The 72089-nt window shown below is 41.8% G+C and overlaps 2 protein-coding genes across 2 annotated transcripts; one reads left to right on the top strand and one right to left on the bottom strand.

Moving 5' to 3' along the window:
• Positions 1-16117: 16117 nt before the first annotated feature.
• SUPT7L (SPT7 like, STAGA complex subunit gamma) lies at positions 16118-34620 on the bottom strand. Its single transcript, XM_058834345.1, has 4 exons — positions 34205-34620; positions 25820-26144; positions 24160-24397; positions 16118-21303 (listed from the first exon to the last, which is right to left on the bottom strand). The coding sequence occupies exons 1-4, from the start codon at positions 34615-34617 to the stop codon at positions 21041-21043; spliced, it is 1239 nt and encodes a 412-aa protein (XP_058690328.1). The 5' UTR covers positions 34618-34620; the 3' UTR covers positions 16118-21040.
• A 723-nt stretch (positions 34621-35343) lies between these two features.
• On the top strand, positions 35344-53016 carry SLC4A1AP (solute carrier family 4 member 1 adaptor protein). The gene is made up of 14 exons (XM_058834344.1): positions 35344-35896; positions 36601-36784; positions 37449-37571; positions 38358-38418; positions 39316-39455; positions 39581-39741; positions 41120-41189; positions 44835-45024; positions 45911-46022; positions 46600-46828; positions 47580-47654; positions 48680-48750; positions 51285-51357; positions 52576-53016. Exons 1-14 carry the CDS (start codon positions 35360-35362, stop codon positions 52623-52625), a joined length of 2076 nt encoding a protein of 691 aa, XP_058690327.1. The 5' UTR covers positions 35344-35359; the 3' UTR covers positions 52626-53016.
• The last annotated feature ends 19073 nt before the right edge of the window (positions 53017-72089 follow it).

The raw sequence follows: 72089 nt of genomic DNA, 5'->3' as shown, positions 1-72089 counted from the left end.
GCAGCACCCAGAGCCAGCCAGAGGACAAAGACATGTGCTTGTGTCTGCTGGCAAGTCCACAGGGAGCTGGTTAATTTTCACACAGAAAACATTGGAAAAACACTTCTCTGTTCAATTACCTGTACAGATCTGGTGATGAGGAGTTCTCCATGATTGACACCATCCCACCCTATGTGACACCAGTCTCTCCAAAATTCTTCCCACATACATTGCTCCATCCATCCCAGGACTAGACACACCAGCACCATACAGTCAAGCCATTCTCTACCCCTACAAAGATGGCACTTGCTTTGCATTTCAGGAAGCTGTGCAGAGCAAGGTTTTATCACTGATTTATGAGACTGTCACACTGCAGGTCAGATTCCAATCAACCAGTTTGTAAATCTGAGTAACCAAGCCCTATCTCAGAGCATTTTTCCAGCATATGCTGTTGTGGTGGATACAGTTGTCAGCACAGGATCCCTGACAAAACAAACCAAAATATTTTTATTGTGTTCTCTAATGCAGTAATTCTTTTTTTATTTTTTTTTTTTTTTAGGTTTCATGTATTATTAATTGTTATCATTATTTTTTTATAATTTGTTAAGCATTTACAGCATATTTCTCAGCACACATGACTAAATTATGGTCTGATCTTTGAGAAGCTGTATTTTCAGTCGACAGATTTTTCTCAGAGACTGCTATAAGCTCATCATAATTTCTGCAATATTTACAGTGTGTCTGAAAGGTCTACCACCCAGATCTTCAGCTTTCATTTTATTTTTGTAGGCATTTCTTCCCCTCTGTTTGCAATGAGATGAAAGAGACTTAGAAATCTAACAGCTCTTTTTCAAAACTTCCTGTAGCTTGTTCTTATTAATCATTTGATTTCCTAGTCAATCCCATGAATTTTCAAGAACTACAGAAGACTCATTAAAGAAATATGTGAAAGCAAATAATAGTAAAATTGCCCTCTTCAAGTACCACAAATATAAATACCCCAGGATTTATACTCATCGTATTTCCAATACCATTGGTTGTGCTACATGAGGGTACACAGGAGAAATAAGCTCTGATCTCTTCTAGATTACATGGTTGGTTCATGCACAGGATACTGTTGGTCTCTGATCTAGGGGTTGAGCTAGACAGGTTCCTGCCCACCCTCTCCACCTTACCACAATTTCTCGGGGTATGTGTTTGCCTTGTGTACTACAAGGGAAAAAAGGATCCAAGCTTTGAGACAAATATTTTTTTTACATATGGTTTTACTTATGGCCTTCACAGTCCTTGCACGAAGCACTGCAGTTTCTGATTTATACTCTCTTTTCAGGTACAATGAATAAAATCATAGAATGGTTTGGGTTCAAAGGGACCTTAAGGATGATCTAATCTTACCCCACTGCCATGGACGGGGAGATCTTCCACTAGACCTATGTCCTGGTTTTTGGCCAGGACAGAATTAATTTTCTTGCATTAGTTATGAGTGGATGGAATCTGAAGTTGTGAGGGAATGTCCAGGTTGTCATTCAATACTGCCTCACCTCATTGTTGGAGGGCAGAAGGAAGGGATTCCCACTTCTGGAACAAGGTGGGCATGGCTTGCAGTAGGGACAAAGTGTGGGCATGCAGAGGGTCTGTCCAACATTGGTTTTCACTGTTAATGAGTTGGTGAATATTTTTGCATGTAAATCACCCTCTCTTTCATACACTGTTGCCATTAGTATTGTTGCTGTTACCATTCATTCCTTTATCTCATTGGTGTTTCCAGTAAATCGTTCTTACCTCAACCCAGAATCTCTCACAACTTCTTCAGGGGAAGGAGAGCAAGCGAGTTGTGTGTGATCTGGGAGAGTCTCACAGGGCAGGCGAGAGGGCATTCAAGTAGGGAGTGCCATTTCTAAACCACAACAGCCAGGTTGCCCAAAGCCCCATCCATTCTTGTCTTGAACAGTGCCAGGGATGGGGCACCCAGTATCTCACTACCCTCACAGTAATGAATTTCTACCTCATATCTATCTCTCTTAACCTGCTGGTCATGCTGGAATAGAAGAAAAAATGTCCATGGCTATGGACTGGGACAGCGAGTGCTGGGATCTGCTGTGCTGAAATGGCTGAAGCAGGAAAAGCAGCAAGGAGTAAATGACAGTTGTGAAAGCTCAGGTTAGACAGTGGTGGTATTGCAGCTGCTCCATGCATCACCTTTAAGAAGCAAGATCTATTTTCAGCAGCTGGAGGCAGGAATATAGTTCAGAGAGATCCACAGAGCCTGATTCTGCTGGCCAAAAAGCCACCTTTCACTCTCCCAGCTGATGGCAATACTATATATGAAACTTGTGGTTATTTATTGTTTTAAAATGAACTAGGCATATTGATTATTTTTCCCCTTTTCTTTCTGAAAACACAATTAAGTTGGTATAACAAACAGCTCTACTAATGGACTGTGTCAGTAACTGATGGCCGTCTTTGGCTGAAGTTAACTAAATCATTCTCTACTTGTTTCACCTCAGTGTTCTTTGCCCCAGCAGTAGTCACACTGAAATCCTTCCAGACCCACCATGCACGGTTGTCCTCTCGAGGTTTCTAGGGAGCCATGATGTGTGAAATGAGCAGATGTAGTTCCTTCATCTGGCCCGGAGTCCTTATCCCATTTAAACAACACAGGGGCAGCCACCTTCAGCCAGGGGCTGAAGAGAGGGCTTCATGGCTTCATGCCATTTCAGAATCTGTCTGCTGGGGAAGCACAGGAAGGTGACAGCCCCAGACTGCCACCTCTCCAACTCCCACACAGAAAATATGACAGGAGTGGAAGATGCTGCTCACAAAGGTAAATTGGAAAGAGGATAACTGAGGACATCTAGTCACACAGACAGTGCCTCAGTCACTGGCTCTTTGGGACCCATCCTAGAAAAAATTCCCTGAGTTCAGAAATGAGCCTGTATAAACTGAGAATGTCCCAGCAAGGCTCCTGCATGCAAGGAGTGCCACTCAAAAAGAGTGCCACTCAAGGAGTGCGGTCAGATCCTTCCAGGACCATGCTCCCAGGTTTCTGTCACCAAAGCATCACAGTGCCATGACTTTGAGCCCACCTTGGGGGTAGGAGCTGTCAGGCTCATGTCAGGCAACAGGATGCCCTCTGCACTTACAGCAGTGCTAGAACAACAACAGCATTTGTTGTTGGACTGGCTTTTCACAGGGTCATGCAGTACAGCTGCCTGAAGATCTTCTGTTGGTTCATAATGGAGGTTTGGTAGAATTAGCCACATCTGTGAATTGGGTCACAAGCTGGTGGGGCTGCTTGTACACTCCAGATTTGCCACAGGATTCAAAGCACCACTGAATAAAGGGTCTGTTAGACATGGGGAGGGTTGCAGCTGAAAGCACCCACCCTGAGCTTTTTCAGGGGAATGAAAGAACCTTGTGGAGAGGGCTGAAGGCATCAGTCATCCCTCTGAAAGGATGGCAGAGAGTGACATTGCATATAAATAACTGAAACACACAACCCAGGACTTTCTGTCTCTGTCAGACAGTTGTGAGAAATACACGAGCCACATGGAAATAAAAAACAGGCTTACATTTGTCACCTCATTGAATCCAGGTATAAAATATGATACGTTTTTCTCCAGCAGATAATGTCTTCTGTATCATCTGCAGGCCAGGTTCAGCCCCCTGAGGCTCCTGAAGGAAGGTACAGATCACATGTACATGTGTGCACAAGGGAACTTCCTCAAGCACCTAACATGGGGAATTGACCATCTTCCTGTAGGGCAAACTCCTGCACAGAAGATTAAATAGCCATCACTTCTGCCTATTTCTTTCTACTGCCTCCAGTGAGAACCATGAAAGTGTACTCAAAGGCAGAGGCTGGCTTATAATTCTTCACCTAAAGTGTCTAATAAAAGAAAACCCCTGTATTTTCAGACAATCTGACTGTCATGCTACATTGCCTTCTCATCACAGTAACATGTCAGACACTTGCAGAGTACTAGTGTGAAAAAACTATACTTGTACACAGTGACTGTGCATGGACAGGATACTGCCAGGGAACTTGCAACTATTGGTAAAGCTGTGCTTTTCCAGGTATTTTTCTACCAAATTATGTGAGAAGTGGGGCAGTTCTTCCAGAATTTCAGCAGGACTACAGAGCCGCTCAAGAACCCAACTCAATACCCTTGCACCATCCACAACTGTGGCTGCCCAAGAAAAAACCTACAAATGCAAATATTTTCCTAGGAAGCACAGTTTCGGTCCTAAATTCATAAATTATGCTGAAAACCTAGAAAACATAGAAAACATAGAAAACATAGATACTTACCCCAGCTCACCAGAAGAACCTTTCTCCTGCTGTCCTAGACTCTGTCAGCACTGGGAATGACTGCAGTCATGCTTCCTGGACTGAGTTGCATGGATAGTTGAACTTTACTAGGGTGTGTCTCCCTCAGATCATCTCTGGATCATGCTTGTGAATCTCCTCTGTGTGTCTAAAATTTTTCTCATACAAGTAATGCTTCATTCTGTTACCTCAGTCTGATGGTACAGTTCCTCTCAAAAAATACAATGGAGATATGAAAGTGGTTTGCAGGTGACTGGGCTGCACAGCCCACCTTGCAGGTGGACAACAGGACTCCAAAACCTTCAGCTGAACTCTGCATTTGGCCAAAACAACTGTTATAATATAGAATTGGTAGTTTTTTCTTTCTGTTTCCTTGTTTCAAAGGCAAAAAGAAGATGGAGAGAAAAGCAACCTAATAATCAACCCACTTCTACTCACAGTCAGGGAGAAGTCCTCCACATACTCCCAGCTTGAATGAAATCAAAGCTTATTGCTTTCATCACATTTTCACAGAAAATATTTTTAATTCATTGACCATCTATTTTAACCATGTAGTTGCAAACGTAACTACGGACAATAGATGAAGTGGCAAGACAGGACGTTAGACTCTAAGTAGAAATCCAAGGCTGTTCAAGAGTACCTTGGTAATGATAGATTCCATTGCATTCAACACACATTCCCCACACCACCAGGACCCTGAAGGACCCCCATGCTGCCATGTCCTATGATGGGACCTGTGAGTCCTGTAACCTGAGCCAGGCATCCTCCAAAGGGTCTTCTGGGGGAGTAAAAAGCAGTGCTTTGTAAAAGAGTGTCATCAGCACAGGTCAAGGCCAGGAAGGTAGCTAGTTCCAGGTATGTATTCCTAGAAATTGCTCTGAAGGTCCAGATTCCCATTTGAGCAAATGTTTGTGTTGGTACTAATCACAGCTGCCTTTCTTAAGTTCCTGGTAAAGCTCTCATTCATATTCCTGTGTTAAGTTCTGTTTCTAGTTAAGAGTTTCCATAGACTCCTCTGCGTGTACCACTGAATGGGGTTACTTCATGCTCCAGCAGATAGATGGGATTGTACTCTGTATATTTACAATTTTTTTTTAAAGATATTGCTAATGCATTTCAGTAATGATAATTTTTAAAAACTCTTTCTAGCCATTACAGTAATGTCTTTGAGCTAATTGCTTGCATTTGTGCTCAAATATGGTTCTCCCCTCTCTGACTCATTTCCATTTTTATGGAAATCAGATTGCTCGCTACACTTTTAACTCACATCTCTTGAGGACCAGCTGTTGTCTGACTTCCTCACTCAGATAGGAAGCTACTGCACTGATTACAGGAGGACCACTTGTGGAGGAAGAGGCTTCTTAGCACAGGTAAAATTTCCAGAACCTGACTTACAGTCATCCTGTGAGATGTGCTGGGAGATGCTGTGTACTTATTGTACCTGATGAATTACACCCTGAGGGATGCAGGCAGGCAGAGCCATCTCCCCTCAGAATTAGCTTTCTTGCAGTTCTGCTTATTGCCAGTAATAGAAAATTAGAAAATAAATAAGGAAGCTCTTAGTGACTCTTTCATGTCATGGGCTGAACATGCAGCTGCTCCAGCAAGGTTTTATTGTGTGGCCATCCCTGTCCTCTCAGCCTCCTTGCTGATTGCTAGTACAAAAATTTCCATGTTAACAGGCGACTGGTCTCCACAAGGGTTTGTGCTGTACTTGGCACCAATCAAAAAGGAGGACCAAGGTTTCTTTAGGTTCCTTTGAACTTCCACTTTGACAAGTTATTGGAGCCACAGGGAAAGACAAAGGACTATGAGACTGGAAATTTGCTTTGCCCAAACTAGAGATAGGAAAGTCCAACCCACAATGTATAAGCTGAGGCCATAGTCAACAGATGCACAGCAGCTGAGAGTCTTGCTCCAGTAACTACAGGATGGCTTCTTTTCTCTTAAGCACCAAGACAAGAGAAATGTGACTTGGATATGCATTTGGGGTCACCTTCAAGTATTTACTGAAGAACACAGTGACTGCCTTTTGTCAAGGATTGCTTCACATTTCAGAGAGCACAAAACCCGTCAGAAAGTGTCTGCTGCCTAAATGCTGCAAAGCTCCCTTTGCTTGGAGCACACCCAGACTAGCTTGAAACTGAGAATCATGAGCAGCAGACCCTAAACTCATGGGAAGATAACTCCAGCTCTGAAACATGAGTTGGACACTGACTTGCAAAGGAAAAGAAGATACTTCACTGCCTTCCTGATGTTCACATGCTCTATTACCACATGTAATCTGGCCATTCAGAATCAGAGGGTAGGAAGGGAGAGGTGCCTGAGAAAGGGATGTGTACTCTGCCAGGGTCTTTTTTGTCCAGGGCATCTGAGAGAATCATTAAGCCCTGCTAAGCACCTTCATTTCATCTCTGCTCAGCACTGTGAAGTCTCATCCAGTACAGGGAGGACAGCTCTTCTTAAAATACTTGTTTGTGTTGCTGACAGACTCAAGCTTGGCCTTGAATTCCCAGGTCTTGATGACTGTACTGTACTCAGCTGCAACCCTCACAAGACTTTGGTCATGTTAGGGGAATTTGCATAGGCATCTCTGCCAGAAGTGTAGGTTCTGGTCATCTTCCCTTTCCATTCAGCAACTCAGCTGCTTGGAGGACCTGCAATTTATTCCCTCATCCCACTTTGCACAGATCCATGTACTCAATGTTCTCCTCATTTCTTTGCATGTTATTTATCTGTTTTTTCTCCTTTTCACTCAAGACTTAAAAAAAAGCAATCCAGTCTTTCTTCAGGCAAAGGCATCCATAGGTGTCCCCATGAATTTTGTCCCAGGATTGTTCTGTCCACTTCAATGCTGGACCTAAATTATGTGACTTGTACCCCTGAAAACTGAATGAAGTTACTTTATTATTTTGTCCTACTGCATACATGTGGCTCTTTTTCTTCAGTCATGAACCAGATGAGGGAAAAATTAAATGAGTATCTTATAGATTTACATTCTCAGCACAGAATTTGTTGCTTTATGTCCCTAAATCTGTCCATCAGCTTCTATCACACATTAGGGCCCTTACTGGAACAATGGCTCCACCGTTCTTAAATTAGTTTTCCTTGTTGATGTTTAAATGAAAAGAGACATCCAATTTGTGGCTGAAAATGTTTGTTACTTCTTAGGGGGATCCAGACACACAAAATACAATTAACATCTCTGAAGAACATTGCACAGAGGTTCAGCACCAGCTGACAGGGAAAATGAAAACAAAATCAGTTGTTCTAATACCATAACTCGAGTGGCAAATGTAATCTTCTCCCTTTATCTGAGGTCGGAATTGCTTTCCTGCAACAGCTTTCATTATGAAAATGCGGCACTTCTCAGCACCAGAATATTAAGACAACACACGCCCACAGGGGCCCAGATCATTTTAATGAGGAACAAACAATCAAGAATGCAGCTTTTATGGTTTTTTTCTGGGCTAACACCTGCTTTGCAGCAAATGAACAATGGTAATGATAAGCACAACAACTCACATGTATCTGGACTGAGATGTGCGTCATCGGCGTCTTTTTCTTCTCACCACCTAAAGAAGGACCCAGTGGCCAATGTTACTTTTAGGACTGCCAGAACCTTTGACCACTGGCTTAGGACAATCTCTGTGATTCTTTGAGCTGTTGATGTTATGTGATGGCCCTGACCTCCTCAGGAGACTGTGAGATCAGTCAGGCTACTGGAGGTCTCCCAGTCTCTTGAGAAATTTATTGAGGAGTGGATAGAACTTTACCCCTATTTTACTTCTGTGGTTCAGGACCCTCAAGATACTTGCTTACAGAGTGAATAAATGACCCGGAAAGAATATATAAACTGAAGATCAGATCCCTGCTTTGTGGCATCTCACACAAGGGTCCCCAGCTGTGTATTTTTTCAACATCAGGTTAGGAGTAGGAAGAGATGGACAAAGCAGGAAGCTACAGCTACTTACCTGCCTGTAGTTTTATACAAGTAATTATTACTTAAGGCCTGACATCACCATCCAGGAAAACAAAACTAAACTAAACTAAACAAAAAAACTACACAAAACAATAAAAACAAAACAAAAAAGCACCTCGTTAGTATACTAATTCTTAGATCCTGTTTTATTTATTCTCTAAATGAGTAGGTATCAGCTGGGTCTGTGAGACTTATATGCCAGAACTCCTCACAGTGGAATCTCCTACCCAGACCAGACTTGATATCTTGGGGCCAAAGTTTACACAGCAGCATGTTTCCCACCTTACTGGGAAGATACTGTGTTTTCTGCCACTGACTCTGACTGTGAGAGCAGCTACCTATATTCTAGCTGGTGAAGGCAGCATGATGCCTGGCTGGCTCAGCCAGCCCTGGAGTCAATGCAGCACAGCCCTCTCAGTGAGAGACAAGCCATCTGTGTGGAAGCGACCCATGGGCTAATCAAAGCTATGAGTAGAGCCACTCTGTTCTGTGAAATAATTTCAGAATGATGAAATGTAACCTTGAGATTGATATCCAACTGATACAACAGCTAGTAAAAACATGATGAAAAATTATTTTAAAATATCTTTAATTCAAGTAAGAATTTCCCAGATCTTGGAACTTAATGCAAAAACAAAAAGTATTAGCTTTGAGAATCATGTGACCTGCCTTCAATTATTTGCCACTGTTGTATCTCCAAAACTGTTCTGTATGTCTTGTCCTTGGCTTGCTTGTATCCATTTTTTTCACTACAGATTGGTTATGGAGATTATGCTTACTAAATTTGCTAGCACTAAGCTGCATGGGACTGCACGAACAGTGGAGGACAAGGTCAGGACTCAGCATGACTTTAATAGGCTGTAGAAATGGTCTGGGGAAGGGAAGCATTAGAGAAGGGGTATATGTGAGATTTCACACAATTGAATAACCACCAGCACAAAAACAGGATTTAAAGGCATGGATTAGATAGGAGTTTTACAGGAAATCAACAACACATCCTATGGTACCTGCAGCAAAGAACATACAGGCTGCTTGTTAGAAAATGCATTTAAAAAGTAATGGAAGCAGCTTGGTCATGTACCAAGACTCTGTGGAGTCTCCCATTGCTCAAAATCTTCAAGGAGAGATGTGGACAAATGTCATTCATTAATCATTTCTGTACTATTGATCCTGAATGACAGTGGACTACGGGGCCACCCCTTCTTCCTCTGTATTTCCAATGAACTCTGAGGCAGACCTGTTGCAGGACAGCTCTGTTTCTGCACAGGGGATTCCAGATGGGGCACAGGAGAATAACTACCCAGTTCATCCAAGAGCTTGACATCAGGAACAGCCAGCAGCACCATTAACCTTGTAACCATGACACAATCCTTAATGTACAACAAGCCCGGTAAATTTGCCAGTAACATCTGCAGAGAATCAAAGACTAATGTGACTTAAGGATTATTCTTCCTCAGGCTTAGGACTGAATCACAGTTTCTGGTATGGCAAATAAGATACTGTTATCACTTAGGGAGTGACTTACGTGGGATTTGCAATGCTGTAAAGCCAAGACATTTGGAAAGAGTTCGTTTCCAGAGCAAACTCGTGTAACTGAGCAACCAGCTGTGGCCTAGCTCTCCCTCTGCCTTCCCAGTCCCTACACCTTACAGGTACATAGGTACATACAGGTCATACAGACCTCTTGCCTCAGCTCAGGTTATAAAAGGGGTTGTGTTTTTGAGTTCTGGAAGTTCCCCAGTTTGATCCCTGGTGTTAGCCAGCATAGCAGTCATCCCAGTCACATTGCTGTGGCATAATTTTTGCTCTGTGGATGAAAAGAGGATTAAAGTATTCAGAGCTGCCGATCCAGATTCTTTTTGTTGCAATCTGCTCATTTATGCAAACAAAACCTGCAAAGCTGGAAGGAGACTGACACACAAGACTTAGAGTGGAGTGTGGAATAGTGATGCCACATTTTGCTAAACACAAAACACAAAACCTATATGCATCTCACTGGGAAACCAAGCAGATATCTTAAAGAGGATGGAGGAGAGCAGAGAAGATGCCACAATTCACCCACATATATGGAAAGCAAAAGGACAAGAAGACCCTCAAGCCCTACAACTGACAAAATAAAGAGAGACTATAAATAGCTTTGACTGACAACATGCTTTGAAAATATATGAAAAACTTCTGTACCTTCTGGTTACTTCTGTTTCCCTGAGAGATTACACTGTAGTAGGTGGGATGACAATGAAAGTGACAGAGGACAAAGAACACTGTTTTTCTGTTGGCAGAATTTTGGTTTTCCTCCTTCATTTTCCCTGGAACGAAATAATGATTCTTCTGTTCTCCACAGCCTGCTCCATTTCTCCTTTCTCAAAAGAAGATTTTCTGGTTATATGAAATAAATAATGGAATCCGATTCAGGAGCTATGGATGTCTGCCCCTCCCTTTCTCCTTTTATCTTGTTCTCCTTAATAGAAGAAGCTCATCACTCCTTTTGGAAAATGATAAAAAATTTCTTTGCAAGACGAAGAATACATTTTTACTAGTTGTCAAAGAATTACTGTTCAAAACTTGTGATCTGTTCAGGATTATGCACTGAACATCTACATGTAGAGCAGAATTTCCAGGACAATTTAGGATTTGTCAGAAGGGTTCTGAAAGGGAAATTTTAGCAAAAAGATCTACTCTTGCATAAGCTTTGTTCAGCCTGCCAAGAAATTGCTAGCTTTGTCTAATCCATCATAAGATATGACACATCAGAAAGCATGACACAGCTTAAATGAAGGGTGGTATTTTGTAAAAGCATCTGACCTGATGCCAACACCCATCTGCATTTCCACTCTACTCACGTTCCCATTTTGTCTCTCTTGTTTACCAGGAGCTGAAGCCTTTCCAGCACACTCGACTGCACACACAGGCATCCAGTAGCACAAAAATATGATGGAAAGCAAACATTTACCAGTGGCTAGTATGCTTTAACTTCTGTGTGGGCAAACTCAATCCTGACAGAAAATTGTGAGAGTGATAGCCCTGTCTTTTGAAAGCCTCTCTGTAGCGAGACCAGGAAGCATGATGTGAAAGCAGAGGTTGTTTTACATTCACAGGTTGTCCCAGTGCCATTCTGTGGGGAAAGAGGCCTTTAGCTTCCATCCAGGCTTATCAAGCTCCTCTGAGGGTACGGCCAGGGAGCCAATTAGCACTAACAATGGCAGAGGTGATTTAGTGATATGGACATTTGTGTATAAGAAAACAATGGGTGTTGTCAGATCTGTGGAATAAAACATCATTCCTGGAGCAGCCCAGTCATGCCAGTTAGCTAGAGGTATCAGGTGTCCAGAAAAAATGAACTGCAGATCCTGACCTAAATATAGCCTGATGAGCAGTTTTGGTCTGCTTTTTATTTTTGCTTTTTTTTTTCCCCTAAATTTTCCTCATTTCTCTGCTGTACTGCCCTTTTTCAGCAAAGCATTGAGGCATAGGCATAATTCAAAGCATATCCACACCCTGTTCTTCATACACTTAAAATCAGAGACATGCTTATCTGAATTGCTAGGTGAAAGACTACGAGTACTACGTGGTTATTTCAAGCACTCAAAACTCCTCTGGTCACACGTCCCACAGAATGATGACAGAAGTGGCACAGGAGCTACTCATAATCCTTGGGAACTGTAAATTATGTGATGGCAACAGCACAGCCACATATATCTGTATATCTCTGCCTTGTTAAATGCATATACAAACACCAACTAATTCAGTAAATCCTAAATGCGTGCCTACATATATTGTCCTCTCTATCCCTTCAGCTTTCCCTCTGTCAATTCGAATCACTGACATCTCATGGATGCAGAGGGATTCCAGGCAGAGGGAGAGGGAGGAATCAAGGCTTGCAATTTTTAACTTTTGCAGTTCCTAGAACAATTTGTTTCATCTTTCTCTCTTTTCTGCCTTTCTGTTCACGTTTAAATCCTTCACCCCTCTATGAATTTTCAGTAGATGCACCAAGAGCTCATGTTTTCTCCCCATGAGGAGACTGCACACAGATTTTCTGCACAGACTGTCACTTTCTCTTCTATCTGCCTCTCCAAAAAGAAACCAATTCTTTCACAGTCCCACACTGGCGCTCATAGGTACATCTACTTGCAGCATGACTCTGAAAAATTACCTCTGTGCCTCATTAAAATAACCTAGAAACTCCCACAAAAAGCACTGAAGTCTGCATCTGGAGTTTCGGAAACTGCTTACAACTGTGGAAGATGTCGGACTCATGAGGCATGAAAACAGAAAAAGCAGTGTCTCTGCTAGCCCACAATCTCCTTTCTAGCCCAAAATTTCAAAATCAGGTATCTTTCATTCACACTTGCTTCAGGACCCAGACATCAGTTAGTACATTTTCTAGGATGATTCTGTATAATTAAACACCTTTATAAGAGAGGGTTCTTAGAGGGTATTGTATTAGATGCTCTATAGCGGGAAGTACATTCATTTATTATGGAGACACATTTTGCACCCAACCCAAGAAGAACGTAATTTATCAGAACTAAGTATGCAAACAGAATGACAAAACACAGAGAACAACAGAAATACTGCTGAGAGCTGTAGAACTCTGCTGATTTTTTATAAAATGTTAATTTTTTTAAAGACTAGAAATGAGTGTAGGAAGGTCTCTGACCTTTGGGCTACAGGAGATGAATACATGAAGGACAGTGTCTCTTCAGTTATTTCTCTGCTTCCTTTGAAGTAATTGTGAAAGATTTGGTTATACTGAGATGTAGCTCACTGTTTCCCACAGAAAAATCCATTCAGTAGACAAAGAATCATATTTTATTTTATCCTACCTGCCTGTTTAAAAAGACACTGTTTTATAGAGCATCTGTAGTTAATAGGGCTGTGACATAGCCATATCAGACAAATTTAATTCAGATATTATAATATAAATGCAACTAATTTGCTTTCAATGTGACCATCAAAGAAGCTAGGAAGTGGAAGTGTGGTTTCATTTCTTTAGACTATAAGAGGAAGACTCAGACCATTTTTATATACTACAGCTTTTTAGATTAGAATTGGTTGAAGTAATTTTCTTTAAGCATTCAGAGTTACCAGCAATTGGCTTCCTTGTTTCCTTTCTTCACTAGAGAAATCCAGGACTGCTGTACAATAGAAGAGTTTGTACTGACTCAAATAATAGCAAGATTATGGTATTACAAGAGTCAAGAGATTGTCAAAAGGGAAAGATGGAGAGTGTCAAACTGGTCTGGTTACATTCATGTAAGTCTATTAACTACTGGGCATTGAATATGAAAAATAATTGTTTTGCTAAACATTCAGCACCACTGTCTTCAGAGGCACTGCCACAGCAGCACCAATGTCACATTCACCAAGCACACTAAATTTCTCCAGCAAAATCAGGAACAAAAGGACAAAACCAACAATGTAGCTGCTCCATGACTGAAAAATGTATGAGAGGGGGGAAAGAAAAAAGAAAAGGAAGAGGAAAAGACCCAAACCCACCAACAACGAAAAAAAGGGGCCTGTTTTTCTTGTTTTTTGTATTAGTATTGGCAAATGCTATCATTTTTCCAACCTTTCTCCAAATACTCTGAAATTGATACCCAGAAAAGCAAAGAAACTGTAGTTCACAAAATCTTTAATGGCGTTACCTTTTAACAAATGCCAGCTTTGGTACAGCAGGGTAACATAGACCCCAGAGCACATGCCACACTCAGCCCTGGCTGCCTCGTCCCTCATCTCCTCCTGCTGTACAAGTTCTGCCTGTTCCCCACTTCAGCCTGAAGGCATCAGGGATGGAGGATTTTATGCCAGAGCTGTAATCCAGAATACTCTCCATGCTGGGCAGTTTGTCCAACAGCAACAACGTGGAATAACTGAGAAGAGCCATTAGCTTTTACAACTGTTATATTTACAGCAAGTTCCAACTTCCTTTCCTCCACCAAGAGAAATAAAAATTTGTCTAAATCTCAGATAAATAATCTTAAAAGTTTGTTGGGTTTTTTTCACTCAGGAAAAAAAAAAAAAGTTGCTTCCTAAGTGTGTTTGCAACTCAAGATAGGCACGAATAATTGCCACAAGAAGCTGGGCAGTGAGGGCACAGAAATGCTGTCAGGAGTTCAAGAGGAGAATGAGCAGTGAAGGTCAGGGGAGGGATGAGGCAAACCTGGGTGGCAAGGATGAGCAGAGGCAGCAGGATGTTTGGATGGGCACAACGCTGACAGTGAGGCACACGTGCAGGTTCAGTGTGGTCTCAGATACGGCAGCCCAGATGTGAGGGAAAAGCACACAGACTATGTGTGCCAGGGCCCTGACAGGCACCAGAAGCTAAGGCCCCTCACAACATCGAAGCCTTTCATCCAGCTCACTGCTGCGGCCCCGCTGCTTATTACAATGGCAGCCTCCACACACACTGATGTAAGGGCACCTGCAGTCCAGGTGCACAAGCTATGCTGCCACGATTGTTGAGCCGATTCCCAAGGGAAAGGGCTGGTCCGGGAGCAGGGGCTGTTTCTGGCCTGATGAGCCTGAACGATCGACAAACTCTGCAAACCACTGAGGATCCCTACAAAAGCAGCGACGCCCCTGCCACAGATCCTGCAGCCCCATCCTCCCCACTTCAAGGGTGCTGGGTGCTGAGCCCACCCCTAAGGACTTTTCAAACAAACTCATAATGAGGTCGACTTCTCTCACGCCGCGTTTCCATAGAAACAAAGAAAATATTTTAATCGCCAATATAAAAGACGCAGCGAAAATGACAATTTGTAGTTTGAGGCTTTTAGGGGAGCGCAGAGGCTGCGGCTGCAAAGCAAGCGGCCGTCCCTGCACTGCAGCACCCCGGGCCGGCAGCCCCCGCAGCGGCGAGTGGCCAGCACCACCCTGCACTGCACCACCCCGCAGCTCTCCGGGCGACACTCGGGAAACAGCCAGCCCAGGACCGCGGTGTCGGGCCCCCCCCAGGCCCTCTGCCATCCAGGCTCCCGCCTGCCGCAGCTTCCGAGGCTGCCGTACAGGCACCCCAGGCTGCTGGAGCAGAGCGATCCGAGGCCTCAGGCTTTAACCTGGTGGGGGGGAATAGAAAGGGAGGATTGCTGTCCTCTCTCTCCAGGTCCTGGCAGGGAAGGGGAAAGAACAGCCCCGGACTGGGGACAGGGAGATCAGTTCAGCTGTATAGGCTTGGAAGAACCAGCTGTGCAGACTGGCTGCGCTCAAGCACAAGCGTGACGGGAATCAATCACTATTCCCTCTCTCCTGGCAAGCGGCACAAGCCAATATCCTAATTCAGGCTGTGCTGTTTGCAATTGCTTGGCAGCGCTAGCAAGCATTGAACCTCCTTCCTCAGCCCTACCATGAGAGACAGAGCAGAGGGGAACGCATTCTGTGCTTCATTCACTGCAGTCTGAAGCAGTTCCTCAGTGAAAAACAAAACAACATAATGTAACAAGTAGACCAGCACGTAAAAGAGCAAAGCACACGGCTTGGAACAGGCGTCCTAGGTAGTCTGTTAATGTAAATAGAAGTATATATAAGTAGTTGCCCCAGAAACAGCACTTGCTTATGCTGGATGAATACCAATAGTAGCACTGTGATTCCAGTATCATTTCAGGGGCTCACTAGCACTGGCACCTGTGCAAAATAAAACTTCCATTTTCCCTGGCCACATCCTTGAATAACATTTCTTGTCTTCCTGGTTGTGACATTAACACTGATTCATCATCTCAGTATCTTATTCAGGCCTGCAAAAGTGTTCTCCAGATCCGACATAAGGGTAAACAAAACCCTGACACTGGCTTTTGTGTTCACAGCATCATTCTCCAAAACACAACACCTTTAGAATTTTTATTTCTGAATAGTTTTATTTATTTTCTTAAAAACTACAAAGCAGCTCTCTCCAAGAGAGCAAATGAAAAAAAAGCACAACCCTGAAATATTTCCAAGTAATTTTGTTCCATATAAACACAAAGCAAAGTTACATATTTCTTTCACATGCATGTACAAAAACATTTGAAGTAAAATATCCTTCACACATAACATGTGCATTAGTCTCAGAAGCGAGCACATAATCAGATTGGCCTCACCTACCCTACCTAATCTTATTTTCCTGTTTTCTTTTTAAATTGTACATTTCTATGCAGGAAACATCTCTTTTTCTGCACAGCATTATGCATATTCAAATTAGCATGGATGGCCTTGGAATTAAATCACTAGGTAGTGTAGTCTGACATAAAGCTGTACACATAAATTGTTACACTGCCATTTATACAGTGAACTTTACTGGATACCAGGCAAAACTCTTCAAAGGGAATAAAAAGGTATTGCTAGAGGGGAAAAGGAATATGATACACAGCACTCTCAACTACAATCCTGTATGATTCCTATGCAAAACACTTCAAAAGCCAAATAATTTTTAGATCTTGCTCTCCAAATTGATATCAAAGTTCTTACCAATTTCAATCATGGCAAAATAAATCATTGTAAGACATCAGTGGTACTGGATATGGACATGGTCAATACTCAATATTCCCATTTTTCATCCCCCCACTTTTGGAAAGAAAGATGAAAGAACTGTAAAAACTGCAGACTGTTGAAGCAGGTGGGTCAGCAGAGTGCTTCACCAGCCATCAGCAGGAAACAAGCAACTGTGAGAGCAGAGCTTCATTCTAACCCACTGCATAGTTTCACTCTGGTTTAAAATTTGGGGATTACATGGTCGATGAACACAACTACTTGCCCAAGGCTGCATTAACACTTAGCAGTATCTTATTTGATTCATCAGAAGAGCATATGGTCTGTGTCTGACTTTGTGAGCTAGTTTTTAAATTTCACTATTTCATTCATGATGAACACCACTGTAAATCTAAGAACCAAAACTGTTCAGAGGCAAAGGGCTCACACAGAAGGTAAAGCTTCCACATGCATAAAAAGAAACATCAAGCACATGGAAGTCAGCTGCAACCCTTAGCACCCCTTAGTGGGGGAACAGGAGGCACAGCTATTTTTCTACCTTCATTTTTAAGTGCATAAGTGATGCTGATGGGTTTCTCACTTCTGCATAAATATGCATCACACAGAATCAATAGCACTTCTCCCATACACTGCAACAACACAACTGACTCAAAAGACAGTGAATATGCACTGTATTTAAATATACCTGAAGCACTCAGGCTTGGCTTGTTGCAGAGTGTGTGTTACAGGGTGAAATGGATGTGGAAAAGGGATGTGAAACAAAATAATCACAAAAGATAGAACATCTGCACATGAACAATACAGAGAAAGCACTTAAGATTAACACTTTAGAGGTTTAACCAAAGCCTTGGAGAATACTAGATTTTCATTTTTAGCCCACTTGAAATCTTGCAAATGAGCAAGCAATGCTGGCAGCAATCACTGTCATTTGGCTCCTGAAAACAGCGCAATGGATTTTGCATAAGTGCCCTGGCTGCAAGAACACTACTACAACAACCAGTTTGCAAAGCACCTACAGAGAAAGGCTCAATGACAGGTGTTCTCAGACAGTGTCAAAGACACAAGGGGCAAATCAGGCTGAGCCTCAAGGCCCCATCCCAGCACGTTCTGTGTGTTGTGGGGAATGCTAGATCTGCTGGTTTAGCTGAGATGGGCAGCCTGCTCTTAGCCCTGTCCTACCACGTGAACACCAAGCTCTAGTAAATGTGCAGGAAAAAAAAAAGCACTGGCTTAGCAGAAGGAAGTCTCTGATTCCCATCCAAGAAAGGTTTAAGTCACATCACTTAACTCATACACTGACAGTGTGGATGTCTTCAGCTGAGGTAGTCAAGTTGAACGCACTTTTTGAGTACACAAAGGAAAACTAGACATTTCCAAAAATGCCATTCATTCAACCTGCTTTATACTTCTATCTCAAGGCCAAAAGGACAGTGACCTAAGAATGATTATTTCTCTTCAGCTGCAAGTGTGGCCCAAAGGAACAAGTTTAGATGCAGATATCTAGAGCTGAGAAGGTACCACCGCAAATGCCTTCCTTGTACCTGGGCAGTTGAACAGCAGAGTTGTACTGTACCTCTTTGTGATCAGCAGGTTTGCTTAACATCTGTGTTATACAGGACATTTCAGTGACCATCTAAGTATTCTCCAACCAGCAACAGTCCAACTGAAGTGGAATAAAAGCTTGCAGGTCTCACAAAACTCTCTGAATGATTACTGTGCCTTTTTCTTGCAGAGTAACTAAATCTCAAACACACTTCTAAAAGGCAAATATTACTATTCTTTTTTACAGCTAAGAAAACAGGGACATTGCAGCTTGGCTAATGGTGACTCAGGGGGAATCAAAATAAAGATTTTCTGGTATGCTCTTCTACTACTGATTAAGCTTAAAATAGTGAGAATTTACCTCACAGGAGAGACCTTTAAAACTGTGATGGACAATTTTAACTCCATTGTCTATAAAAGCCTATGGTCATGCATTCGTATTAGACATTGAGGAATTTTACATTTGGATTCTACTTCTATAAAGTGGAAGAGAAATACAATTAGGAAAAAAAAAATTAAGGCCAGGCATGTTATACAGGAACAAAAATACTATGCCTGAAGCTCATTCTTTCAAAATATAAAGCTGCAATTGTAAAGATAAATGGTAGGTTTGGTAAACTTCCCTCAACCATCTCAAGGGGTTACAGGTATAAAGCCAGTTTAAGTGGCTGTTCATTCTTGATTCATGTTCATTCTAGCTTTTTTGAGACAGAGACACACTGAATCAAGTTAAAGACTGAGTTGATCAACTGAGAATTGTGCAGAACAAAAAAAAAAAATGCCGTCAGTTGGCTGAGCCATAAAAGCAAGCAGCAAAATAGATTTTGTTTCAGACTAAGTTGTCAAGATAACAACCTTGAATATGAAAGCTCAGCCAGCCTGAAGTTGCTGCACTCAATCCAATGACAGCAAAGGAAAAGTCTGCATTGCCAATACAGGCTCACACCATTAGTAAAAGCTATTTCATTCTCTCCAGAAAACCACCATCAACTTCCCTGAATAGATGATCAAATAATTAACTAGGGAGTAAACTCTGCTGGTCTTGTTTCCAACAAGGAAGCATTGGAGAATGTGAATGTCTTGGTTGCAGAAGACATAGAATTATGGCATTTAAACTCCTGAGAACCATGTACAAGACAAAGTCCTGCACCTTTAGGTTAACATATTTTGGTTTATTCAAGGAATGTCACAACAGAATTTCACAAGGGAAATTCTGTCCTGGCTGCCCAAAGGAACCCAAGTGTGCTGCTTTATCTTCAAAGATAGCCCTCTCAAAGTAAAAAATCAGTCCTTTCTGACAAGCAGAAAGTACAGCAGGCATCACAGAAGGCCAGCACAGATGACTAAAGAAGTCCTGACTGATCTCAAACACAAACAGAAGGGTACACAGAAGTGGAAGTGAGGATGGGCTGGCCAGCAGAGATACAGACACAGCCCAACTAGGCAGAGACAATTAGGAAAGTCAAAGTTCAGCTGGAGTTGAAACTGGTAAGAAATAAGAAGAAGGGCTTCTTTAAATACACTGGAAGCAAAAGGAAGGTTAAATAAAATACAGTTTACTGTTCAACAATGAAAGTAATATGGTAACAAAGGATGCTTTTTGTACTTTCAGGCTCATGTACACAACACGTTTTTCACCTGTTTTCACTGCAAGTGCTGCTTTAAGGCCTGCCAGATCCTCAAGTCTCCTAGCAGCACACAGGAATAAAGCATTGCCTACAGCAGAGGAAGACTGAGTTAGTGAGAACTTAGGCCCATTGAAACCAATAGGCTGAACATGAAGGCACTTGAGGGAGCTGGCTAATGACACTACAGCTGGCCACACTACAGCACCTTTGCTACATCATCATCAGTGATGGTTCCCCAACTAAAATACACTGACTTAGGACTCTTGCTGCCCACAACAGTCAGCAAGCAGCTAGCCAGCACACTGAGGGAAATTATTATTCCTCTTTATTCAGCAATTGTGAGATAGTGTTTGGAGGATGGCATCCATTTTTGTGCTCCCCCTTACAAGGGCACTGCAGCAATTTCAGTGTAAGGTCACAGAGCTGGTTTGGGGGCTGGAGCACAGGACTAGTAAGAGAGCTCAGGCAACATGGTTTTACCACACTTAAGAAAAGGCTAAAAAGAGATCTCATTGTATATAATCCCTTAATAACTGGGTTAGAGAAGGCAGTAAGACTCTTCTGAGATGAACAATGACAGAACAAGAGGCAAGCTAGAACATGGGAAATTCCAGCTAGATGCAAATATATCCTTTTTCTTACTGTCAGAGTTGCCAAATATGGGAAAATGTTGCCCAGAAAGATTTGGCATCACCATCCTTGTAGATACTCAAAACTCAAATGGACAAAGCCTTAGCAACCTGCTCTAACTGGCTGAGATCTGGGCAGGGGCTGGAGTAGAAATGCCACAAGGTCCCTTTAAACCAAACTATTCAACAGCTCTGTAACTTAGAAAATCTCCTCACAACTACTTTTCACAGGCACATTCTTCATTAATCTGCCAAAGCAAGCCATGCCAACATCAAATGTAAAGGGTGATCTTCAGTCTCATAAATCAGGATGGAATACAGAAGCCAGAAAAGATGGGAGCAACACATCAAACCTCTCATAGTAATTTTATGCAGGTCCCTCACACACTGGGGCCAGCCCTGTGTTGGAATCATCACAGTACTCTTCTAGGTCCTTTCAAGTTGTCTGTTGCACACTAAAAAGACTAAATAAAAAGACCGTTCCTTTTCACATTTTCTTCATCTTCTTCTTGCATCGCTGGTTGAAGACGGGTGAGGATCCCATCAGGCTGTCAGCAGAATGAGAACCATAGCTGCTCTCAGAGCCATTGGGGCTTTGTGGCATCCCAGCTTCACTCATGCCTGACATTGGTTCCTCAAAGACATCACTGCCTAGGACCCCGTGGCCATGCACATTAGCCTCCTCATTTTCCTGTGGCTCCATTTTCACCTGTGCCAAGTTCCACAGTGGGGAAGCATTCACCTCAGTCCCTAGAAAAGGAAAAAGCACACAGTAGTAACTGAGTAAAAAGATAAATCACAAACAGCACACAGACACATGGAACATCAGCAAAGGTAGAGATGGAGCAAAAGCAAAGCCACAGGTTAACTACATTGGGGGAAAACAAACAAAACATTGTGATCAATAAAAAATATCTGTTGACTTATTTAATAGCCCAGCAATTGCCACTCCAAAAAATATGACAGTATCCTTCCACTGTTAGCCTCCATGTGATTTTCTCCATGACAAACAAGTTCACATCACTCTCCAGGAGTGTCCCACCAGCAATAGGTACACCAAGAGCACATAGACTAGACTCTGCATAAGCAAGACTTTGAGGCAGTGCAGAAGTCATTATGAGGTCCTTGCAACCATCAGACATCCTGGGCTTCTGCAGGGGAGGTGCAGTGAGCAGGCAGAGAAGTAGGTAGATAAATGGCCCCAAATACCACTTTCAACACTGAAATGCAGGGACATCAAAGCTGCAGTCAGCCACCTGCCTGCCTGCCACCTTCTACTCAATACCCACAGGTCTCATCCCATCCTTCAGCAGAATGGAAAGAAATCCTTTTGGTTCAACCTCACAGATGCCCTGCCGGGAAATAGCTCCGACCATCTTATTTTATTATAAAACATTTGTGGACTAGTGTGCAATCTAAGCACAGATTGAGGATTTTCTGCACAAGATTACCAAACCATATTCCTTGATAATAGCAAATATTTTCTCCCCAAGAGAAATAATTACTGACTGCCTTATTTCTGTTTAAGTTTAAAGTGAGACAAAAATCCTATTAAAAATACACTAATTGGTCTCCTTGTTGAGATGGGCATAAACAGACCAGAACTGAATAAACTGTGAAATTTTCTCTCTCTTGTGTGGGGTTAAGTTCATGTGGAAAATTAAAAAAAAAACCAAAACAACAAAAACCCAACCAACCAAAAACAACAAAAAAGACCCACTGAAAAAACAACAAACAAAACAGGAAACCATTTTTAGTAACTTTTTCAAACTTCATGTCTCAAAGAGCATGGCTACAGCCTGAAAACACAACCAAAACCTATTATCAATATATTAGTAACAATTGTCCATTATTAATAGAATACTAAGAGAACACTCTTCGTTACAAAAAGAACAAATGTTCCAACACGTGTCTGTGCCAGGAGTTCTCCTTCATGAAGAAGTCAGGAATCTTTTCCAGATCAGCCTAGCCAAAACAAAGGTTTATGAGACCTTTTTGATAACACAGCCTACATTAGCTCAGTTGCCTTAATGGGAGTCCTTCCTATGTTAATCATAAGTAAATGCATCCCTCTCAACAACAATATACACATCATTAAAATGCTATCAGTACCTGAGTTACAGCTCCAGTCTACATAATAATCAAAGTTGTTCAATAAACTAAACTCTCTTTCCTTCATCAATTGCTCTTCATTGCTCAGCCTTACTCCTTTCAGCTCTGTCACCTGTCACTAAGAGTGTCACTAATGACTAAAAGTACTTAAGCATCAACACAGGATGTTTCATCTTCAAAGCACTTTAACTTCAAAATACTTCACAAATAAGCTAATCTTCAGGTTATCCTGAGAGGCAGAGGAACAAGGAACAATTTTACCTCCATTTCTCCAACTGCAATGAAAGTAAGCAGCCAGCTCACAACTGCAATGTCAGACATCCACAAAAACACAGGAAGAACATGTAAGACTATAATGAGAGTTTTGCCCTCAGACACTGAAGCCTCGCTGCCCTCCCTGTGAGATGGCTGTGTTCTAATTGCAGCAGATTTTTCTTCCTCCTTAGGATATTACAACTCTCCAGCCTGCCCAGGTTTAGACTGGAACTTCTCACAGATGAGATTCCAAAGGCTCTTGCGAAGTGAAGAGGGATTTTCAGGGAGGAACAGAGCACTTGTATTCTTAATTAGAAAACATCAATTCTGTATAAGAGAAGCAAGAGGCATTTAATATACAGCTAGAGTGCTAACCTCTGGGTCTCAAGTGGTAGATGCTAATACAAAGCCTTCCAGATGAATCACTCGCAACTCTATATGAGCCAGAGGAATCTGCTGTTCCTTCTCCCACAAAATTGCAAACACGTCACATTCAGAGGTGATATGGAAAACAGTATGAGCTTTCAGAAAAACATTAAATGGATTTATGTTTTTTGAAACTCATCACAATGCAAAAAAACTAATGGACTCAGTAATACCCTAACCTCACTATATATGCTACTTAACTTAGGGTTAATAGTAGGCCAAGCTCCATTGTTTTTTAACCAGATTTTTAAGTGAAACAGTTATTATTGCAGGGACTTCCAGAGTTCAGACAGTTCTATGCAAAATCAAAACTGCCTCTTTTTCATTCCAAAACATTCAGCTTCCCTGAACAGTGAAGAGAATAAAAGTTCTATGTAGATATAGAGCAGGCACAGCCATAGCAGATTCTCCTATGCTTGCCATCAGTGTGCTTCAATGCCATCAAGGGATGGCACTTTGAGGAAAAGAGTGCAGTCTCCATAACCCCACTAATTCACTCACCATTTCACTTTCCATGGCCTCAGCCAAGTATTGCAGGCTTTGGGGTAGAGATGCTAGGAGGGATTCCCAGGAGCCCATTTCACATAAGTGACTGACAAGCTTTCATAAAACAGTGACTGTCATTACCAGGGTAACTTCTGAATATGGAGGACAGCACCAAGTACCATTTGTATTTCTAAACTGTGTAAGGAACATGGCTTTCAAATTTGCAGGAATATCAATCTCTGGACACAAATCCAGACCTAACCAGGAGAAACAAGATCACATGGAACTGCTGAAGGATTGCTTCCAGGAGAAGCAAGAAACCCATACCTGAAGTCTGTGGGGAAGCTTCTACTTCCAAGTTGGCAGAGAAACGCTCACTTTGAGCTCCAAGAACTCCAACAGGCAAAGACTGGTCACCAGAAGCCAGATCTCCTTCCAGCTCTTCACTTATGGGGAAAGTGATATCACTAACAGGTTCCTCCTTAATCTTCACAGGTTTTGTGTCTTCTGCTGCCTTTTCAGGGTTGACAATCTTCTCATACTCTTCAGAGAGCTGCTTGCTAACCTGTCAAAGATGAGCAGGTGAGAAAGGTGAGAGTGACTTCAGAGGCTCTGATGGCAATTACATTGCAGTGCACTCTCTTCCCTGAACATTATTAACATCTGACCCGAATGAACAAGTAAACAACTTACCAGCTACATAAGAGATTTTTTTCCCCTTTAAGTGCACCTTCTGTGCTGTAACAAGGAACTTGAATAAGAGGTTTAATCCACTAACATCTGATAAATATGATCACCTTCATTTTATAAACAGAGATGATGAGGCTCAGAAATGTAAATAGAGTGAAACAAAAGCAAAGTATCTCAGTCTTACTCTTTGGTTTTAACCTGTATAAGACTGTCCCCATCCTCCAGTAACAAATTCACCCCAGCATTAAAAACCAAGCACCTCAGAACAGCCCTGTAGTCACCACTGGGCAAAGCCTGAGTATATTCTGTCAAATTCACAGCAAAAAATACAGATGTTTTCTCAAGTTACAGAAGGGAAACAAATACAGGAATGAGATTTAGAACTACTCTGTGCTTCCAGAAACTTAACAACAGTAAACAATTAAATATTTCAGATTTTATCTGCTTCTAACAAATACTTGTTTATACAACTAAAATCCAACAGTCAGTGTTGCTCAGGAAAATTGAAAGACTTTTTAACAGCAGAAGCAAGGAGAAAAAATAATTGCAAACCTATTTCCCCCTTCTAGATATACTTCCAATTAATGGGGCTACTGTGGACCTCAGTCCTGCATAAAGAACAATGATTGTTAAGACAATGATCAGCTGCAGGGTGAGAGTGAACTGCAGCAGCAGAATGATGCAGAAAACCCAGATTCCAAAAGGACACAACATCTGAACAAAAACATTTGAACAAAAATGAAGAACTGGTATTTTGAGCAGGAATGTTTCTAACAAAGAAAACTCTTCAGGATGTTATTCTTACTAAGAAGGTAGCACCTGTTTGACAACTCAGATCAGCAAAATACTACCCCTACACTCCTAAAGCTTAAGGAAGTCACTCATTGCTTAAGTGAACACAAACCACTCTACAGCCTAGAAATTCATGTCTGCTTACATGTTTTCCAAAATGTTAATGAGTCACATATCCCACTAAAGGAGAAAATTCAGTTAATCAGACTGTTCTGATTTTACCTCTACTTGATAATTTTGACTGCGTAATTCAAGAGCTGGGGGACTCTTTTTAAATTCAGGCAAGTCATCAGTAGACCATCCTTAGTCTCACTAGGAAGACAAATAAGAGGCTCTGTCTTCCAGTCAAAAAGTTCCTGTTCTTTCCCTTGATGACTCCTCTCCACACCCAAGACGTTTTCCAGTCAGATTTCTCCTCAGTAAGACTCAGAACTTGCCCCAGGAATAAGAAACTGTACGGGGGGTACATTTCTTGGTCCCGCCAGGTCCCTAATGCTCTTCTCACCTGAAGCATGTAGCTGTGATAATCTTTAATGCGGTGCTGCCAGAACTTCTGCAGTGAGAGCACGCTGCCAATGCCCACTTCATGGAAGACCTGCTCCATGACGTCAGGGAAAGGGGTATGCCCTAGCCGAGCTTCTCGATCCACAGCAAAGCGCAGCAGCTTGGTGAACTTGAGGCAGTACTCGTGGGCGATATCTGTCAGGGTCTCCAGGACACTCTCGTTGGCACACTCAAAGCCCGTGTGTGCTAGGATGGTGGCCATTGACTGGTACAGAAGCTGCCGGCAGGAGGACCAACTCAGCTCTGTCACTGGCTCCCCTTTTCCTCTAAAAACCAGAAAAGACAAAAATAGCACAAAAATCTGAAGGACTGTATCAGTTGAAGGGATACCGTCAATACATCACCTTTGTACAAGGCAATGTACAAAGGGGAAAGGAGGAGGTCTGGGGCTCTTCACAGCTTCTCTGTTACATATGAACACTACCTAATGAGTGTTTATCTTTCTTCCCCTCCCTCCAAATAAGCACTTCTAAGTTTCATTTTTTCTTCTAAAGCTACAAGATTCTTTGGGTGATTCATGAATGTGGGATGCAAATCTTCTGAACCCTTAAACATCTCCCTTCCCATCCAAGATCTTTTCTCCTGGAGATGTAAATTAAATGGGTCTTTGACATAAATAAAAAAAGGCATTTTAAATAACATGAATGCAAATAATTTCCCCTTTCAGTTAATTACATTGCTCTTCCTTATTATATCTGATGTCACAGGCCTAATAGTTAGATACAAAGGCTTCTGGGATAGACAAGATTGGAATTTCTAAAGCAAAAGACACACATAAAAAAGCACGAAATGGGACACACATACATTTCCTAGAGGTACACTGTAGCCAAAAAGACTGCTTCTCTCCCTTCATTTCCAGTAGTCACTAAGCATGACACTGAAGAAAGCATCCCCATATGCAACCTAAGATGTGAACACAAGACTCTGGGAGGAGACCTGGAGAAGTTTGGCCATAAAGCACCATTCCCTGGTCTTGGGTTAAAGACCTCCCTCCTCTGTTGCTAAGCAGGAAGGAGTGACTACACAGGATGGAGGAAATAGAGAACAACTGACATGGGCACTTCAAATATCATTCACTTATAGTCAGTCAACCAAATTTTTCATCAGCATGAGTTAACAAACAGATATTCCCCAGAGGAGTTAAGGCAAGGCCTCTGATAAGGAAACATATATCTACCAGATCTCTCATCTTACAATTAAGTGCATGTAATCTATTTGCCCGTATCAGTAACATGGACTTCAAATGCTGATGTCAAAAAATCAAATTCCATTACTGCGAAGTATGATACTCATACAATTTTTAAACTCCATTCAGCACCAGGGGCAGAATTGAGCAAACAATTTCATTCTTCATTTGTTTCTGATCAATTTCTCCCAACATCTTCTACACTGCACACAGAGATTCTCCTTGCTGTTACCCTAGATTACCTGCGTATCACCACATTCTTTCCAGTAGAAGGACCTGATTTAACAGCACACAGACAGTATTGATGGCTTGATAAAATTCTCACTACTCTGTCTCTCCATGAGGTACCCTTCAGTCTCACTGAGAAGCTGGGCCACAGAGCCTCAGCTTCCCCTGATCCTCAGAGCTAACACACAGAAAAACACAGCAGTAAAAACAATGAAACAGCAGTAAGAAAGTGGAGTGAAAAGGAAGGTGAAACTTAGAGCTATCAGGATGAAAATTATTTATTTTTAAGAATGCCAGTGCAACACTTCTTGATTATTCAAATAAAGAGGGAATCACACTATATTAAAAGTGGCATATGGTCACATTTCTAAGTAGATATTAAGAACAGTATGTGAATCTCAGTTCATGGATTCATCCCAGTTATAAATTGATGGAAAATGACTAGCATTCAAATTTCTACTCAGTTATGTAACTACTTTGCAAAGAAGACAGCAGGCACACTGACAAGATTAATTAAAAGATCATCAGTTTCTTTATAAACCAAGTGTCACCCACACTATTTTTACATCTCCCTCACTCCCCCCTCCACCTCAGCAGCAGAATTCTGAAGTTCACAAACAGCCATATGACTCACACAGCACTAGGACCAAGAGTTTACAACAGAAATAAACAACCATCAAAAAAAAAACCACCAACCAGAAAAAATCTTTAAAATTCATGTCTATAAAAAAGAATCACTTTTTTTATATAAAGGACATACCTCGCTAACCAGGAGCCAGCAGTGGAGAGCATCTTATGCTTTCCAAACTAAATGCCAGGCTACTATTAATACAGAGACATTCACTAAAAACACTGTGGACAAACTTAAATTACACAGATTTTGGCAATCCCAAGCACGATACATAGCCACTTGCATAGTAGAGTAAAACAACCATTCAGTAATGCATATAATTTCTCAGAAGGAGGAGAGAATATTGTGTCTCTTTTAAACTCCTAGAGGAAAAGAAATGAATTGTGAGCATTAAAATGCAGCTAGGTCACTATGCTGGAAGGCATATAATCAACTTGAGGTCTAATCAATTAAAGACAGAAAGGAAAGACATTTTAGATACTGTACTCAAATCCAAATCTCCATCTCTTGCTCTTGGTAAGGCAAATCAATTTGGGCTGGTTTTTCTTAAGTTTTCTTCTCTTGTTTTCCAGTTTCTCATAATAAACAACAGAGAAATATGATTAAAAGCCAGAACAGAGAGCAGAAATTGAAATGTTGTTGTAGATGTTAATAGAAGCCAACAAAGAAAATAACTTTTCTTCATCACCTCCAGGCACCCTCTGGTAAGAATGCACATGAACAAAAACAGTCATATAGACACATTTATGTTGAAAGCAGTTATCTAATGTCAATCCTTCCCAAAAAGGACAAGCAAACTTCTTTTCCCTGATGATCATAGCTAAAGAGCCTTTGTCTTAAGATTTCATCCAGATAGTCAGCACCAAAAAAGCACCCATCTACATATTATCATTACACAGAATACCACCCTCTGCAGCACTTAGTTCTTTTCCTGAAAGGCTCAGTCATATATCTCTAAGTAAACACGAGTGCTTTAATCCCTGCAGTTTTGTCACCAGAGATTAACAGGACAGGGAATTAGGCCTGTGACATGGAGGCGATCTCTACAGGATAAATAGTATGAAATTTATCACAAATACTGGACAACTTGCTACTCTTCAATTTCATATTTCTAACAGAGCACTATTTATTATATAAATGGGTCACCAACAATAGATTATGTTCCAGACAGGAATCTACCTGTCAAGCTACAAATTCATTAGACCCAAAGGCCAGCCTTCTCCCACTACTACCAAAACCATTCAGCACTTCACAACAGAAGACATGAAAATAGTGTCCATTAATACCAACCAGACTTATTTTCTGATTTAGTCAGTTCTCAGAACTCACAAAAGGCCCACTTTCTGTGTCAGTCAGTTAAATGACAATGAGCCACCCCACAAAGGCAGCACAACCTGTTCCTCCAAGCTCCTCTCCTGTAAGGCTGTTTTTCTTAGAGGGAAGGAGAGGTCATGGTTCCTTTCTCACATAATTGTCTTCAGGAGACAAGCTAAGTCAACTCACGGATTGGTAGCTGAGGTTCAATCAACTGCAGGAATGCATTGAAGTGCCCTGCTCCTTCCTAGGTGAGCATAAGCTAGCAGCAGATAGAGGGAGGGACCATTTTTCCTTTGAACAGGACAATTTGATGAAACATAATGCTGTGAAGTTGAATTTCGACCAAATGAGCTGCAACAAGGCTGCTTTAGAGCCATTTCCCCAAAGCAGTAAAATAAAGGAGAACATCGCAGAAATAAGATACACTAGTCAGAGAGAGCACCAAAGAACAGAACACACTAACTCAAACCAGAAAGTTGCTTTCTTTCAGGAAATAGCCTTTTTACACCACATCCTGGGTAAGCCTCTTTTTAAATACCTCTGCTATGACTACAGAAGGCTGCACAGGTATGAAAAGAAATTACTCAATAGATAATGGCAAAAATAAATTGGGTCCCCGTGGCATAACCCAGACCAGTCAGCTTAGAAATGGGCTAAACCAAAGCACTTAGATCATCAAGGAAAGTATCTTCTGCCCACTTTAATTACTGTTGCTCCAAATCCTGCCCTACATTAAAACTGCTATCCCACTGACATGTACTTCTCTACTTTTGTACAGACATTTTTTCACTAGAAGTCCTTCTGGCAAGAGCTGTCTTCCCATTGCAAGCTCACAATTTTGTTTACAGATTACCTTTCAATGCAATCCAGTGTGGCCAGGAATGCAAATGATCAAGTGACTGAGAAATCAGCTAAGAACCCAGCCATGCACTTGTCACAGTATTGTCACGGTACAGCTGGCCTGGACTGGACCATAACACATCTGACCATAAAATCCTGCTGTCAGCAGCTTCAAATCCACTCATGTTCAGAGCAGAAACCATCCCACTTGAGATCCGCTGATCTTTTGGATGGAGGTAAAACAAAAGGCAATTGAAAGCAAGGATATAGAGGGGGCTGAACTGATCTCTGCACCCATGTATTTATCAACAGAAGAGGGCTGGCAGCAGGGAGGGAGAACAATTGGAGCATTCCCAGTTGTGCGAGGTAATGGCACAACACCTGATAAATATGTACACTTTAACTGGCAAGTCCTTTCAGAACTATGTCAGCTGGCTGCTAAACATGGGCTATGGTCTCCTGCTGCAGCAAATATGCTTCAATTTGTAACTGCTACTGAATTAACTCCCTATTATATGAGGCACATTGCAAAATTAATCTGTACTCCAGTGCAGTATATGATGTTTGAAATGGCCTGGAGATCCTATGCAGAGGACCGGGGGTTGAAAAATTCAAAAGCTTCATAGCAGGACCCATGTTTTGGGGCAGGGATCCCTCAACTCATGGGATTGCATCCCATGAAGGATCCCCAAACCCAGGCTCTTTTGAACTCTGCAATCCTAGCACAAGTGAAGAACTTAGCAATGCAGACTCTAACAAAAATTATGAACTTGTCTGTGCCAACCCAAACCTACTCAAGCATAAGACAAAACCCCAACAAATTACATACGCAATTCATAGAAGGTTTGCAGGATGCCATGGAAAAGCAGATTGCAAACAGTGAGGCAAGGGGTCAATTAATGCTACAATTGGCACGAGATAATGCAAACCAAGACTGTAGAAAGATTATAAATGCATTACCTAAAGAGAATACAACTCTAGAGGAAATTATTACAGCATGTGCTAAGGTTGGGAATGGATCTCATAACATGGATATGTTAGCTAATTCTATTACAGCTGCTATTAAACTAACACCTCATTGCTGCAAGTGTGGACAACAAGGCCATGTGAAAATAAACTGTCCATACAAATCCATTCCACAAGGAACATCTCAAGGACCTGCCCTTCATCCTGCCTGGGACCACAAGCAGCATCCTCCTGACAGTACCCCAACAGATATGGTGGAGAAGAATGAAGAAGAGTAACCAAAACAAGCTATTCACCTATCTCATGAAAATCTGAGACTTTTGAAAAGACAGTTCATTTTAAAAACTCTGTTTGTTTACAAGTTGCTTTTCTGTTGTTTTTTTCTCACAGTTCTAAAAGTTGAATGTTTTTTGGGTTTTGTTTCTTTATAAGGTATAATCTCAGTTCTAAATAGTCTCTAGTTTTTTTACTGTTAAGTTGTAGCTATAAGTAGTTAACCTCTGGCATGTTAGGTGAAGGATTGTGATGTCACTTAACCAGCCCTGGGAGTGAGTGTTGCAAACTCAATTTAGTAGATGAAACACATTGCTAGCTGAGGAGAAAATTTTTCATCAATTACATTTTAAGCTTCTTTTTTATTTCTACACCAAGAAAAACCAAACATTAATCCCTTATTGTGCATTCCAAGAACAGTAACATCACCAGGACCAGATGGTACTTCATCCAAGAATACTAAAGGAATGCAAGGATGAAATAGCTGAATAGCTGGGACAAGTCACCTCTTGCTTTAAACTGCCTTGGCCCATGAGAACCAGAAGACAGAAAATGTGAAAACGTTTTCCTTTAATACCTTCAGAAAAGATGTGGAAAACTGCAGGCTGGGAAGCATGGATATGTTTTGGTGCATCAGGGAAATTCAAAGAAGTAGAGGACACACAACTGAATACGTTATATTCAGAAAGAACCCAGAGAGCTTTTTTTAACTGTAAAACCTTGCTTCACAAACCTACCAGAGTCCTCCAAATCTATCGATAAGCAAACAGATCAGAGATCTCCACTCTGGACTCCAGGTCTTCCCTGGGGGATCTGTGCCAGAATCAACATATTTATCATCATGGTTTTTTAACATATTTATAAACTGTCTGAAAAACTGTAGGAGAGGAACAGTGTAGTGATTATAAAACCATTGTTACTACAGCCTTGGGGGATTGATAAGACCAAACCAACTCACAAATAGCTGTAAATTAAGCTCTGCCTCTTCCTCATCATGCAATGCGGTAGGGGTTACACATGTGGGGCAGGGCAGAGGAAAACCAAAATGGATTCCGGAGATAACAAAATAAAAGCCAAGGGGACAGTGTGTCAAAGAATGAAAATGAGTAACAGGGAAACAGAAGGCAGGCCTACATTAACTAAACCTGTGATCTGATTCAGGCTGGCCACTTACTGTCCTTTCTTCCTGTATCTAAATGTACCTATATGCTACTTCTCAGACCCAAGCTACTGACCAAAAAAACTGAATTAAATATGGATTTATTCAAATACTGTAATTCTGACAACTGTACTTCAGAAGGCAGTATAGAATTAAGTACTATCATGTTTTATCAGGGGGAAGAATGTTCTTCCTTTAATTCGATTTTACACACTCAGAAGCATCAGCAACTCATAGAACTTCATTTTTGCTACTAGAACAGCACCTATAGAACAGCTGTTTTTCTTAATTCATGTGTCTTAAAACAGTTAAGAACAAAATGCAACAACAGACTCAAAGCCATCCCTCTGGAAAAGCATAAATGTGTTTGGGTTAGCAAGCACAACATTAAATTCTAGAATACAATGCAGCTCATTATAAATCCACTCTGTCAGCCACAAAACATTTCATTTCAAAACTGTCTCTCCAGTTTCCACAACGTAGTCCTTACGCTCCCCCACGTGGCTGACCACTAAATAACATTTCTTTACCCAGACCCCAGAAACTCGGAAAGCACAACAAAAAGACAAAGCAGCCCTCAAAACATGGCCAGAGCCATAGAAAACTCAACTTCAAGCTGAAGCCACTGAGGAGGACAGAACAGAACACCTCTCAGTTCTACAATCCACAGGGCCACGGTGCAGGAGTCACAGGCCCCGACTGCTCTCACAAAACTGAATTTCCCTTCAGCCCTCTCTCCTAACTACTTTGTATCTTCTGAGAAGGATGATGGTGTTCCTCCAGAAACAGCACTAAAGAATCACCCTATTCTTCAGAGAGACTCTGTTACCAAATGCAACATCTTCCAATAAAATGCATTTTATACAACCTCAGGCCATTAAACATCTCAGTGGCATTTAACTGATAAATTATATTCCGTTGGTACACATTTACCCTATTTTAAAAACTAACGTGTTATTCTCTCCCTCAAAATGTTCATTACTGCACATGGTAGCAAGGATTAACCCCTTAATTTAAACGCACATAACCTACAAAGTATTGTAAGATCTTGCAAGAAATGCAACACCTCCTTGTGAAATTAATGCCTCTCAGAGAGATAGACAGGCAGTGATGGCAATACTATTTAATCAAAGGCTGGCAGCAGAGGTAGAAGCAGAACAAATTTTCTTTACACTTTCTCCAGCTGGTGCAGCCAGTAGCAGAAACAAGAATTCCCTTCACTTCTACTCATTTCCAGGTCTGACTGGAAGACCACCAAACTGGGTGGAATGTGATACTCACTATGTCATAGGTCCTTGGTCACTGAAATCTTACAAATGCGTTATCAAATCATCTTTTCAGAACCTACAGCTGAATAGCCAAAACCTAGTCATGTGTTTTCTGAATTTTTAATTACAGTAACAGAACTTTAGTTTTAAGTAATCTAAATAGACTTCACATCCTGTAACTATAACTATCAAAACCACTGAGAAAACCATGCACACACATTTAGCGTAGCACTAACAAGACAGAAATCAGCACTGCACATCCACATTTTACAGACAGGAAGCCAAAGCCAGCAACATGCATTTATTCACACAGGAAAAATCCAAGTATTTATTTTCTAAAGCCCGTTTTATACTTTACATACAAGTACTTGACTCTTCAGCCTAAGGGAATCAACATATATTTTAAAACATTCAGCTTTCCTTCAGCTGAGAACTGACCTAAAGAAATACCAACACACCTGTAGAAATCACTCTCTGGGTCACTGTGCCTCAGCTGAAATGGCATTTTGGGGGTTTTGCTATCCAGAGGAAGCAGGTCATCAGGGAGAGGTGGGGAGGCCGGACAAGATGGCAGAGGTTCACTCTCTTCTGGTTTTATGCCCTCTGCTTGCTGCTGGCTTTGCGCCTGAGCCGCGGCGATAAGGCTGCGCAGCCGCCGGTTGTGCTGGATGAGTTGGATGGTGTGAATGGTGAGGCTGCAGGGCTCGGAGGGGATGTCCAGCATGGTGGTCGGACGGGGTTTGTTCGCAGATGGCTGGTGCAGTGGAGGATCCTGGACTTCCACAGTACGAAACTCACGCTGCAGCAGGTCAAAGGAGCTGCGGTTGGCCTGGTTGGAAGAAACAGGGATCTCGCCCCAGTATCGCAGCATTTTTACGTAGGTCACCTGTCGTGCTCAGAGCCCAGAAGAAGGCTACCAAGTGCTGCGGGTACAAAGGACCCTTGCTGCAGGGAAAAGCACTTCGGGCAGCAAGAAACACTGGAGCTGGGATGACACTCCAACCAACTCAAGTTACGGCTGCCAAGCAGGCTCTCGCTCAGTGCCTCGTTGAGCAACGCAGGGTCTTCATCAGGTTGCCACTCTGGCAGCTAAGAGATCGCACCGCGGCTTTTCCTGAGGGGAGAGGGGGCAGAAACAAACACACTCGTGAGACGGAAATTGTTTCTGTGTGTAACAAGGGCTGGTGTGGGCCCACCTAGGCCTCGCTGAGCGGGACCCGCGGCGTGGAGAAATTCCGGGACCCGCACTCGATTCGCCCGCCACTCGCCGTCTTTCTCTCCCCCGGGCCCCTGGCTGCCTCGCACCCCAATCCCGCGGCTAGCCAGCCCCCGGCTACCCCTCCGCTCCGCTCCCCTCTCGGCCGCCCAGCCGGAACTGCGTCCCGGTCCGCCGCCGATAGCGGCTCCCCCGCCAGCCGCACTCCTCCAGCCCGGAGGAGGGAAGGGCCCACAGCAGCGTGGCCCGCCGCCACCCTCCCTCACTCGCCCCTCACGCTGCTCCAGTCCGCGCTGGGCAGCGGCGGAGTAACTCTGGGAGCTGCAACCTACTCCCGGCACTGCAGCGCCGCGGCGCTCGTCCCCGGAGGACGCCGTTTGGGTACGGACGCGGGAAGATGGCGGAGGCAGCGGAAGCCGAGCCCGTCGAGCCCGCAGAGGCCACCTCCTTCAAGCGCCCCAGCCGCCCGCTGCCCTCCACCCCCGGGCCCGCGTCGCCGTGCCCCAGCCCGCCGGGAGTACCCCGCGCAGCCACCGCCGCGCTGCCCGCGCCGCGCTACGAGGAGCCGCCGTGGGGCAGCCGCCCGCCCGCCGGCTCCGGGTACGGGCTGGAGGTGCTGAAGGGCGGCGTGGCGTTGAGCTCGGTGCGGCTGGAGGACAGCAGCTGGTTCTTGGTGGGGCGGCTGCCCGGCTGTGCCTTATCCCTGGAGCACCCGTCGGTGTCGCGGCACCACGCCGTGCTGCAGTACCGCGGCGCCGGCTGCTCCCCCGACGACCCCAGCGGCGCCGATGCCGCCGGGTTCTACGTGTACGACCTGGGCAGCACCCACGGCACCTTCCTCAACAAGACGCGGGTGCCGCCCCGCACCTACTGCCGAGTGCGGGTGGGCCACGGCCTGCGCTTCGGTGGCAGCTCCCGCCTCTTCCTCCTGCAGGTGGGTCGGGGTTCGCGTTCGGGCAGCTCCGGAGCGTGTGTGGGGTGGTAAAGGCTGGCCCAGGTCAGGCTCAGGAATTTTATCGGCTCCATCAGGTGACTGACTGCCTGAGGTGTGAGGCGGTTTGCAAGCAGCCTAGGGCTGCCGGGTTGTTTTACTGGGAGAAAAGCTGTGAGTGTCTGCTGCCGGCTCTGCAGTGAGGTGTGGGGCTGCGGATTTTTGCTGATGTGCAGTGAGTGCAAAAGGCATTTCTCTTCAAGAGTGTGATGTATTAGGAATGTGTTTCTGACAGTATGCTGACCTAGTAAATAAAGAACTAATATTTCTTTGTGAATAAGGGGAGTGTTTATTACTAGGGACTTGTACAGCACATGTGTTGTACATGCACTTCAGAAGCTGCACATTCCTCAGATTCACCCATGTAGTTCTGATGGGAATTTTTGACTTTAGCCTGTTAATTACAGTTATATGTAAGATGTATCTGACTGCAAGTATACAATAATGCTTATTTCTGTCTGCCCTGCTTTTGAAAATGCCGTTTAAACTAATATATTTTGGAATGCAAACCGAAACTAATGGTCAAATAATTCCACTTTTTAAAGAGCAGTATGTGTTTACGTTATTATCTGTAATCTGCATGTGTCTGGGGACTTTTAAAACCGTGTTTTTAAAACCACTTTTGCTAATTTTCTGTTTTGACTTAGGGACCCGAAGAGGACCAGGAGTCTGAGTCAGAACTAACTGTGACTGAACTGAAGGCACTGCGCAAGCAGCAGCAAGCAAAATTAGAAAAGACAATGTTGGGAGAGGACTCTGATGAGGAAGATGAGAAAGAGGAGAGAAATGAAAGGAGTCAGAATAGTGATATGAGCTGCTCGTGGGGAATGGGTACGTGACGATGTATCAATTGACTGATATGTTTTAGAAGGTCTGTAAGCCTGTTTTCACTGAATATTTGGGCTAATATTCCATCTGACTGCCAAGAGTCACATTCCAGTCAAAGTTTTTGGGAACAAATTAATCTTTTTGCTGTTAAAAAGAAGGGTATGCGACAAGCTAACATTCAGTGAGCTCCTTTTAAACAGGAGGAGGTAATTTGCCATTGCCTACAAGAGGCCGTGAAACTTAGAGGTTTGCTCCTGTGATGATGTCCACACTTTTGCACGAGAGGTGAAATTTAACTTCTTGAGACTTCTGTGCAGTATAGCTGTCTTTACATATAAACAGGAGTCCACATATTAGAGCGAGATGAATTATAATTGATGAGCTTTTTGCAACAAAGTGAGTTGGGTTTTTTTGAGTGAAAATGTATAAGCTCATAAACTTTTGAAAGTTCTGAAACTGACATTGATCTGCAAAACTGAATCATATGTTAAAATAGCTAATAGCAAAAAAATGTTTTTTTTTTTATTTAGTACAGGAATAATAAAGTTAAGGGAAGTAATTTTATGGCATAGTTGCTACTTCTTTCAAGCTAATGAAAGCTGAAATATACTGGTGTTCTCTTTCTGAAGTTTCATGGGTTTTTTTTTTGACTTTGTATGTCTTCTAGGTGAGGATGCTGAGGAGGATGAAATTGAAGAAAATCCTATTGCTGTTGATTTTCAGGATGTTCAAGATGCCTTTTATATGAAAGATCCTAGGAAGGCCTTACAGGGCTTTTTTGATAGAGAAGGTAATTTTTTCTTTTTTTTATTAAATATGATTTTTTTTTTTTTTTTTTTTTTTTTACTTAGCAAAGTGTTATTTTGTTGTTTATTTTTGCAGGGGGATTTAAGGTGTCATATGGGAGCAAAACTTTTCTGTTATATTGTGGGTAACATTTTTTTTTTCCATCAAGTTTTGGTGGGGATTTGTGGTGGTTTGTTTTGGGTTTTTTTCATTAAAACTTGGCTCACCATTGTATATCTGAGACTTAGTTACCAATTCCCTCAACAAAAACAAAACCCCTCAATTTGCAGACTAATTGCTTTGGAGATGGCTGTAATTGTGTATAACTGTAAAATGGGAAAGTCTAAAAAAGACAAAAGGGAACAAATAAGTGGTCTAAAGTTTCAGTGGTTGCTAGTGAAACTTAAAGAATATTCAGTTACTTGTTAAAGTGAAAATATAATCTTCAAGACAAAGAGCATTTGTGAATTCAGATTGCGAACTGTTGTTGCTTCAGCATCATTTACTTTAATATATGCAGAGACAAGATTGTTTTTTTCTTTGAACTACATGTTCCTAAACAAGTCACTTAGAGATTTTTTTGGTCTGAAAAAGCCTTGATTTTGAAAAAAATAAACAGCATAACACCAACAGAAGATCCCATGTCTATAAAAAAAAAAAAAGTAAGACAAAATCGTGCTATTTATCCCTTTTGTTTAGAAGACTGTCCCATGACATTATTCTCTGCTGTAAAGATTATTTCTGCTTATTTCAATTTTGGTTACTACATCAACTTTCTTTTCTTCTCTAGGAGAAGAGTTAGAATATGAATATGATGATCGTGGGCACAACAGCTGGCTATGCAGGGTCAAGTATGTACATTTCCACTCCTTTGGTACATGGAAGTTGACCGTTGAATTTGCAAACAAAACCTGAATTACTTGCTGTGTCACACTTGGCAAGGAGGCCAGCTAGATTTAGACTTAAGCCCTGATACTGAGACAGAAGTTCAAGGATCAGTGCCTAGTTCAGTGTCTGGTTTCCATTTTTGCTCTGATGGGATCACAATAGTGATATGCAAATAATTTTGTTTCTTGCCTTTGGTTTTCCTAGGGGATGAAAATTGGGATAGCAAAGAGTCTAGGTTTTCAGCTCCCATTGTTTTGAGCAATATGTGAAGCTGAAATACAAAAGAAGAAGCTAGGAAACAATCTCTTTCAATTCCTAATGAGAAAGATCAAAAAAACCCCAAACTTAATTCTGTGTACCCGATTTCAGTTCCTGTATGGTATAAGACAGTTTTTGAGGGGTTCCTGGTAGAGGCCACTAATGTAATTCTTGTATAAGACAGGAGAAGGTGAGGTGGAAATTAAGTCGACAAGTCTCAACATGGTAATGATTGTACTGCTTAAAAATCCTTTCCTTCATTATGGAAATTGTTTGTTATGGAAACTGTTTGTTACTCATGTTGTATGGATACAAGATACCTGTACTTAAAATGATTCAGGGATTGACATTTAAACTTTCAACTTCCTGTATTTCCAATGAACTAAATAGAGGAAAAATTATTGTTTGGACCACTGAAATACAAATTGACTTGCACGGTTAGAAAATCATGCTTGTCTTTTAATTGGTTCTGTATGAAATGAAAAGTATTTAACACAAAAAAATATGTAAATGAAATGGCAATGCCATTGTAAAATATCTGAGTAGCATCCCTGAAAAGCTGTTTGTATCTGAGCTTTTCTCTGATCCTTGAAACTGAACAGGTTGCCTGTGGATGATGCATCAGGGAAGCAGCTGGTGGCAGAGGTTCTCCATTCAGGAAAAAAGAAGGAAGCAATGATACAATGTGCACTGGAAGCTTGCAGGCTGCTCGATGCTCGAGGAGTACTGAGGCAAGAAGCAGGTGAATAACTGTGATCATTCTAAATGCCTTAAATTAGGGATTTGAGATTGCTATCTTGAATTTGCATTTTTGCTGAGTGATATGCAAATAATTTTGTTGCTTGCCTTCTCCTGTGCCTTTCTCAGTATCCCGAAAAAGGAAATCAAAGAACTGGGAAGATGAAGATTTTTATGACAGTGATGATGACACCTTCCTTGATCGAACTGGTGCTGTGGAAAAGAAACGACTGAACAGAATGAAGAAAGCTGGTAAAATAGAAGAAAAACCAGAGACCTATGACTCCCTGGTAAGAATGATTATTATGACATGTCAGGGTTATTCTCTCATGCCTGTACTATATTATGACAGAGATGAAATTTTAGTGGATCATGGCAGTGGATGAAGGAAATGCAAGAACAGTATACTTTTAAACTAGTTTGAAATCATTGGAAAATAATTCCAAGCTTTTAAGTCCACATCCCAAAGAACTATCTCATTCTGCTTCAAAGAATAAGAATCCTGGATTGACAGGCATATGGCAACAGTAAGTCCTACAAAGACAGTAGGGTGTGAGGGATAGTGTTGTGGTAGAGTTGTTAGAATGTTGTTAAGTTAATGTTAGTAGCTGATAGCTTGAAATATATCTTTTCCCCTCTTTTAGTTGTGATTTCCCACCCCCACTTCTTTTTCTCCTAATTGTTTACCTGGTGTCAAGTTACCATGGTTACTGAAGTTTTTCTCCTCAGCTCTACGGCGAGAAGTCGGATGGAGTTGAGGGGAGACCCTGCTGGCATTTCCAGCTGCTTGAAATTTCTTTAGCCCAGGAAAGCACGGGGTTGAGAGTAGGAGACTCTTCTTTCCAACACAGAAGTTTGTAACTCTGTTTTTCCTGTCCCAGAATGCCTCTGAGCTATGGAAGCTGAGAGGACATGCTTCCCTTCCCTTTCTTTCCCTCCTGTGTTGCCAGGAAACCAGCCTCCCCCCCTCTTTCCCCCTCTAACCCTCTGTGGAGAATACTCCTACACTTTTGTGGGCATTTGAAGAAGTTGGTGTCTGTTATTTCTTATCTTGGTGTGTGTAACTGATTTGTAGAAAGTTTGTAAGATGTACTAACTGAGAAGAATAATTGGTTCTTTCTCTGATGTTCCCTCCCTCCAAGAAACCCTGTTAAAAGAGACCCCCCAGACCCCAAATCCTTTGTCTCTTGTCCTTTGGATTCCCCTTCACGGAAATAAACTGTGGAATGCAACCCCGGGGAGAAAGTCCCCCCCTGATTTCTTTACTCGCTTGATAGACTCAAATTTCTGAAGAAAGTCAGTGAACCCCACAAACATATGCTGGCTCAAAACCCGAGTGAAGTGAAACCTCATGACTGAGCCAGCCAGGCCACTCTCAGGAGATTGGAGTCAGGATAGGAGGGGTTGGAGGGTTCAGTGGTGGTATAACAGTGCTGCAGAATAATTATGCATACTGTCGCGTTTCAGAAATGGTTTAAATAATTTTCTATGTCAAGAAATGAGTAAGTTGTTTTGGAACAATCTAGACTTCTAATTTTTTTCAGCCCAGGAAGTCCTGATCAAATCTCAGAAGTAGGAAAGTGGATGTAATTTGATAGGATACTTGAGTAACTGTTAAAATGAGATTTTAACAAGATAAAGTCTTCTAAGCATGTTGTTCTCTCATAGGTCACAAAGCTAAAACAAGCTGAAAATGAGCTTTCTGAGATAACAGAGAAGCTGAAGGTTTCAGGGAAAGGTAAGACATGAAGTTTATTTCATCACAGTGCTTTCCATAAAGAAAAATATAAAACTGAAAATTATGTTAGGGATTTCTCTTTTCAAGGGTTTTGGTTTTTTTTTCAGTGTCCACGTTTCACAAAGGGATAGGAAGGTTTCCAGGTCACTGAGTTGGCTCGAGAATTCTTACATTCTTCATCCAATAGTTTATGTACTCTGTTTATAGTCACTTGCTAATGAATGCATCTTTTTCCAAAGCAAGCAACATTTAAGTTAAAGTAAGATGGCAAGTGTACAAACTCCTGGAGTTCTGAGGAGATAAGTATTATTACTGTTTATCAGCCCATATTGCTGAAAGTGACCCAATTTGATGAACGCTGTTTTTTCCACTCCCTTAAAGAACATTTATAAGGGAGGAGGAAAAAGCTCACATAAAAGGTAATATATTTTATTTCATTTCTCTCATTGTAAACACACTGTATAAAGGAATGGTGGGAAGAGGAAAATGTGGAGACAAAGCAGTTGACACTTAACCCGTATGTTCAGTGAACATGCCAGTACATGAGGGCACAATTCAGGTTCTAGGATTTTGCATTTGTTTCTAAAGGCAGAGCCTTTCAAGATCAGTGATGGTACCTGCTAGTGAGTTGTGTTTAAAAGCAAACTGTACCAGTGGCTGCGTTTTGCTTTCTGTTAGTGATGATATCTCATGGAGTAAAGGGAAAATGGGAAGAAAATATTTTTAGGCTGGTTGTTCACACAAAAACCTTTTTAACAGAGTTGGCATTAATAAAGGCTGTACCATCAGTTTGTCAGAAGTTTCTCTGCAAGAAGCCTAGCAGCAGTGTGACAGCTGGGCTATCTTTTGTGCATTACATGGCTGTGTTTCTTCAGCTCCACACCAAAACTCATTTATATCAACATTTTTGTTGGTGATTGATTATACCAGATCCCTGTTCAAAAAGCAGTACCATTCCACCAAGCATTCAAGCTGATGTTCAGTGTGTTTGAAGGAATTGTTTTTGGCCTTATACTTTTGATAAATAATTAGCAATTGACCAGTAAAAGAGGAACGCTTAGATTGTCTGAGAGGTGTAATTCTATGCTTTTCTATGTTCTGATACCTTTGTTTCTACTCACGCTGTTTCTCAACAAGACTGTTGAATTATATTGTAGTAGAGAATGGGTGAAGGGAGAGTCAGTTCATTTTTATACTTCTATCACTATATAATGCTGTAGGCCCCTTCCCCACCAAAATCTGGTCATGCAATCCCAATAACACGTTTTTATAAATTGCCGGTGGTTACACAGCTAGTTTAGAGCCTTGAAAAAAAGTGCAGTCTTGGCATTTACTGAAGTACCGAATCATTTGGTATTGGATAGGAATTCCCTAGAACTAGGCCAGGGTAAAACAAACATAGCAAATATTGCATCAATGAGTTTGGGTGTTTTCTAGATCCTTGGGTTTTCTCTTATTTGAATGCTTTAGGTTAATTACAGCTGTTGAGAAAGCCAGGAGCAGGGTTATTGACCATGGAATGTTCTTAACCAATCTCATGAGCTGTTCAGCAAAACTACTGCATTACATAGAGTTCTGAAAACTTAATGCACTTTTGTTTGCTCTAAATGATTATTTGGAACCTAAAGACAAGAGCATAGAGACACCTGTGAGTGAATGACAGGCTAAATTGCTACACCTCTTACCAAACACTCAGAGAAATTAAGTAGTTGTCTAAAAAAAGTCTCAGTAAAGGTTTGCAAATTGTTCCCTGGGGTTCTTCAGAACTAATTACTGGTGAACTGACTTGGTATCTCTTATTCACTCATGCTGCTGAATGCAGATCAAACATATAGAGCTCTTCAGTCTCATCTTTGGTTGCCTGTTCAGGAAAAAACATCAATAAGTTGATAGTGCAGTAAATAGCCCTGTAGCTTTTTGTCACTGGGATATAAAGTACAACAGATATATGATTGATTCACCTCCTAGTAATGTCAGATTTTACTTCAATAATGTAGAAAACTGCTGCAACAGATAAGGAGTGCTAGCTGTAACCCTGCAAACTGAACTAGCTGGTATTAGGCACTGTTGGTGGAACTCCCTCAGCATCACTCACTGACTGAAGCACTTACACCGCTCCGCAGTACAGCAGCGACCTCTGGATTTAATTGTGGAGCTTTAATTGTTCTGAAGAATATGGCCACTCACTAAACCACATCTTTGTAATTTGATGTTTAAGTCAAGTTATCATTCTGCTCAGCTCTGGCCTGCAGGGATGTTCAGGCATTGTTAACAATACCTTTTCATTGTGGGTTTTTATCTTGATTCATATGAATAGTTGTGTTGAAAAAAAGAGTATTTCTATCAGAATTTCTTTTATGACATGTTTTGTCATCATTTATGCTTCCATGGAGGTGCATGCTACTACTGTTTCTTATCTTTTGAAGACTTAATTCTCTAGATCTTTGAACAGTTGCTGTTATGGCTTTCACGTATTTTCAAATGGTAAACTCCGTTTTGTTTTACATCAGAAATACCCTTTTCAATTGAATCCATTTGTAAGCATGAGCCTTACTAGACTTTCCTCTAATTATTTAAGTCTTGTGAAACTGCTCAAGTATGTATTCTTTAGAATAACTTAGTTTGTTTTACTTTTATGCATTTAAAATTCCAAGTGCTACTTAATTAGCTCAAGCTGAACTGAAAATAACTCAGTGATCAAATAATTACGCTTGTCCATATATACAAAAACACTTATAAGGCAGAAAATACATACTGGATTTGCTACTTTTCATTTAATATTAAAAGGCCGAAAGCTATCTGTCAAAAGACTTGTTAAAATTCTGGCAAGAACATTTTTCTTTGTTTGCCTCCAGGTTATTTTTGAATACCATATAACAACTTCTGAAACACTGTTCAAGCCAAAGAAAAGCATTTTTCTGGTTCTTTTTGTTTGGTTATTTTAAATCCAGGTATTAGAAATCTGTATTTATTTTTTTTTTAGTCATAAGAGATTTAGTTTTGCCTCCTGAGTTTTATTTTAATTAGTCAAATATGCATAATATTGTTAATATTTTGAAATTAGATGTAGAAAGACTGTAATTACTCTTTTTCAAGTTCAAAGCAGTTCTCTTGCAGAAAATCTAGTCAGAACAAAGGTAAGTTCTGTGTGATTGGCCTAATGAATGAAATTTGGTTTGTATGCACTCTTTTAGGGGTAGAAGGCAGGGTTGATTGATTTTGAACTTTGCAAATGTTTTGACGTAAACATTCCAGGAAAGTCAAAATTGGATTCCCTATGAAGTGGTGTAGGTTTTTGTGTGTCTAGGATTATTTTAGTTTGTGACTACAGAAAAATCCCTAAGCCACTTTTTTAGGGAGAGCAGATCTAGAAGTGAGATGAACAAACAGGAATAGCACTCGCAAAGAAACATTCAGTTTTAAGAGAGGCTTTTTCAGGTAAGTGAATTAAATTTTCCTTTAGGCTTTTGTTAGGAGAAATGCTTTCATCTTTCCAGGCCCAACAACCTCCATTATTTCACAATTCAACAGAAACTCACAGAGAGGATAGTTGTTCCTATGTACCTTATTCTCTAAAGGCAGGACCTGATGATTACAGTTATCTCCACACCATAACATTATATATCTTCCATTTATCTTGCCTAGTCCAGTCCCATCCAGCAGCTCAAGATTCTTTGGATGAATTCATGACTGAAATAAAATCAGGATGCACGTTAGACAGTGTGGCACGAAAGAAGCTTCACTTGCGGTCATTTGAACTGAAGAAAGAGCAGCAGAGACTGAAAGGGTTAATAAAGCTTGTTAAGCCTGCAGAACTGCCTGAGCTGAAGCCCCAGTAAGTCTTGGTGAAAACATAAAACAATTGCTTCTCCTTTTTTTCTTACCCATGGGCAGTTATAAGCCCAGTAAATAGGCAGCTTTCCAGTCACAAAAGCAGGACAGCCTTCCAAACTACCTGGCTCTTTAAGGAGCTGCTGTGCCTCTGGGCTATTGCAGCACCTATGGCTGAGGGAAGTGCACAATTTTGGAGTGAGACCAGCCCAAGCTGGCAGGAGAATAATGTGAAGAATTTGATACTATGTACAACATGAAACTCACTTCCACTCTGAAATGTATTTGGAAGTCAAATGTAGTGGCTGTTCAGCTACTGCCTAGCAGGACTACTACAGTTTGAGAGGGTGCATGCTGGGTATATAATAATATATAATATAATTATATAATATATAATTATATAATTAATATTCTATATTATATATATATTATATAATATTATATAATAATATATAATAAATTGATGCCTCATTTATTAGTGGCAGCCTGATTAGAAGTTAATTACCTAATTCATTTAAATTAAGGTTTGGCGTCAAAGTGTGTTTTTATATATAAATACATGTGTATGTGTGCAGTTGAATTTAAGGGAGTCTATGTGATACAGAGGGTTTTTTTTCTTGCTTGTTTATTTTTTGCTTCCTGTTACGGCATATGTCTGAATCCTACAACATACATGTAGGATGGAGGAGTCATCTCTTGCAGCGTCCTCCTTGGATGCTGCAAGTAGGAGAAAAAATAAAAGGATTTTTATATATCTGCTTCTCATAGGCAGACCTTTTTTTTCTTCTTTTTTTCTTTCTTTTTTCTTTCTTTTTTCTTTCTTTTTTCATTTGTATATATAAGATTTGTTTGATGCTTGTTTTCCTTTGTATCTAATTCATTTTTATTAGGGGTGGGACTTACAGTCTGAATGCAGAGAACAAGCCTAAAAAGATGAACCTGCCTCTCTTTGGTGCAATGAAAGGGGGGAGCAAATTCAGACTGAAAACTGGAAGCCTAGGGGTAAGTTGGACTTGTTTTGCAAGTCAGTGGATGTTTGTGAGACCACCTTCTCAGGCTGTGGAGGCTGTAGGTGGCAACTGTCTTCTGACATGCATGGAGGTGCAGCCTGTGGCAGTGGAAGTTGCGTGAACAACAAGCAGGGGCTGTTGGATGTGGTTTGATGCCAGCAGTTGCCATTCCGTCTCCTTGTACAGCCAGTTTCCTGGGGCACAGCTGTGGTCAAAAGGCTGTGGATCAAAGAGAGGCAGTCTGGTGACATGAGGCTGAACCAATGCCCTGCCTCAGCAGCAAGTCCTTTTCTTGTTTTTCTCCATCTTCATAGCCAAGATCATATCCATAATTGATTCAGTTTCCAGTATTCCTCTTATGAAAAGACTGCACTTCTTGTTTGTGGACTGGACATGTTTCTTCATCTTCCATCTCTACTAGTAACTTTTCCTTAAACCGTAACTATTTGTCATCATGAGAGTGTTTCCTTACCAGTTGTCTCTGACAGTAGTGTGTGCTTTCTCATGTAATGAGTATCTGTGACATCTGCCTCTTTCTTGGCGCTGACACCCAAGTCTTTGTCTTGCAGAAATTGCCTGTTAAGCGTCCAGACATCCCTGAAAGCTTGTTCAAAACAAAAGATGATGGACCAGAGGAGGAGGAGGAAGAAATGGAAGAGCAGCAAGAAGCAGATGCAATAAACAGCAGAGTGACAAACCTGGAAATGAAAATTACAATAGAAAAAGAAACAGGGAAAGAAACTAATGCTCCTGATGGCTCTCCTTGCAATAACAAAAATCTAGAATCCCTTCAGGACGGTAAACCGTTGTTTCTGATTTTTCCAGTAATGAACATGATTCTGTTACTGTTGAACTTTTAAGAGCTATGTGAATCAAATGTTTGAGTCACAGGTTCTCCAGCTCCAGCCTGTTTATTTTCCATAGTTTTTTTGCTGTGAGTCCAGAGTCCATGTGGCAGTAGCTGAGTTTCACATGGTTCTAGTTGAAACTCTGCTTTTTGGTGAAATAGAATAAATCTCCTGGATGTAAGGAAGTCTTGTCTTGATAAGCTCTGTTTCCATTAAATTGACTGTCCAAATAAAAACAACTGCAATATTTTGTTGGCAATAAAAGTGACATAATAAGAAAACAAATGTCTGTGCAAAACTTCAGATCCATTTGTAAGGAGGAAAAACAATTTCAAAAGTGGTAATGGAAAGGTACCTTTGAGGTATCTCAAATCCCTCCTTTTCTGTATCAGCCTGATGCATGGGAAAACTTAGTAATGATGTTTCTCAGTGAACAATATGTTTGATAACAGAAAGCTAATTCTAGCTTTTTGTCTTAATGCTGGACATGTTGCTGTTGAAAAGCGTTTTAACAGATCACAGCATTTTCTTCATTGTATTGCAATGGACTTAGTGGATGAAATAATTTGGAAGACTTGAGAGAAGAGTTCCTCCTGAGACAAATGTAGCAAAGACTTCCCTTTTGTGCTTGGTCTCAGGGATGCAGACCTAATCAGAGTTACTGCAGTGCCTACTAAGGTTTTCCTTTTTTTGTGTTACAGGGGTTGATTTTCTGCCTGAGCCAAAGGTACTAAGGAATGAATCTCAGATGGGATCCTCACAAGAGAAATCCCAAGGTGAACCATACAATACAGACTATTTTCTAATAGCATGTGGGTTTAGAAACTGACTAAAGGACTTAGTGTCTTACGTCACTAAGTCAAAGGAAATGGAGCCTAATCTAGAGCCTAAAGAATCTAGAATTGAAATGAAAGATTGTGTTTTGCTTGGGAAGTGGTAAGTGTATAGTAAAGACTGGGCATTTCCACTGTATTACGGTTGTCCTTGCTTTTCATAGTCATTAACTGTTTAGAGATTTATTTTTTTTTTTAAATCAGTGTGAGAAGAAGAATTAATTTAGGAGAAAATATGATGATGCTTTTTTCCTCCATTATTCTCTTGCACTAGCTCTTAACACTACAGAAGGACAAAACTTTCTTTTATAAAGTGACAAATGCTACATAACATTAGTTAATAATCTGCTGGTAACCTAGATGATGCCTCTGCATGTGTGCACAAAAAAATCAGATCTTCAAAATGAAGAATGTTGGTTGGGTGTACATGGAGGAGATTTTTACGACCTTTCTATTTTTTCCTAACTCAGACTCCTTAGAATATATCCTCATCATTTCACCCATAGAGAGCCATGAGAGTGTCAATATTTCAAATACTAAGTCACAGAAAAACAGGAATTCTTTCCACCCATTAACTACAACGTTTGGTGTTTGTTTGCTTTTTTATAAAGCAAATTGGTCCTTCACATTTCCTACTCCTTCCTTTCTAAATCAATCACTGTAGTAATTACAGATAGTGTCTTTTATAAAGTATCTGCTATTAACTAAAGTTAATATTACAGAATCATTAATAGAGGATCTTATTAAATTGCATTCAGTTACATGACTGACAGTGTACTTAACACAAGTTAAATCTAGGAAAACCAATTAGATGTTCATCAGTATTATTCTCAAGTATGAATTATGGTGCAGTGAGGTATCTTGGACTTCCTTATGGATGTATTAATTTTTACGTGAACTTCCTATAAGTTTATCTGTAGAACTGGTCATCTGTTCTGTGTCATAAAACAATTCTGCTTTCTTTCCAGCATCCAAGATAGTAAATAAAGAACCTGAAGAGACGTCTGAGAAAGTTAAGAAAATCAGTAGCTCAAGCACGGTCAGTTACAACATCATGATTCCTGCAACTTAAGAGGAAGTAATTTCTAGGCTCTTTTTCAGTGAAATAGTAACAAGTCTAGCTTGGTGATAGTAATGCTTCTCTGCTGACTAAGACCCAAATGTAGAACTATACACTGCCATTGAAGACAGATTTTGGAGTCTCCAATGAAAAGATAAAGCACAGCATTTCAGGCATGCTAGAAGCTTTCTGTTCAATCAAAAAAGTGGTTTTTTTCACCTTTTCACTTGGCAGTTCCTAATTGCTGCTTCTCATGTATCACAAGTGTTGTAGAACACAGGTGCTCTCCAGGCTTTGGAATGTCAGTGAAATGCTTTTCTTGGAGAGTAGTCTGGGAAATACATATTCACTGACACAGAACATGCTGTACTAAACCTGCAGTTAGTCTGTCGCTCTATTAGGAACGGCTGGGAAGAGACGACACAGACTCTCTAGGAGTTACTCAGGAGAATTTTTTTAGTTTATTGCTTCAGGTCTCTTTATAGACCGATATGTGGAAAGTACAGAAAGGAAACTCTTACTGGTTAGTAAACTGCTCCATCACTATCATTGGTCAGTGGGGCACAACACCCTCTGACTTTCTCTTGCAAAGAAAACAAGGGATAGAAAACAACACCTGCAAGGCTGTTTTCTGTCCCTGAGGATTGTTTTAATTCTTTCTCATGTTTTTCCCAGACTACTTTCTCAGGCAAGACTGAGGAGCTATGCGGCCTGTAATTTCTACAGGCACTCTGGTTCAGATTTAGCATCCATATTAGTCTGTGTTTTGAAGACAGACTCATCCAGAGAAGAACCTCATCCTTCTCTGTAAGATGTGAAAGAGATGACTTTGAGAGATTAATGTCTTTTGCAACCAAGTTATCACTGAATTTGAGTGGTTGTACCAGATAATGTTTCTCCTGTGCATAAGATGTGTATTAAAATGTAAAGTTGGTGAGCTTTGCACATTTTGAGACTCGGTCAATTGTTGCTTTCCTGGAGCTGGGAGGGATCTTCTCTGACAGCCTAATGATTATTGTGAAGCTCTTCCCTTCAGAAAGCATCCCACCCTTCTGCTGTTGCCATCAGAGGAGATGACTGTAGTTGGTGGACCATGCGTTCTGACCACTGGGACAGTTTCTTTGTGGGGACCATCTAATTTTAGCCCTGCATCACTTAACTGAACCTCAGATCTTTGAATTCTGTGTGTGCTGACTGCTGCTTTGTTAGTCCTGTCAGAGGACCCAGGGATTGGTTAGGCAGAGTCCTCAGAACTGTCTTTTATTGCTGGCCTTGCTAAAGATGCTAAAGAAATCAAGAGTTTATTTATACTGGTAAAGCCCAAGTTTTACCACTGTTTTGAATATGGGAGAACAAGGCAGATTTTCATGCTGAGGCAGTCAGCACCTCCCAGCAGAGAGTTTGCTCTAACCCTGAGCATTCCCCAAATGCCAGATGGCTTAGATGTATTCTTTCTCCCATCACAAATCACTTTTTCCACATGCTGTCTCTGCCTTTGGGCTCAGATCTTGCATGGAAAGTATTAACCGGAAGTCAGCTTTTTTTCTTTTTTCTTTTTTTTTATTAATATTTCAATAACTTTGAATCATGTAGAACTGGAAAAAAAAATTAAGTTGTTCATAAGCCATATTTAAAAGCTGTACAACTCTGCAGTATAATGTTTTGGAAAACATTAGTCTTCTAAAAAAGCTGTCTTATATGTTAATTTGGGGAAGGAAAGTTATTGCTGGAATGAAAATTTGTTTCAACTGCATAACTTGAAACTGTAATGATGCTACAGAGTAATGCAAATCAGTGCTAAGTAACAGCATTATTTTGTGCTCTTAAGTCGTGCACTCTATAGTTGTATAATTTACCTGCAGTTGTTGAAAACAGAAGTTTCTGATGAGAAAATTATACTGATGTGGCAAAACTTATAAATCTTGGGACAGAAGAGATACTGCTGTATCAACAACTTCATTGCAAGCGACCTGTTGTGGTTTCCTTTAACATTTCAAGATGCTAGCTAGACCTAAGAACAATGAACGTTCTTTTCTTTTTGAAAACTAAGTTATCCTTATATAACACCTGAACTTCATAAACTCCAGTTTGAAAGTCACCTTAAATCCAAAGTTTTCAGTGGTATTGTGCATTGAAATCAGTAAACAGCTATTGAAAATCCTACTCTAAAGCTTTTCCCTGCATAAAGAAATCCTATGTCAAATTATATCACCAAACATTAGTATTAAACTATCCAGAAGTGGACAGGTTCTGTTTTGAGGGGGAAATTGGACTGGATGACCTCCAGAAGTCCCCTCTAAACAGCATTTTTATTAGTCTGTGACTCTAAAGTAAATGAACTGGATTTATTTGAGGGTTTGATCTTTCTTCTGTATTACTGTTTGGATCCCTGACTATTATAGAAAAAAACCTCACCTCTCATTATTTGTCTCTGAATTAGTGAGGGATTTAGTGGCTGTGACACATTGGTGGTGGGGTACAGCACCTTAAAAAGTCTTTTCCTCTCTTTGTAGGTCCAACAACCTTTTTTTTCCTCACAGTACCCAGATGATGACCCAGACTACTGCATATGGATTCCTCCTGCAGGTATCAACCGTTTCCTTACTGGCTTTAGTCTCATACCTCAGGAGTCATCCTAATGAGTTGTCAGGAAGTCCTTGTCAGTCCTTGAGAAAAAGCTAATTCAGGAATACTTTACTCAGAACCTGATGTTTTGTGGCATGTTATGCCCCATGTTTGTTGCATGGCAATGCAAGTCTTGCAGTGAAATACAGACTGTATCTGTAGTAGCTTCACAGCAATGGAAAGATACACCTGAAGTATTTTTTTCAGTTTTGTAACACCTGAGAGAGCTAACTGAATTCACATATGGTGGTATGATAACCTAGTTGAAAGGCAAGCTCAAACTTTCCCTAGGGATAAATGCTCCAACAGTGTTAGTATTCTTAGTTTTCACAGAAGTCTGTGAAATCCAAAATGCTTCTTTGCAGTTTTCTGCAAAAATCATTGGAATACAAACACTAGGTCAGCTGTTTTGGAAAAGAGTCTTGATAATGCTTTGATGAAAGCACTGAATAACTGATGCACTCATCCAACATACATTAAACTTGAATATTTTTTTATCTTTAGTTCAAGAGTGTTTTTAGGTAGGTGAGGTTATTTTTGAACAGGGTAATGAATGTTCAGTTCCTCTAAAATAGAGAGCTCATTTTCGTGCATTGAAGTTTTCAGAGTAAGTTAAAAGCTTAGTCTTCACTTGATAGATTCATTACTATAATTTTTGTAAGGCTGTTGCAAGGTTATATAAATAAGAATAAATTTCACTGAGGAAAACTGTAATCAGGTGAATCATCCTTCTATGAAAAGACTGCACATCTCTGACATATGAATCCACAGGAGCAGATTCAGTAACTCCAAAGTCTGATCTGGAATAGTTAAGCAAGCTGTGTCCATAAGAGGGAGCTCTGGTTTTTTGCCTCTGCCTGACAATAAATAGTCAAACGTTCCTTCTAAGCTGGCATTATGAGGACTTCAGAATAAAAACCCAAACAAAACAGCCGCAAAAACAGGAGTACTTGATGTAGTCTTAACATTGTTAATAAAATTGAAATGAACTGTAAATGTAAATCAAAAGTGAAAATCGTTGCAATATGCAGTCTGACTTTTTATCCTATGTGCTTGTATGGCTGGTACTACCTAGAGACTGTTTCATACAGGGATACACATTTCTCTGTATAAAGAATAATGTGTATACACATTTCTCTGTATAAAGGAATAATGCAACTCTTCCTCTTTGTCCATTAGGTCAAAATGGTGATGGCAAGACTCATCTCAATGAAAAATACGGTTACTAAACTTCTAGTGCCCCAGAATACATCTGGGGCTTGAAGGGCTGCTGTGTTTTGGACTCTTTCACTACATGTTAAGGGATGGATAAGAGACTTGGATTTTCAGATGCAGTGTAAATTCAAGGGCATCAGCAGCTGCTCTGGCTTTTAGCTCTCCCTGTGTGTCCTCTCTTTGACTTCCAGATAATTTTTTTTAAGTAAAAGCCCACACTTTCTTCTGCCTCGTCTGTCACTTTCAGCCTTGTTTGGTTTTTTTAATTTGGCTTGAAACTGAAGCTCATTTTTCCTTTTGTAAATAAAAATAGACAAAAATATTAAAAGAATACACCTCTGTATACTTACAGGCTTGATAAAATTTATTCATATTGCGTTTATGCAATTAAAATAAGAAACACTACTGGTTTGTTTCTGTGGCTGCTGTTTGAAAATACTGTCATGGTAAACACAACCTAAAACTTGAGAGTTTTTTTTCCTTTCCTATGGAAAAAAGAACAACTTACATTTTGAAAAGAAAATTACTTTCATTTCTCCCTTGTGCAGTTGTTGGAATACCTGATATGGAGTGGACAAGAAATGGTGAGTGTAGAGTGTTATAAATGTCCAGAAATGCCAAAGAACTGAAGAGGCTGGCACTGCTTGAGTCAGGGGGTAACAGAAGAAACAGATGGAAGGATATACTGGAAAAGCCTCTAATGGAGCCTGTTCTTGTGTCACAACATGAGCAAAGTGCCATCATAATGCAGTTCAAGGCATGCCTGGTAAATAGTCTTTGTCTGGAGGAGTACCCTCAGTGACTCAGGATTGTCCCAGAGCCTGTGCTGGGGTAAAGGCAAGGTCATGCAGAATGTTTGAGGATTTAAAAACTGTAGGTGCAACCATACAGAGGCAAGGAAAACTAGAAATTACAGTCCTGCAAATCAGGGACACACATCCTTTGGGGTGCTTCCACCAGTCAGTGGCTGCATCCTCATGGACAAATCACAGGAGGGCACATCAGAAGCCAGGGTGAAGGGATAACCATAGAGCTCCTTATTTAACAAGCTCAAGCTACAAAACAGCATCTTTCTGCCTGTAATCTTCAGCATATGTACCAGGGTTTTGTCTGCATCTGCACACCAGGCTGGGCAGCTTAAAGCTTCCTGCTTGTGGTAGAGGCATATCTATGTAATCCAAGGAAAGGCTGTTGCTTCTCTATTCAAAATGCCAGACCTCATAGATTTCACAGCTATAGCACTTTGCCCCAGAGTATCATTCAGTTCCAGAGTGTACCAGGCAACAGCAAGGGAGTTCCATTCATCAGCAGGAGGCCTGGCAGGTTTCAGACAGAGAAAACAATAATTTGCCGTTTATGCTCCTGAGAAGCACTAGGGCAAAGAGCCCATGTAAGTACACCTTTATTGCTACCATCCTAAAGTAGGTGGTTAATGTGTCTTTTCATGAGGGGCTGCTTTGTAGTACAGACAAATGGCATTGACCTGCTGCCAGAAAACACATCTCTGGGGATAAGAGCCTGGACCGTTTGGTCCTGGCTAAGAGCATAAGCTCCCCATCTGTTTCTTTTCATAGCAGCTCACTTGTCCTCCCATCTGAATCTGATGGTAAACCCTGCTTTCATTAGGCCATCCATCTTTTGCTTCATTGTGTAATGTGAATACCCAAGGTCATCCCCACTAGATGGTTCCAGTCATTTTCATGGTGGCATTTGATAAAACCATGGAAAAAGCACCCATTATATTGGAAAGTTATTTTCCTCCCATCAATGATCACTTTGCCACCCCAGAAACAGTTTCTCACTTGATACTCAACAGCTGTGTAATGCATGACAGGTTTGAACATTCTTCTTTTGGGCCAGTTATGTATGTCATTTGTCAAATATCTTTTTCCTCCAGTAAGAGCTATAAACCAGTATATGGACATAGAAGCAGAGGTCACCATATTACACAGGAAGGGATCTACACAGCAATAAAGCAGCATCTTTTTATCAATTTCATTCTCATCCTCTGTGTGACAGGCCATTACCATAATTTTATCTCCATATGATCTGCAGGCCTCCCTCCAAATTTTTACATCTTGCTGGCAATAGTAACTCAGCTCTTCCTGCAAGTCAAAGATCTCCTGATGGTCTGTGTACATATCAAGAATTGCTTTTTCTTCCTTCAGCACCACACTGTGCAGCCTATAGTAATCCTCTTGTGGAAGAGGGCCTATGAAGCTGATTTTAAGCAGTGTTGAAGAAATGGAGGAAATAACTTTTGCAGCCCTTGATACCCACAACTTAGGGAAGACTGCTTAGTTTTATGAATAGAAAATGTAAAATAGTCTATGAAAATGAAAACTCTACTTGCACATCAGTTTAACACCCTGGATAATTAATTACAGACATGTTTTTTCTTTCAGAAGCTGCCTGGAAATGGAGCAGTCATTATAGCCTCTGGTGTAAGAGAAGCGTAGCCATGAAACTTGTGTCATTAAGCAGCTGGCTGAAGTCCACATGTTCCCTAAAGCTCCCATTCTCCTTCAATTTTCCTTTATACTCCTTCACCCTATGGGACATCTGGCACTCACTCCAAGGCAGAATATAATTTGGGCCATGTGCAGTTTCCTGCACACCCCATCTCAAGAGAAGAGACCTGCCCTGCTTGTGGGATTTGGATCCCAGACATGGATCTCTGCTGCTGTCTTCTGTTACAGGCCTGTTTATGGCACAGACTGCTCTTCCAGCCTCTACCTTTGAGGTGCTATTCCACATAAAATCAGAGCCAAAAAATCAGGGTTCCCTAGGCCCATGCAGCAGTCAGCAGCTGGGACATCTACTTCTCCTGGCAGTGTTAAGTGCATGGTCACGCAGCAAGCAGAGCTGGCAATAATATTTACAGCTATGGGTGTGATTATAGGGTGTATGGCAAATGTCACAGACATTTCTCACCTCAAATACTTCTCCTGACCTCCCTAACACCACAGTGATGTTCACTGCATCAGAAGAGGAAAGGGCCCCTGGGATATCTAGAACTGTTCCTTGGCTTAAGAACCCCCCAGCATTTTTTTCCGTTCAGATAGGAGGATGATGAGTACATTAACACACAGCAGGTCCTCAAGCAAAGAGATCCCACTCAGCTTGACTCTTCTAGGCACAGAACACCCTGGTTTTTCATGGATCTCTGCTCAACAGTTCTGCACTACTCCAACTCCTCACTGCTACAGGCCCTGTGAGACCTCCAGCAAGATAGAAAGAACCATCACTGGTGGGTTTTAACCATGCAACACTAATTTTTGTCTATCATTAAAAGAGAGATAGGCTGTGGGGTCCTATGTACCCCGCTCCCAACAGCTTTCACTGTCAGAGTAGTGGGAGGAAAGCCTGGTCACACCTCAGTTCTCTCTGACTTTGCACATGCATAATGACTCAGTCTGAAACTTTTTTACTAATTCCTATTGCCTAAGATAGTAGTGGAAGACTGCAGTGGAAGCTGTGGGAAAGATCTGAGCAATACCACCAGGGTCAGACATTTGGAATAAGTCATCCAAAACTTGCTCAAACAAGGGCTTTGTGAGCTTAATGCATCAGTACCTCATTCAAATTACCAAACCTCTCCTTTTCCACATGCTACCTCACCCTGAACCTCTGGAATGACCATTCTCAGTGCTGTGTTTGCTCTGTGGAAGCCACTGATTGGGCTAATGTCTCCCCTACCATCCTCTTTACATTTCAAGGTGGGGGTAGAGACAGACTTTCAAATACACACCCTGGTGACTTGTGAAGGCAGCTGCTTCCACCATAAGCAGTCTGACAGGACAGTCTTGGCTGCATGCTGGGTTTTCTGTCTCATGTTTGCTGCATTGACCAATGGATAAGGAAACACACAGCAAAGGCTTTGTCTCAGGCATAGCTGTAAGGTTCCCCTTACCAAGGATAAGTAGAGCTCATCCCACCACTTGCCAATCTCTGTGTGATACCTGCACATCAGTTTGCAAGGTCATTTTTTTCCAAATGACTTGGTGAGTTTGACCCAGCACTGCTGCATTTTCTCTCCATTTCTTCCAAAAGCACAGATTAGAGCAACCAGCCTCCAGATGGAGCCCACAATGCACAGTTCTCACCACACCTGAGGTGTCCTGAGACCCAAGGAGGAATCCCGGCTGTACCTGTGGTTATGGTCCCTGAAGGATGCTTCCTCTTACTTATCTAAGGAAAACTGAGGCAACATGTACCACTCCACCTTTTCGAATGGAAAGAGCATTCAAAAGGTTCTTCAAAGCACTCAAAGGAGCAGAACACCTAATTGGTTACCTTTTTGTCGAACTGTGTTTACAGCATTAAAAAAGCTACAGGACACAAAGACATGTCATTAATGAGCAGCCCATCCTGTAGCAACTCACAGGCCTTGCTCCAGCATTCCCCAAGTGATTGTTTAAAGCTGCTGTCTCCTGCACAGAGGGCATGATTAGCTCGTATTTTCTTTGAACGTGTGTTTACCTCATTATCATACTTACTTTCCACTGCTACAAAACTTCCAGTTATGTACTCACCTAATATATATACTCTCAAATTTATGAGGCATCAATGCCCTAAGGCCCTTGAGCACCTAATGTTTGGGCAGCTAGCTGCAGTTCTATGCATAAAGAATATATATTTTCAATACCTGTGTAGCATCACATTCTGCTGTTCTGAGGTACAGAATAGACTCAGCATAGCTGTAGACTTGATATTTTTTTACATTCTGAAAATGAAATGCTGTCTTAAGATCTCTGGGTTTCATTTTCAGTGAAGTAAATGTGAGGTAAGATGTTAAAAATGTTCTTCAAGTCAAAAAAAGATCTATATATCAGCCTAATTTGCTTAATTATGCTTTTAAATTGTGGAACTGTTGTGTTGATTGTGCAGCTGTGTGGATGTATATGCAGGTGTATGCACACTTTCAACCATGAATATATTACTTTGTTCCTCTGCTTTGACCTGTTAAACCACCTGAAACTTAAGTTTATTCTTTTGCTAGATGCAGTCTGCTGAAACTGCATTCTTAGAGCATTTCAAGCAGCTCGCTTGTTTATGCTGAGAACCTGTTTCTAATCCAGTTTCTTGTAATACCCAAGAATGAGATATGTAGCCTAAAAATCCATCTTCAGGTGGCTGCTCAAGGGAAGTCTAATGGTGATGAGGCTCATGGAACAGCAGATCAAAACTCATCTGCGCTGGCCCAAGCAATGAGGGTGCTTGGATGCACATTAGAAGGCACACCAGCTACCCTAGACCCAAGACGAAGAGCTTATCTTGCTGTATGGATCATGTTTATACCCCTGAATGCAAAGATATTCTTGCTGAAGCCTTCACCATACAGCAAATAGTAGCCAGCGTGTGCAGTACTTTGGTTTAAATGCAGCACATGGACTGACAAAAATTGATGCTAGTGTGAATCAAAAATCTTCATATATATGGAAGGTTTTAAGAGTTGGCATGTGTAATACAAGCAGAGCAGAGTTTGCTCCAAAAAGGCAGTTCCTAAAGGGACAGATTTATCCAGTGGCTTCTTTAAGTTTCTTCTGTTTGGCAAGTGATCATTTTCACACAGAAGCCAGGGACTAGCAGACACTTATTGAAGCAATCCATTGACAATAGCTTTCCTGATTTAATTTGATCTTGTATCTTTTCTCACACTAGACTGTTTTGCTGCTGCTGCTTCTCTGTTCCACAGTTGCTTTTCCTGTATATTGAAGTCAGTTCAAGCTTCACTGTTTCCCATGGGACAGGACATCATTGTGCTGAGCCTCTTTCTTTATACATCTTCATTCTCAAGCAACCCACTCCAAATTTCGGACTTCCCTATGGCATTTACCTCTTGATGCCCGACACATCCAGCAGTAACATGTGGCTAATTTTAGGGAAATACAGCTGTACTTGGTGAGTGTGACCTCTCCAAAAGACACTAGCAGTGCATGCAGGGCCTCTGTGAAGAGCTTTGCTAGCCAGGTGTCTCCTCCCCTGGCGGTGGGGTTGGTGTTTGGAGTGGGAAGGAGAGAAGGGAGAATGACAGGATCTCTCTTGTGTAGAAAAGGGCAGAATATGAGCTATGAAATTACTATAAAAAAGCTTTCTATATACTTCGATGGGCCACTGAGAGCAAATGGGCTGGTGAGCTGTTGTGGCACTGGAGTAACTAAAATCCTCTTGGAATAGGCCCTGGTTGTTCCTCAAAGACAAATGTGAAAATGTGCTCTTCTTAGACTAATGGTGCAAGGTTACAACTCTGACTGTATGACTGTTTTCATGTTATAAAGTGAGAAAAGCATGAATAAAAAACCTCTGCCATCTGTTAGGGAGAAAATTGTCTGGGAGGTCCACAGGAACAGATAGATTAGTCTCCATTTACCTCTATCAGAAACAGATATATCAGAAATAGTGTTCCTGTGAACACTAGCCATGTATTTCTCTCTAATCATTCTTTCACAGGCTAGGTCACACCAGCTGTGGTGTGTTTGGGGACAGAACAACTATGAAATCCTGAACAGCTTTCCCAGCAAGAAGATTGTTTCACAATCAAGCAGCTTCATCATTTTTGCCTCTATGCTGGGAGATAGTTTGACCTCATTCTTCTTATGGCTCTAAGCCCAAGACATATGCAGCTATGCCCAAGCAAGTCCCGTGTCCAGAAGGATTTGATGATAGCTCATCTCCAGTCCTGTAGTGATGATCTGTGGTAGCTACATACAGAAAGAGAGGCAGAATATCTACAAACAAGTATCTAAAACAATATTGTTACCTTGTTTAAAAATTATATAAAATCTCAAAAAAATTTGATTTCAGTTTTTATACCCTGCCTCCTCTTTATCTAGAAATTGCCAAAATATGTCATGCATGACAGTAGGGTTAACCCAAATCATTTGAACTCTCAAAAATGGCTCATCTTTGTTTCTAATAGCTGCAAAGAACTGCTTGATGTTCTGTTGCTTTTTAACAAGCATCCAGTGTCAATGGGACTTCATTAAAGAGGGTTTTTTACTGTAGTTCTTGCTCCAATTCATGTTTTGTAATAATCATGCTCAAAGAGGAAAGATATGTCATGTCCCAAGCCATGAGGGGGGCACGTGTCTAGATAATACAAAGGAACTCAAGCTTTGCACCAGCAGGAGAAGGAAGAAAATTCTTGATCCTCCCCACAGTTGCTTGGAGCTTACTAGAAATAGGAATGGCTGCAGTGGGCCAGAGCAAGACTCCACTTGCTTGTTATCTCTCAGATGCACAGAGGAAGGACAAAAGAAACCTTGTGTGTGTGTTGGTATGTGTATGTGTGTATGCCCAGATATATGTGTGTATGTCAGAGTGTCCTCAGAGGTGCACTGTGGTGGGACAGAGCCAGTAGTCATAAGGTACAGGAAAGAAAATTCTAATTAGATTATCAGGAGAATTTCTTCACATCTGGAAGGGCTCAGCACTTAACTAGACAAGGGCCTGAACAATCAGGTTGGACTGTCTTTCCAGGGATTAAACATGAACCCCTCCAGGGGGTTTTCCTGCCTGAATTATTCTATTTCATATACATGTATATACATACACATGCACATTCACATTTAAAGTTTTAAAATATATGAAGATACATATATGCATGTATGTGGCACATTCCCTCTTCATATTCTCCATGGAAAAGTGTGACTTAACTTGTTGCACTGTTGGCTAGTCTTTTCAGAGAAAAGAGAGAAGATCTTTGGGACAGGACCCTCCAAACACACATGTTCAGCAGTGCTATTCATGCAAATTACCTCTGAACTGAGTAGGGTTCCTGGCATTCTCATGATAAGGTGTGAGGGACATATTTTAGAACTATAATTTGTGGGAATAGGTCTGGCTGGGGATCCAAGCCAGCTGAACTTCACCCAGAAAAAAACAGGCATTAAATTCAAGCCTTGGAAAACATTTGTTTAAATTATGGCAAAAAGAAAGAGTTTATGGCAATTAATATGTTAATCAAGCCACCCTGTATAAGGTTATGTTTCTAAAAGGTTCCCAGTTCTCTCCTCTGATTGGTTGTTTTTTGTCACAGTATGTTGCATATTTGTAACCCCAATTTGTGATTGGACCCATGCCCTCAGATGCCGCCCTCAGACCTACACTATATATTGTTGTCTCCACCCCTAGTCCTGGTCTTTGGCATTTGTCCCTAAACTGTGCCAGGTTTACGGGCATCATCCCTATTTCATTTCTCATTAAAGTGTTTCTTTTTCAGGCACTCCATGGTACTTGCTCCTTTTACTTGTGCCTTGGTTCCCTGAAGTCAGAAAACCCTAAAGTTTTAAAAGATTGTCACAGCCACCCTCACTGCAACAATAATTAAAAGTCAAACCAGAGAAATCATGCTACAGAAGAGATTCCCAGTTTAGATGACCAGTTAAGCTACTGGAACTTTCTTTTCTGACAGTGAGCAAATGTTTCACCAATGGATAAGGATTGATGCTGTGGAACTGGTAGGTCAGAAACTGGGAAACCTGATGATGACTTTTTATTGTCAGGAATGATAGTAGGAAATGAACACTGTGCATGAGGGACTGAATGGGCTGTTGTCTCTTAAGCTCTGGTTTTAGTTCTTCCTTTGGATCCTATTACCTTTTGCACAGAAACAGTTTATTTCTACATTCTGCTTCAGCCTAAAGCAATTTATAAATCTTGTTCTTCCCCTTGTGAGTGGGTGGGAAGCTTTTATTTCAGAATCATTCAAATAACCACATTCAATATCACCCTTATAAATTTGACATCCCCTTACTAAATAAGGAAATATTTTTCATAAAACCAGTTTGGCTTATTCCTAGTTGTGCTATTCCTTGTTGACCTTTTGTCAACAAAACTTGACGATATTATCGTGATTGGAAAAACTTCTCTCTGGCCTATAAATTGTCAAAGAAAAAGGAGAGAGAAGAGGAAGGAAAGGCTGGGGCTTAGAAACCTCATTTTGGAATTGGGCAACCAAATAGCATGAATCATAAGAACAGTGAAAGAGGCAAAGAGACAATGTGTGAACAGTTCTTGCAGTGAAAGAGCTGGTAAATCATTGTATATTTAACAATCTGTCCATTAGGCTGGGAAATGATATTTCACTTAGTCCCATGGCACAGACAGGGGTTTTCCAAGTAGTTGGCTGGGTTCAACTGGCACAGACTGCTCAGGGCAGTCACGGCAGGGAGATGACACTGGGGTGCCTTGCAGGGGTCCTCAGCTCATGAATGGCTCATGCCAGCTTTGCCAGGGAGTCCACCAGGGATGCATGGGGTCCCTCCTCCAACCCAAGTGTGGCTGCCAGACTGGTAGGGAATTTTCATGTGTCACAGGTGAGGGGGAAGCTTCTCCCAGGTGCTTGTTACCTTGCTTTGCCAGCAAAATTAAAGCTAATGGATGTTTGCTCTTCAGTCTCCCAACAGGAATTATCCTGGTCAGGAGTGCAAGTCCTGCTGCCTTCTCCAGAAATCTTCCAGAGGACCTCCAGACCTACCTTTGCTGATCCCCAGAGGTCCAAGCACATGGGTTTGACCCATGCAGTGGCAGGATTCCCCAAAACAGCCAAGAGCAGAAGCTGGTCTCTATTTTTTCTTTCCTCATACATGCCCAGGCAAGCGTGAAGTGAGGAGAGTGGTTGGACAGAACCTGTTCAAACAAGCTGCTTCATAAACCTAAATAAAGGCTTTTCCAGAAGCTGAGAAATGCTCTTCCCATTACTTTGGTGATTTTAATGTAATTGAGAGGAAAGGCCTGGGGAAGCGCAGGAGAAATGGTTCAGTAAAATCCAGAGTGGCATAATTCATACTTGGGAAAGTTTGCTAGCCATCATACAAGACCTCAGAAGCAGTGGGAAGGGATGACCTATATCAATGACCTCTCTTGGATGTGCTATCCCAGCTGACTCAAACCCCTCTCATCACAGCAGCATGGATTGGCAAGTATGTGCTATTGGGGAACCAGGAAGAACCCACCACCAAAAGAAGTCCCTTTTCAAGTGGACTGAGAGGCACTTGCACACTGACAGATTTTTCCTAATCAATCACTGACATCAACATTTTGGATCAACCAGTAGCTGCTTTTCCCTGTGACCCTGACTAGGTACAGTAAACCAAACATGAAGGCTTAGTGGATAGGACAGTCTAGTCCGGGCTATGACATCCTGGAGAAGTCTGGCTGTCACTCTGTTCATGGAATCATCCTGTCCTGAGCTTTGCCTGTGAGTTGTCCCCTCTCTTCTGGCACCACAGGCTTGCTCTGACATATGAACATGAGGCATCACTGGCCAAAGCATGGCAAGTGAAGGAGAGGAAATATGATGAAATTCATTGTGGAGTCAGGTGAGGTCTGTTCCACTGACAGAAGTTTCTTCTTTGTAGCAAAACATCACAAGGAAGAGGCAGCTGGGCAGGTATGGGGTGAGGCAGGGTGGTGACTGTTTGAACTGAAGTTAGTCTGACCTGCTCCCATCTTTTCCTCCTTGCCTTAGACAAGCTGCATCCCAAACTAGTCCCTGTGCATCACCACTACCATCAACATCATCAACTTCAAAATGATACAGGACACTTGGTGGAAGAACCAAATGCTGAGTGTACAATGCTGCACTAGAGGGTCAAGATATCACAAAAAGTACACTCAGGACTGGGTGCAGGGAAGACAGTGCCCATTATTGGCTGTGGTCAGTGAAGTGACAGGGGTTTGTCTCTGCTTTGGTGCCCATGTTCCAGCTTGCCATGCTGGGTGTCTCCCTGCCATCAGAGAGGGTAGAGAGGAGTGGGACATGAAAACATAGTTCTTAATAGATTTAGGGAAATGCTGAAGCTTTAAATCAAGATCTTCAATGCATTTCATCTCCTTCCCTTTCAGTACTCAGCAAGAAAGTAAATTCATACCCAGGAAATAAGGAACAGATGCACCAGCGCATCTTGGGACACATAAATTAACATGGAAGTAAGAGGGCAGGCAAGAGTAGCAATAAAGGCTAATTAGACCACACAGGCACCACCAGCATGGGACTGTATCTCCAGATATTGCCAACACCTGAAAGGTCCACAGCAAAGCAAACTCTTCCATTTTTTGTGGTTATGGTCCAAGGCCAGGATGTTGACTATGAGAACCTGCTTTGGTGACTGGATGGGTAGAGATGTTCATCAAAAATAAACCATCACTGAAGAAAATTAAATATAAATAAAGTGAATTCCATGGTTCCCTCCTTTTGGAGTAAATTCCCTCTTCTCACAGCAAGTAAGTTGTAAAACCAGAAAGAAATTAGGGCTGGTATTAGAAAGCCATTGTAACCTGCAGCTGCTCTTGGCTTTGAGTGTGGCCAGCACTGTTGTATTCCACCCTGTATGCAGAAAGGTGGTTTTTTTTCTACTGAATCTATTGAAGTTGAGGCATTTTTCTCTTGTCCCCAGTGCTCTGTATGCTCTTACTCAGCAGTGTCCCAGAGCATCAGCCTGCAATGCTAGGCAGAATACAATCCTGCAGTGTCCACAGAAAGGAATACAGCCTTAATTAACTCCTCAAAGGACAACAGCAGTTCTTAGGTACCATAGAGTCTTGAATGGCAGAGCAGAATTTGACTCTGAGCACCTGGAACACCTAAGGACCATGTGCTAACCATGCTCCCATCTTGCTCTCCACGTTTCTGCCTTGAAAATGTTACACCAGTGTCATGGGGTTACTTTACCTTTAAGGAAAGTTGGAGTTGCTGGGGACTGCCAGGAGTCTTTTCTCATGACCAATTATTGGTCATTGCTGAGAATTGACAGCAGTTTTAGCTATTGAAAAGTGGAATCAACTTGTGAACCCCACCTTAAAGTGTACAACCAGAACTCTGTTGTTCTCTTTGTTGCTTGGCTGTGAAAGGTAGCCAACCTCCGGCTGGCCTCCGGTTCCCTGCCCAGGCCATGCGTCCGGGGCTGGGGCCGGGCTGGGCCTGCCGTGTCTCCCGGCCGGGAGATGGGGCCTGCGGGAGCTTGCTCCGAGCTAAGCTAGGCCAGGTCGGTTCCTGGTTTGGCTGCAGGTTTTGCTGTGATAGAATTTACCAGAAAACTGTCGAGTAAAGAAGGAGAAGAGCTCTAAGCCTGCTGCAAGCAGAGACGGTGACCATGCTCTCCAGAGCAGCTATGAGGAACTTTTCATCGCAGACAGCTCCAGCTCCTGTTCAGCAGAGATCACCGAACCATCTACAAAAGCTTGGGCAAGATTTTAACTCTTTCTTATCCAGATGAGACTTGCAGATTAATCTTTTTATCCAGAGAGAGAAAAGGAGAGTGATCAACATGAAAAGAGACTTTATAAACTACTAGTGGCAAGAAAGAAAAGAAACTTCAAGAAAGGTAGAGAATTAAGAAGATGCTTTAATTAAGCTGAAATATCTTTCTGTTAAAACTATGGAGATGGACAATGAAGTCCTGAAAATAACTCCTTTAATTCATGATGGAGTATGGGGAGGAATAGAGTGTTCAAAGTGTAAATTTGAGAAAAAAGTAGAGTAATTATGGTATAGTGAAGTGCTGGGAGATTTGAAGCCTTGAGAGGCAATGAGAAAACTGTTTTCTAGTGAAGCTCACAGAAACAGATGAAGAATACTTTTTGCCTTTGAATAACTTATCCTTAAAAGTGCTATCCTCAAACTCATGACCTATAACACATTTCAGAGTGATGTGGAATAGGAGGGGTGTGCTCTGATAACAGCAGCTCTGGGCAGCTGATATCAGAGAAATGGGAAACTATAACAAAAATAGTTTTCTTGTGAGAAACTCCATAAATTAACAGAAAGGAACTTCTGTTTCTCTACAGAGACTGATAAAAAGACTATAGAAAGAATTAAGAATTGTTTAAACCATCAAAAATTCTAAAGTTTTTGTCTCTGTTGTCATGTGAACAAAAGAATGGTGGGCAGTGAGAAATGAAAAAGTTTTTCTAGAAGTTTATTCTGGTGTTCTTATTCTTGTAGTTTGTCAATAAACTTTCTTTATTCCTTTTAAGTTTTATGCCTGGTTTGCTCTTGTTTTAATCCATATCTCACAGCAAGAAATAAATAATTCTTTTTTCCCCTTTTTGTTAATTACTAGTTCAAAACCACGACAACCCGCATTTTGTATGTGCTTTGTTTAATGGCCTGCTAAGCCTTTCCTGAATAAACTGAAGGCATCCCATGGCACAGTCACGACAGTAATTTGTACTTAAGCCCAGGTAAAAGTGAACCTAAGTTGTGAGTGCCTGTTTATTCTTTGACATTCCCCAGGTTTGATTGCACACACTGGACTGCAAATGCAGGAAGGTTATGGTTTGTATTGCACTTTGTACGTTTGCTGAGCACTGTTGGATGCCTGGGAACTGCATGGACTGCAGGCTGGGAAGGACTGTGCTGTGTCAGAGCACAGAGATATGGCTGCCCTGCCTTAAGGACACCTGAGGTGCTACTGCTCTCAGGAAATGGGAAGAAACAGCAACACAAACACAGTACCTGCACAGCACTTCTGTTGGAAGGACAGCTCTGCTTATCAAGCACGGTGGAATAGCTGACTCTCTCAGGTGATCACAGACCTCCAGAGCTCCCAGAAATGTCCTCACTGCTCTACTGGGCCATGCTGGTTTCCTCCATAGTCAGCTATTAAGGCAGCTTCTTTCCTACCATGCTGAGGACTGAGATGGCATTTCTTTATCCAGAACCACGTGCACAGTTTCCCCAAGGTGCTGTTTGACATGGGCTTTTGCTCACTTGCTCCAGATGCAAGCTGCTTTCCAGTGAGACCAAAGCATTTGCTTAATATCTGACTTAATTACTATGTTCCTCAGATAGGGCAAAGATCAGGCACTTGAAATAAACTCTCTGTGCAAGACCTCTGTCGTGGTTTTGAACCAGTAATTAACAAAAAGGGGAAAAAAGAATTATTTATTTCTTGCTGTGAGATATGGATTAAAACAAGAGCAAACCAGGCATAAAACTTAAAAGGAATAAAGAAAGTTTATTGACAAACTACAAGAATAAGAACACCAGAATAAACTTTTAGAAAAACCTTTTCATTTCTCACTGCCTATCATTCTTTTGTTCACATGACAACAGAGACAAAAACTTTAGAATTTTGATGGTTTAAACAATCTCAATTCTTTCTATAGTCTTTTCATCAGTTTCTGTAAAGAAACAGAAGTTCCTTTCTGTTAATTTATGGAGTTTCTCACAAGAAAACTATTTTTGTTATAGTTTTCTGTTTCCTTGGTATCAGCTGCCCAGAGCTGCTGTTATCAAAGCCCACTCCTCCCATTCCACATCACTCTGAAATGTGTTATGGGTCATGATGTTTAGGGATAGTATTTTTAAGGATAAGTTATTCAAAGGCAAAAAGTATTCTTCATCTGTTTTTGTGAGCTTCACTAGAAAACAGTTTTCTCATTGCTTCTCAAGACTTCAAATTTCCCAGCACTTCACTATACCACAATTATTCTACTTTTTACTCAAATTTACACTTTGAACACTCTATTCCTCCCCATACTCCATCATGAATTAAAGGAGTTATTTTCAGGACTTCACTGTCCATCCCCATAGTTTTAACAGAAAGATATTTCAGCTTAATTAAAGCATCTTCTTAATTCTTTACCTTTCTTGACGCTTCTTTTCTTTCTTGCCACTAGTAGTTTATAAAGTCTCTTTTCATGTTGATCACACTTTTTTCTTTCTCTGGATAAAAAGATTAATCCGCAAGTCTCATCTGGATAAGAAAGAGTTAGAATCCTGCCCAAGCTTTTGTAGATGGTTCGGTGATCTCTGCTGAACAGGAGCTGGAGCTGTCTGTGATGGAAAGTTTTTCATAGCTGCTGTAGAGAGTGTAGTCGGTGTTTCTGCTTGCTGCAGGCTTAGAGCTCTTCTCCTTCTTTACTCGACAGTTTTCTGGTAAATTCTATCACGGCAAAACCTGCAGCCAAGCCAGGAACCGACCTGGCTTAGCTTGGCTCGGAGCAAGCTCCCGCAGGCCCCATCTCCCGGCCGGGAGACGAGAGACGCGGCAGGCCCGGCCTGGCCCCCGCCCGGCCACGTGGCCAGGCAGAGCCCGAGAGGCCGAAGCTCTGCTACCTTTCACAGCCAGAAAACAAAAAAAGAGAACCACAGAGTTCTGGTTGTACACTTTAAGGTGGGGTTCACAAGTTGATTCCACTTTTCAATAGCAAAAACTGCTGTCAGTTCTCAGCAATGACCGATAATTGGTCAGGAGAAAAGACTCCCAGCAGTCCCCAGCAACTTTAACTTTCCTAAAGGTAAAGTAACCCCATGACAACCTCCCTCCCAATTACAAATGACAGAAGCATAGTCCTTCTTTTACCCCTTCTCTCCAACCATAATACATATTGCTTCTCCTTTGTCTGTCATTTACCTCCCTTGGACCCTGGTTTTTCAAGTCCTAGTGGCATTATCCCCCTCCCCTCATACATTGCACAGTTCATTTGCTGACATAGGCAGGAGCTGGGTCTCATCAGGGCTCTAGAGTTACCATGCTCTTTCACAAGCTGCCTGGAGAGCATTCTGGAAGGGCATTGTAGGCTGTCCTTCAGTGGTCAAACACTTTGGTGGGGCATTGGTGTGAAAGCCTTTGCAAGTCATCAGAAGTATTAAAGTAGCCCCAAATCATAGAAGGTTTGGGTAGATGGGGACCTCTTAAAGATCACCTAGTCCACTCCCCTGCAGTGAGCAGGGACATCTCCAACTAGCTCAGGCTGCTCAGAGCCTGACTTGGTGCTGAGCCTGACAGCCTGATGCTGGCCATCTTCAGCACAGTGTGTAGGAAGGAGTGATGTGGTACTTTCCACTCAGAAGAGCATTTTCCTACATGTTCTCCAGCCTTTTGCTGGAGGAAATATTTTTTGTTTCCTCAACGCCTCCAGATCAAAAGGACTATATCCCCTGCCGCCAAACACACCGTCTTAATGCACACTGATGTGGTCTCAAAAGTCACTTCCCTGAGCAGCCTGCTCTGGTGAGTCTCCCTCCTTCATCACAGGGCAATAAGAATGTAAGTGACCTGGGCTGTATCTAGTCCTTTGCTGTCACAGGCAAAGGCCAAAACTTGTCCATAAAGTTCTCTGCTGAGACTCAGCTCCATGGAGCTGTTCTGTGGAATGTTTGGTTAGCAAGAGTAATATTTATGCTAAGCATGAATGAGAATCAAACATCAAGCACAGGTTTCAGTTCTGGTTTGGTGAAATCCCAACAATATATGAAATCTTCAAACCTTCAGGTCTGCATTTCACACTCTCTCTCCTGTGAGTGTGTGCCTCCAAACAGGCTATCTTGGTATTCTGCAGCATGGCAATAACAAGCTTGCATTTAGCTGAAAGACCCTGCTCCCCTGTATCACCCACTGAGTGGGTCCCAAGGTGCATGACAGGCTAATGAAAGGTTTCTAGGAACCACTCGGGGTCCTGCTGAGAAGCAGCCAACTCTGCACATATTGCAGCACTCACTGAATGGCTTCCAACAATGTGAGAGCTTCATTTGTGAGACTCCAAAGGAAATTGCATCCAGTTGTCATTGCAAAACAGGGAATTTAAGGCATGCACAATGTAATTATTCCCACTGGGAGCTGCCAAAAACAACAGGGTGGCACCCCATTGCTGGGGGAGGAGCAGGGCAGAGGAGCAGGGGGAGAAGCTGTAGAATATCTCCTGCTGTGTGTGGCCAGCAGCTTTGTCCTATTTCCTCTGAGCACAAGCCCATCCCCACAGCATGTCAGGCCCTCCTGGTGCCACAGGAGAGCACCAACAGGGCTGGAAGCAGAAGTGAGCTCCACCAAGAAGCCACAAGCCCTTTTGCTGCCTCGTGTGGGAGCAGGGACCTGTACTCTGGCAGAAACAGATGTCTCGGGGTAGGCCACACACAAACAGTCTGGAAGGTCAAAATTTCATTTACAACATGTTATCAGCAAATCACCTAGATCCAAGCAGGCATTTAGATATTGAGTTCTCAATTTAACAGGAAATTTGATATATAAACATTTTTGAGGATTTGTATGTAAAATGAGAATAATAGCACCTCAAATTTTAAGGAAGGTATTTCTGAGGTGACAGAAGCCCTTCCTGGTGAGGTGGGCAGCACTGGCAGACAGGGACGGGTACTGCTCCCCTTCACCAGGCGCTCCTCAGCCAGGACTGATGCAGGAAGCTCTGTGCTGCTTCCACTGCTGCCCTTCCACCCAGAGCACTTCCTGTCAGTGCTCACAAGCCACAAGGCCTCTGACTCGGGTGGCTCACTGCTTTTGCAGAGGTCCTGATGCAATGAGCCAAAGACAGCCATTGCTGGGTTGTCAGGCTGGAAAGGCCAGGGTAAGCTGTCCCAAGCTCCCCCAACACCCTCTGGGCTCTGCAAAACATCTTCAATTGTCACCAGCATTTGAAAAGACCCAGGAAGCAACACCTGGATCAAATCTACGCTTCATTAACCTGAAAAATGTCCTTCTTTCTCTGCCCAAGCTCTTCTCCTCCCAGTGTACAAAGCATAACATAGCAAAGAGCTCTGAGGGGGGGCTGTGTTGCCTAGCAAGGCAAACACCCTGGTTCAAGAGCAGCACGGTGGCCACGCTCAGGCCACTCAGTCCAAACCCACACACAAGCATCAATGTGATGGATGGCAGAAATGGCATTTATTGCTGGAGAATTTGACACTTTATAACCTAGTTTCACAGTGTTACTCCCATCTGCTTTCATCACAGTTAGGTGCTATTGGCTAATTACAGGGGTCATTACCATACACTGTGGAGGAGGGGGGTGACTATCTTTCCATTACATCCCGATATCTTCCGTCCGCCAGGCCCTAGCTTCTACATTTCCCCCCTCTTTATGCCTAACTAAATTTGCTAGAATATAAGGTGTATTAGTCTTGAAAGTTCTAATGTTATTTTATGTATATTTATCTCTAAACATTTTATCTAACTTATCTATATTATAAAATGTTTTAAAAGTAGATATTATGAACTTGAGTAAAATATAAGGTATACTATACTTAACTAAAAGGCTAAAAACTTATAAAATAGACACCGCAGTTTTTCATTAGTAAACATAAGGCACACGTGGTGACCAAGGGCATTCTCAGAGCATCTGCTGTCTTTCTGCAAACAGGATGTTGACCCTTTCTAGTTGGCTCTTAACAAAAGACACAAGCCTATTTAAAACACACGGTCCAAAGATTAACACAAATAAGATCATCACAACTGGCCCAATCAGGGTAGACACCAGGGTGATCAGCCATGGAGATTGGTCGAACCAAGATTGGAACCAGCTTTGCTGGGCTTCTCTCTCCGCCTTCCATTGGGATAGTCTGTCTTATAGCTCAACCATGGTGTCTCTCACAACTCCCGTGTGGTCTGCGTAGAAGCAGCACTCTTCTTTCAGGGCAATGCAGAGGCCTCCTTGCTGCATGAACAGAAGGTCGAGACCTCGCCTGTTCTGCAAAACAACCTCAGAGAGTGAGGAGACTGACTTTTCTAGAAAGGATATGGATTTCTCAATTCTCTGTAGATCTTCTTCTACAGTCATCTGTAGCTGAGAGAGACTCTGACTTTGGGTTACCAGGGCGGAGACACCAGTGGCCGTACTGGTCACTCCTAAGCTGAGCAGCATTGCTATTGACAGTCCTGTTAGCAGCTCTCTTTTCTGAAGGCAGCCTGCCCGCTCAAGGTACTGGTTCACTTCTACTCCAGAGTGGTATAGGACCCTGGGGATGACAGCAGCTAATACACAAAAGTCAGCAGAGGAATTAAAGCTCTGGGTATAGATGCAAGGCCTTAGTCCACTGCGGTTGCAAACCCACATGCCAGACAAGGGGGCGATTGCCCATTTCTTAGACTTGTCAACCTGCACAGTGGTTGCACAGACCTTTTTGTCAACAATAATGGCTTTGCCTAAGCAAAACCCTCGCCTGGTCATGTGGCTGATGGTGATTCTGCGAGAAGGTGACTCACTGCGACACTGGACCGGGGCCTCAGCATTAGACCACATGGGCTGGTTGTTAAGGGCTACAGCTTCATAGAAAGGGGGCTGTGTGTCATAGCACAGCCAACAGGATTCTGTGGCATTGGGGTTGGATTGATTTAGAAGTAAAATAGTGGCATCTAGCATTCGATAGGGCGAATCGAAAGCAGTGGCTTCAGATCTTTGGGGAGAAGTTTCTTGCTTATGCAGTGGGTATAGACTATTAGATCGTGGGTTCTCAGCTTGTACTACAAGGTTGGGGCCAATTGCTTCAGGTGTCATGACTGGGAGTTGGATAATTTGTACTACTTCACCGGGATCTTTGCCAGGCTTGTGCAAGAATACCGACCGCATTCTTCCAGTGTCCAGCCCACATCTGCTGGCTGCAGGACCTGCATGATCATTTGATGACAGACTTTAGATCAGTCATCATAACAGCCATAAAGCACTTGCCCTATGGAGTTGAAACTGGGACACATACAGCCTGCCGGACCCCAGGTTACTTGCAGAAACTCATCTGCTTT

The sequence above is a fragment of the Poecile atricapillus genome, chromosome 3 (genome assembly GCF_030490865.1).
Source record: "Poecile atricapillus isolate bPoeAtr1 chromosome 3, bPoeAtr1.hap1, whole genome shotgun sequence".
Lineage (NCBI taxonomy): Eukaryota > Metazoa > Chordata > Aves > Passeriformes > Paridae > Poecile > Poecile atricapillus.
Note: the sequence above shows the minus strand (reverse complement) of the source record. Positions and strands in the feature narration are given on the sequence as shown.

Coding starts and splice junctions, on each gene's coding strand:
- SUPT7L (XM_058834345.1), bottom strand. CDS start 34,617: ATGCTGCGATACTGGGGCGAGATCCCTGTTTCTTCCAACCAGGCCAAC. Junction 24,398..25,819: donor ATCACAGCTACATGCTTCAG/GTGAGAAGAGCA, acceptor CATCTTTGACAG/GTTAGCAAGCAGCTCTCTGA. Junction 21,304..24,159: donor AGCTTCCCCACAGACTTCAG/GTATGGGTTTCT, acceptor TTCCTTTTCTAG/GGACTGAGGTGAATGCTTCC.
- SLC4A1AP (XM_058834344.1), top strand. CDS start 35,360: ATGGCGGAGGCAGCGGAAGCCGAGCCCGTCGAGCCCGCAGAGGCCACC. Junction 45,025..45,910: donor CTGCCTGAGCTGAAGCCCCA/GTAAGTCTTGGT, acceptor CATTTTTATTAG/GGGTGGGACTTACAGTCTGA. Junction 51,358..52,575: donor CATATGGATTCCTCCTGCAG/GTATCAACCGTT, acceptor TTTGTCCATTAG/GTCAAAATGGTGATGGCAAG.